At 35.0% G+C, this 72089-nt stretch overlaps 2 protein-coding genes across 3 annotated transcripts; both read left to right on the forward strand.

The window, feature by feature from the left end:
* Positions 1-7647: 7647 nt before the first annotated feature.
* On the forward strand, positions 7648-33332 carry SRBD1_1 (S1 RNA-binding domain-containing protein 1; the record flags this gene model as incomplete). 2 transcript variants are annotated; one of them, XM_035733272.2, is made up of 13 exons in its annotated part: positions 9581-9786; positions 9827-9948; positions 9990-10124; positions 11708-11807; positions 14195-14456; positions 15755-15957; positions 17270-17647; positions 22021-22504; positions 26347-26438; positions 28275-28517; positions 30470-30558; positions 30757-30861; positions 31530-32122. In XM_035733272.2, 13 exons carry the CDS (start codon positions 9581-9583, stop codon positions 31874-31876), a joined length of 2766 nt encoding a protein of 921 aa, XP_035587594.2. In that variant the 3' UTR covers positions 31877-32122. The 2 variants fall into 2 exon arrangements, with proteins under 2 accessions (XP_051064958.1, XP_035587594.2); XM_051217545.1 differs by adding exons at positions 7648-8079; positions 10168-10329 and having other exon boundaries at positions 9827-10124; positions 22021-28517; positions 30757-33332.
* Positions 33333-55411: 22079 nt separating this feature from the next.
* On the forward strand, positions 55412-63116 carry ENPP4_4 (Bis(5'-adenosyl)-triphosphatase enpp4; the record flags this gene model as incomplete). The annotated part of the gene is made up of 4 exons (XM_012944524.3): positions 55412-56279; positions 56315-56497; positions 59955-60166; positions 62006-63116. The coding sequence occupies 4 exons, from the start codon at positions 55412-55414 to the stop codon at positions 62099-62101; spliced, it is 1359 nt and encodes a 452-aa protein (XP_012799978.1). The 3' UTR covers positions 62102-63116.
* Positions 63117-72089: the final 8973 nt, after the last annotated feature.

The raw sequence follows: 72089 nt of genomic DNA on the forward strand, positions 1-72089 counted from the left end.
GGTGGATTCATTGGAGCCGGCCTATTCAGGAGTTCCTCGAAGTACTCTACCCATCTGTTCCGCTGTTCTTGAATTTCAGTGATTACCCTGCCTACTTTGTCTTTGACCGGTCTCTCTGGTTTACTGTATTTCCCTGCTAGTTTCTTCGTTGTATCGTAAAGCTGTTTCACGTTTCCTTCTCTTGCAGCTTTTTTCGCTGTCGTTGTTAGTTCTTCCACGTATTTCTTCTTGTCGGCTCTAATGCTCTTCTTCACTTGCTTGTTTGCTTCTATGTACTCCTTTCTTTGATCTTGTCCAGTGTTTCTATAGAGATCCATTCCTTATGATGATGCTTCTTGAGGCGCAGAACCTCTTGACATGTTGAAGTTAATGCTTCTTTGATACTTTTCCAGTTGTCTTCCATACTAGTTTCTTCTTCCTTCAGTAGATCTTGTAAGGCTTGGAACCTGTTGTTGAGAGTTATCTTGAATTCATTGAGTTTGTCAGTATCTCGAAGGAAGGCAGTAGTGAACCTTTGTATTGCTGTTTGTCCAGTTGTCCAGTTCTTCTCTAGCTTCAGTTTTAAATTGGCCACAACTAGGTGGTGATCTGAAGCTATGTCAGCTCCTCTCCTGGTTCTCACATCTTCCATTGTCCTTCGGAATTTTTTATTGATGCAAATATTACCTATTTGGTTTTCTGTGGTGTGGTCCGGTGAGATTCGTGTAGCTTTCTGTATACGTTTGTGTGGAAATATTCTCCCACCTACGACGAATTTGTTGGATGCACACTCATTTGCAGATCTTTCCCCATTTTCGTTTCTCTGTCCCAGTCAATCCATGTCGTCCCATGATATCATCAAATCTGTTGTTGCCTATACCGACTATAACGTTTAGATCTCCCATCAGAATGGTGAGGCCGTTTTTTGGGCACCGCATGACCGTCCATTTGAAGGTCTTTTCAAAGTCGTCTCATGGAAATCTAAATATTCCATGGTAGAAAAACACAGAACCATCGACTCTGTTATTATTGATAGGCTAAAAGCGGCTTATTTCGTTCATGAACCACCATATATGTTGTGAGACCGTTTGCCTGACAAAACAATTACGAAATCGTCAGGCGAAAACGATAGATCTTCACAAGAGGCTAAAAAGTCTAGACGGGCATAGCCGATTAGTCAGTGAAGAATATTGACAGCTTTTGGCTGCAGACTAAAATACAGCCAGGCATCTAATAAGATCTTGCGTTTATTTAGCTTAAATTTTTTTCGTGCCTTTTCACCTATTTTAATTAATTAACAAAAATATAACTAATAAAACGTAGTCTGCAATATTATGCTATTCACACTTCTTAGACGTTTTACTTTTGATACGTTAGCGTTACATTCATTTTTTAATACTGAATACATGGACTTTTATCCGTTAACGTACGCTGAGTAATATAAGACGAATACATATAAAAAGGGTTAAGTTACAAAACAACGAAGAATCTTCAACTAAGGTGAGTGATGTGAGCAAGCTTCACCTGTCAAATCAACCATTTTCTTAGATTTTGCCTCTAATAATGGACAATGAGAAAGGTGAATGGTAACATTGAAAAAATTCTGTATTAACATGTACTATAAATTCAAGCAATAAACCCTCGAATAACGACAAGATCCAAAAGCAACTCAGGCGAGTTTTACGCTTTTTTCCTTTCCCGTGTAATTTACTCTGTTTTTAGTACTCCTAAACTTATATAGATTTTTCCCCTTAGACTGGTTGCATATAATTCGTACGAGCCACTCTCAAAACCGTTTTTCTTTTTGTATAAGATAGGTTTAGTAGCTGTATACTACCAAAACTAGTATTAAAAGCGTTTTATTTTTAAACGAAACATTTTAGATTGTAGCGTGACGTCGAGTCGCGGTTGACTATGAACACCACTACAAGAAGGTTGCGTAGAGAATATCGATAAAATCCCCCGGAAGCCAAATATCAGAAGGCAGTTAATGAACGTAGTCGAGATATATTTGCTGGCGATCTCGTGGTATCGAAAGAATACCGAGATCATGCCAGGCTACAAGCGTGGTTTCTGAGTGTAACCGAATTTGCGCGAGGTCACAATTGAAAGTAAGAATAATGGACGTTTTCAGTTCAGTCAAACAAACAAGCGCAGTAAAACAATCACTGGTACAATTGATTATAATACTGACTGTTTCGATTACACCAATCACGTTCTCTTGATTAAAGTATGTCACTACAAGATCAAACAATGGTTAAATACATGTAAGTGGTCCTCAATGGGATAATGTTTTACATGCTTATAAGGGTTACTCAATAAGGTCAAGTGTATTAATGCTGCATGATTTACAGTGTAATCACATAACTCAGTTTCATCGGTATCGTTCAATTTTTCTTCCATTATATTTTAAATTTATGGCATTTTCCACAGCTAATCCTCAAATCAAAGCTACTCATAAATGTTTTCTCGACATCACCATAAAGCTTTGTTACAATTTGACAAGCACGTAATATGGTCGGTCTAAGCGATGAAACTAAGAACTAAAACAGTCAGTAACCTGACTAATAACTCTTCCCAAATACTGTTGTTTTCTCACAGTTACTTTTATACAAACACTGACTAAAAGTTCAGTCCATTATCATAGAGATGGGTTGAGAGATATGCTCATCTTGGCTAAAATCTATGCTTTCATGGCTTGTACTCACTTAATGTACGAACACTTAATTAACCGAAGATATCATACAGTATATTGCCTGTAAGATAACTGTATTAGCTAAATTGATTTCACACATTTTATAAGTGACCCGTTAGGTAATCAGAACATTGAGTTTACGATATAAATCCTACAGCCAAGCTCAAGTCAAACAAATTATTGTCCGTGGTCCATACGGAATTCCTATCACTAGTGTTATGTAAAACACCATATTTTATATAAATAAGTCGTATATTTTTTCCTTGTTTGCCATATAACTAAAACTTACCACGCATGTGGCTTTTATATTTGATTATTATTAATATAAACAGAAAACGCTAGTACGGTACATACTTTAAGCGGCTAACATATTGTCTCAATGTGACTTAATAGTGCACTTTGGCATACTAATTTGCCCTTTCGCTGTTGTTTTTCTTTATGTCTGGGCAACTTACAATCAGCGAGCATCATATTCAAGTGAGTATTACAAACAAAAACGCCAGCCTCGTACGCACTCGAACCTCTGCCCAATCTTCCAAGCTTGGAATTATTTTGGGGAATTTAAGGGGAATCCCCAAAGTCAAATGACCACCAACGTTTGGGAGAATATTGGAGAATCGCCCCAGATGGTGGTGCCATTTCCTCAAAATTGGGACGTTGGGTGCCCTTCCGAATGTTAGACCACAAACTTAGCCAGTGGACCACAACGGCCTATGATGGAGATGGCTGTCGTATTTCCTTGCGCTGAATAATTATCCATAATACTTATGACTAATAGAACTTACACGCTTATAAGGTGCAGACCGACTCGTTACCTAGATGACTTAGGGAAATGTAGCTTCGATATATCGTGCATACCTACATCAAGCCGTCAAACGTTGGAGGAGACAGATGTGTTTGATCCACGTACTCTTCATAATTTTCTTTCCCTTCTTAACCATATATCCTACTTTTCCGGGTTGGGGAGCATTCTTGTGTACTCGCGGGTACGAACTCTAATATAAAAGGCGGTCATCATATACCCAAGGTCATATAGTTGATCGAGTTTAGTGAGGAGTCCAACTTCTGGCAAATCCACGCATCTTCATATATGCATTTTAAGAGTAATTGTTTTTTTGTTTTGTTTCCATACATTTTCGTGCACAAGATGTCTACACCATTTTTATTTCCTTTCAGATTACCAATCCGTTCTGGAGTATCGTGATCGTGATATGGCTCAACCAAAAAATCACTCACTTAACCTATGTCTTAGCATATCACTGGCATCGCTCTGTTAAAGTTTAACAGAACAGGTAGCCGGGTGACTGCCAAGAAAATCAAATTGAAATGCCTAGGATATTAATTAAATCTACGAATAGAAGGGATTTGTCTTAAAATCGGGAATTTTTTGAACGGGTATCTTGATCGCTCATCGTATGAAAGAGCCAGGAGCTGAAGAAAATAGAACTAATACTAGATGGCGGAGATAAGCACTATAGAGTTTTAAATCTTTGGGTGGCCAGATATCGAAAAGGAATGATTACGGAGGCTTTTTTGGTGCAGCACCGAGGCTTTTGACTAGACTTTAAAACCTTTACATAAATTCCTGGAGCCTACTTGACAATCCGTGGGAACTAGGTGCACAAATTTGCCCTGTCAGAAAGGACATATCCACCGCCTCGGAAAATTAAGTGACCTTGTGTGTCATTAGACTAACTTTTCACTATTATTTGATAAAAGGATTCGTACTCTTTTACCTACATGGGAGGGAATGTAGGAAAGATTTAAATTGCCAGAAAATTGAGAAACAAGTTCTTGATACAAAAGTATTTATGTCCCAGACACATGTGAATTTAGAAAGGAACAAAAAGAAAATCTTTTGGTCTGACGATTGCATAAAACACGTTTATTCATACACAAAACAAAGCACAAAAATGTGCAGAAACATTCGGACATTCTATGGTAATGAGAGTGTTACATCACTAATCGAAGATGGGCAAGATAAAACTTAGTTATCCTCGGACTAGGCCGACACTGAATATCATAGAAACATCCTTACGTCGAGCACATGTAAATCCTTCCATCCGTATTCTGGAAATGCAAACCATTGAAAAACTCGATTTTTTTGGTTTTCAAGTATTCTCGATGAAGGCAGATCTATAGGACCCAATGAAATTCGTCCTAAGTTGTCAAAGGAACTCACAAACTTTAACTCAGATCCTTTAAGTATTTGTTTTAGTCTATTTGTAACCCAAGGTAGAATACTAAGTGATTAGCAGAATGCCGTCTTAAGTCCTATCATCTAATAGGCACGAAAAAATCCTGAGAAATATTATCTGTAAGTTTAATCGACACAGATGTTAAGGTACTAATGAAGACATGAAGGGAGCTATTTAAGCAACTAAACAAATGCCTGGTTCTCTCGAAAAGTCAGTAATCTTTTAGAAAAGGTTATCCATGTTCCTCAAACTTATTAATAGCTTGAGAATGTTTGTGTACCCTTAAGTTGTACGCATCAAGCTGTTGTCTAGATTAAATAATATCAATATTGTGGACAACTTATCTATGTGAACAAACAGGTTGTCAGTTAGATACTAACAAGAAGCACTGGTCAGTTCCAAGTGGTCAAGATGGAAAGTTGTTCTAAGGGGGTTACTGAAGGATTCAGTTTGGATACCAGATCTATTCCTGTGCATGTAAACGATCGCCCTGGTTTTATATCATCATTGTTTTTGTCATATACCGAAAAAATCAAGATGTGGAAAGGAATAAAAAATAAAGGGAATAGACTAGGTGTTCAGAATGACAAGAAATGATCTGAATAGCGAATAAAGATGACAAATGCTTCCAAGTGCATTGTGGTATGTGTTGGTCATCAAGGTACAGGTACATACACGGTGAGTGATGCTGAATCCTTCATTATTTAGACATAGTGATCAATGGGTCTTTGACAATGATTAAAAGTTACTGTGTACTGCCGTGCAATATCTGCTAAGGTTTTCAGAAACATCTGGCTAATACATAGGTTCTCTAGCCACACAAATGTTGAGACCTTTATAAATTTTCAAGTATTATTCCACCGTCCCAAATTTGAGTATTGCAAGAAGATAGTCACCTAAAACAGGCAAAGAGCTGTCAGAACAAGTTAATAGAACACCATCTAAGTTGATTCCTGGACTCGCAAGACGAGATGCTATTAAATTGTGCATATTTCTCAGTTACATATAGGAGCTAGAGTTGACTTGATTGCAGTTCCTTAAATCACTTGTAATTTGTTTTGCATGTAAAACAACCCAATTTCCATTGTCTTTCAAAACGGAATTTCCAAGGACCAGGGTCATTTGCCTGTCAAATGACTACAAAACTCCCTGCTTAATGATGGATGAGCGGAATTCTTTACCATAACAAGTGGTTGAGGCCCCACCCATCTACGCGTTCTAGAGATAGAGAGAGTTGGATCAAATGAGAGGCCATCATTATCAGGACTAACACATGCGATTGAACCTCCTATCCTTCCCTAACTGTAACTGAAACTAATCTACCCATTTCTCAACTTTTGTCATCAATCCATTCATCTGGACACTAGTTTTATGAGTTCTACACTGAAATCAGTCAGTATTTTGACCGGTAATGTAGCAGATGATTTTCAGGCTCGGGACCTGAAACTCGTCTTAAGCATTACATTGGGTTGATAAAACAGCTACTAAATCAGCTAATGCATCAGGATATCTCCGGAGTCACCTTGCTGAAGATGTATAAACTAGGCGGCTAAATGAATTTGGAACAAAATCAGGCTGCTTAAAGCTGTATTTAGACCTCCTAATGAACAGGACTTAATATTACGGAGTGGAAATAAACTAAAGGGATCAAGAGATTTTGTCTGTAAGGATTTGACGCTCGCAGACCGCATAAAAAGACAAGAAGTCGGAAGAGAACTGAAATGTAGGTTGAATGCTGGCGAAAAGAACCTAAAATTTGTCAATTTTCGGGTTCTGAGATTTCGACAGAGAATGATGCTGAAGCCACTGTGGGTGAAACACGAAGCAATTTAGATAGATTTTGGATCAGTTACACAAATGCCCGAAGCTTATTCAATAAGCGGTCGAATCTAGGTGTACAGATTGACTCCACGAAGTCAGATGTGATCGTAGACACAGAAACGTGGCTGGCGCAGTCTCTAGACAGTATGGAATTTGATTTAGAGAGCTTCATGTTGGCCGGTGTCGCAAAAATCCAGAGGCGTAAAGGAGGGGGAGTAGGTCTATTCGTTAGAACACTATTTCATTTGCCATTATTGACAGTGTATCCCATAAGAGCATGACGTCTGGATCAGTTAGTTACCGCTTGAAATGCAAGGGATAAAAGCTACTGATTTGTTCGGTTGACCGCAGTCCAAGACATAAGGTAAATCAGGCCTTTAGTCTGGCAAATAAGCTTGATATGAGCAAATCATCGGGACCTGATGAAATGCAGCCTTAGTTACTAAAAAATTATATGCTGATTATGTCAAGATATGGAGAGCGATTAGAGCTTAGAGCTTCAAAATGACCTGGAGAAATTACCTGAATGGTCTTAAACTTGGCATTTGACGATAAATACTCTCAAGCGCATCGTGATGCATACTGATCGTCAAGGTACAGATACATATACGATGAATAACACTGAGCTACCTATGTCCAGACACACAACGGTTTAAGAGTCATCGACAGTCAAGACATAAAAACTACTGCACACTGCCAGGCGATGGCCACCAAAGGTTAATACGTAGGGCGTTTAGCCATGTCACTGTTAAAACCTTTTTGACTTTGTATACAGTCCTTCCCAAACTGAAACTGAAAATTTACTGTTGTGAGAATAATACCACAAATAAACGTTCACTAGGAATAATGCGGTCAAATGACAATAAAGGATTCATCACACTCTACGAAGGAATCGAGCTCAAAAAATTAATTTCTTTACGCTAGCTTGTCACTAGGATATTGATCTTTGGACAGGTCAAGTTGTGCTCTCAGGGTCGTTGGGGATGTTGTGCCCCAGGAAATTTTACAACTTGTGTTCTGGCTATGTAGCACCTCTTGATTCTGAATGCGTGTTTTTCCCAATGTTCAGAAGTCTGGCACCAAAAATGTCTAAAAGTCAAGGAAGGGTGGAAAAAAGCTAATTTCGTTAGCTCCACATGACCGCTTTTAAAAGTGGCCAATTGGCACGGCGTATTACCCAATTTAGCAAGAACAGGGTGATAAAGCAGACATTACCTAATGAAATTCGGTGTCGATTCAGGTTGTACTGCAACTGAAAGTCGCTTTCTCTCACTCTCGGGAAGTTATGAGACAATCCGCCTAAATGTCCCTACTTTTTTTCTCTTTCCGAATTTATTTCACTGGATTATACTCCTTGGATAACATCTACAAACCCTAATCCTTCCGGTTAGTGCTTATACTCTTACTTCCTCTACCACTACGGGGTTTGAATTGACAACTGCATCTCTGTTCTAATGTGGTGTGGCAACTCGAACTGATGTACGTACGTACGAAGTTCTACGTTGTTACTGACTGACATGTTGCGATATGTATATGGATTCACGCCTTAGTGATCGCCGAATTGTCTGCTTTTCGCATAAATTTAAGTTGAATTGCTTGATAATTGTTAGATAAGCTAGTCATGAGTTCTCGAACTTGCACTACGATACTACTGGACTGTAATAAGGCCCATGGTATACAGCATTTTCCCACAATTGAAGAATACTTTGGTTTTTATAAGTGATTTCTCAGTCCTATAGGACAGGTTGTTGTCGACATGTGTCCTGAAAAGTTACATCTATATAAGTACAGACTAGTTTCCTTGATTCTTTACCAGGCCTAAGTGGTTATATAAGGGATCTCAAAACATATAAGTGTGTTTACTTTAGAATAAAATAGCGTTGGAAATCAGTCGTTCTTCCCACCATGATGCATTGTGTTCGAACTCGTGTACACTACATCACTGCATTGTCGAATGGGTCTGGCTCCTCCGATTTTGTTCGACCTCATCTTCATGTGAAGATAACACACAAAACTGATGGATTTAAATCTTCCTAAATTTTCTGCAAATAGAGTTACTTCGGAGTTATTCGTTAGGAAGTTGTTACTTGGTATCTTTTTCAAGTTGTCCACGCAAGCTCATTAATCTGATTATACTTTGTGTATCGTTTTTGTATTAGTATTATTACTCACTATAGCATATACCAATTAGATTGGGAATTCGGATCACAATATTACTGAGAGCATATTTAGGTTTCTTAGGACAGTTGGCGTATACATAAAAATTAAATTGAATCAAAATAGTAGTGAGTGGACGCCACAGTAGACTGAAGTAGCAATTGTACTAGCTTAACACAGAAATTAGAATTTCACTTGCACAAAATTTCGTGCAATCGTAGAATCACCCGGAGTTGCATTGTATATGTCCATCCTGAATTGAATAGAAATATATCCAAAGTCTTCAATGATGTGTTTTAAATTTTAATCAATTGGTAAAACGATAGAATAGGACTAACAGTTCGATAGACTAAAAAAACAAAGGCATTGTAAAGATATACGTACAAGGGATTAAAGTTAATCACATAATTTAGGGAATAGGATTTGATTGTAAATCCAATAGTCCAGTGTCCGATCAGAGTATACGGTTATGTAAATCAACATGTTCGGACTAGTGTAGAATAATTACATTAATTTCGAGTAGCCAACAATTGGTGCTATTTAGCTCTACAGAGTAAATTACCTTGTTCTCTATACTCATTCGTTAATTTCTTTCCTGAAGTTTTTGTTAAGCATCACTCCACATTCAACACTAAACTTATCTGACTATTCATTTAAGTGTGCTTTTAGCTTGATGTTTTTAGTGATATATAATTTATTTCAAATCGGTTTCATTTTTATCTGACTTAAGATGGTCAACCCTATAAGAATGGAAATTGATCTAACTACTCAAGTGGCTGAAGCTGCAAATATTGATCGGAATCTAGTCAGTCGTGTGATTCCAATGTTTGAAAATGGTTATACTGTGCCGTTTATTGCACGTTATCGAAAAGAAGTAACTGGAGGTGCAGAACCAACAGTGTTGCATAGACTGAAGGAAAAAATGAATGACTGCAAGTAACTGTGACAGTAGTTTTCTTAGTGTAAATGCTTGTAGAATGCTTGTTGATAAAATCGAGAAATCACTCCAGTTTTTTGATAAGAGTGGATTACTAACGAATGAATTATCGCAACAGTTAATGAAATGCAAAACAACTGAAGATATTAAGCTTTTGGGAAGTTTATGAGATTTTGAACTTTAATAGAACTTTGTTAGACAGATCCCTTCAAATCTAAGGGTCCACGCACGCTCGCAGGTCGAGCAAAAGCTGTCAATCTGGAACCTATTGCTTTGGACATACTTCATTCAAATAGGTGTGTTGATATGTATGGTCTGGCACCGCCAGAAGCTAAAAGTAAGGTTATTTAGTCATACTTAAAGTATTTGTATTTCATTAGAATAGTTTTATAGTCAATATCAATACTTTGGGTTCACAAAGTTTCTTGTCATAGAGCGATAAGCCGCCAATGCTTTCAGGTAGGAATAGCCGAAACAAAATAAAGATGAAGTTGTGGTTAGCCGATGGATTAAACTATGTTAAATCCTCAAGAGTATACAACGTGAGTTTAAAGAAATCCGTTAGATGTTCTCAGACTATCTAAAGACTGTGAATTTCAAAGCTTGATAGTTAAGAAATAAAAATTACAATTACGATGCGTTTCACTACTTTAATTCCAAATTATGGGCATTTCATTTACGGTCCGTTTTCCATTTAAGCTTTAACTGACATATTAGTGTATAAACATTAGTATCAATGTTGGGATGTGATGATTCCAATTGGATCAAGTCGCTAACGAGCATTAAACCTACGATATAGTTGTTTCAGTATTTGACTTGGTAGCTCAATCTTCGGCTTGTATACATTGGTATTGAGAGCCTATGATATCACGGCTACTCACATTATGTGTGCATCAAGCCCGAATGCTTTTATTTATTTCTTTATTTAAACACAAGCATTGGTGCAAGGAGGCACCGAATTTACATGCGCCACACATTCGATTTGTGCGAGGGTTGGGATACTGTCCGAGTGCCAAACCGAAGCAGGTGGTTTTCTTAGAGAGCCCTACCTGAGCCTTTGACATTGAGATTCAATCCAAAAGGAAGTGGAGAAATGTCAGGAGATGCATTCTCATGGTAGCAAATGATCGAGAATAGGTCCATACGATATTTGTTCCTTCAGGATCCAGGAGCCCATTTGCACCGTTGGTTTTGAATCAGGATTTCTCAACTCCTCTAGATGGATCCTTGATATCCACCAACCAGATCGAAGCTACGAACATTCACTTTTCGTCCTCTCAATTTCGTAAACAACATCCTTGTTGTGATAAGGCAGTGAGTGGGACTTCCCTGATAATGGCTGTATACGCGTGCCCATGTATTTATCAAATGTATTATTATTATTATTATTATTATTATTATTATTATTATTATTATCAATATGAGGTCGTGGAGATCATTGAGTTTTCGATTGAGATCATGAACCGATTGATGTTAGACCGCCATTGAAAACCTGGAAGCACTGGACGGTCGTTTCGTCCTACTTTTGGACTGCTCAGCAGTGCGTATCAACGGTCCCGCCGGCGGGATTCGAACCCTTCGGTCTCGCATGCGAACGCTTAACCTCCAGACCACTAAGCCGGCTGGTATCTAACGGTGTTAATGTCTAACCTCAACCAATCCACGAAATCGCGCGACCATCTCCCATTGTACTGAGGTAGATACCTGTTTCTACCCGATACGGATTATTATTATTATTGTTTTATATTGACTACTACAAAATGCTGTTCCAAAATTTCATTACAAAACTGGCATAGCATATTTCCTCCACGTTCAAAATGGTCTTACGTAACTATTCTTCTCACTCTTGAAATGTATTTTCCTGCATAAGTGAAATGAACATATCAATATTGAATCTTATGTTCTGTTTTTCTATTGTAGAGACTTTTACATCGAAAACGGCCCTCGAAGATGCTGTATCTCATATCATTGCTGATATTTTTGCTAAGGATTTAGATATAATCCGAAAGGCTGAGGAGTTGTAAGTCAATTCTGTGTATTTGTAATACCTTTTAAACTATATTTTTAAGAAAGTGAATTCTTTATTTTCGGAATTCCTGAATAAGAACACATTCAGGGTGAACATTGTTCATATCTTTTCATGGATAAAATTTATTAGAATGAAATTTTCATTTAATTCGCATACAGTTTAAAATATTGGATATCAAATTATATTTGCAAAAATCCCCATGACTTAAATTTCAGCTTGTAGACCATTCAAAATTTCTCCTCGGAAATAATCAGATGCAAAATTGTGTTCAAGTAGCCTTTCGTTTGTCTATAGCCGTGAAACAACCTATGGAAGTGGAAGGCGTGTGTATGGTGTAAGCTTTTGATCGTGGTTATCTTCAAAGCATTATTCACATGTGTTAGGACCCCCGAGTTCAACACCCTGTTAAAGGCGAAAGTACTAGACCAGTTGTAGCTGTCAATCTTCACCGATTGAAGTAGTTTGAACGGACATATACACCAACAGAGGGCCTGACAAATGTATTTTAGTCCAATTTGCCATATCTGATTAGCTCAACTCAATGAAAATAATTCAAGAGATTGAAATAATGTAGCAGTGATAAGAAGAACGACTAAATCGTTTGAGTATGGTTGGCGAAGTCAGGCTAGAATTGTGTGCACGATGGGATATTGGGATTCAATATCAAAAGGAAGATAAAGAGTTCGACTGCGCCATCGTGAATGATTTCTATCCGTATGACTCAAAGTCTTCAGCCACTGGCCACAGTTGTTGTATGATGCCCAGCTAGGTAGTCTGTTTCTAACTATATCGCTTAGCCCAACATTTTGTGACTAGATGAACTGATGCCAGATTTTGGATTAGGTGGCCCTAGCTTCTTTCCAGTCTACTTCTATATCATGGAGCATCTGTCGTCGAAGTAGATGGTGGTTAAGTGAGCGTGAGAATATTGTTGGTGTTAGTCATGTTTATAGATATAGATTACGTGATCTTAACTTGCATAATAAACACTACCAGTGGTTGGATACTCTACGTTTCATGAGTCAAAGTTGACCACTGGTGCATTTACTTGATCTTCCCTAAATTTTAAGTTTCAGTGTTTTTTCATACATATTTAGTGTTCCTTTCCTTACTCAAAAAGTATACTTTGAATGTTCAGTCTTCTTACTATGATTATTACTACTATTATTTTTACTCTTTCACAATTGACCTTGTCAATGTCATCTAGTAATGCCGATATTATATAGGAGCCTGGGCTACCTTACCCATTTGCCAATCTCCTTATTGATAATCACCATGTTCAAATGATGTTATATTTTGTTTTCTGTTTATATGTATTGCTCCATTCAAAAGCTAGTGATCATATAAAGCGGTAGGGTATATGCCTAAGCAATCTTACAGTTATTTTGACTGTCACAGAACTGTGACAGCATTATTTTATAAGTGTCATTATCAAAGATTTTCGTCTGACTTGTTCTTGGTACTACTCGACATTTACTTCTACGATTTGTTAGAAACAGTTGGCAAGCTATGTGATAAATCTTTCGGCATCATTATGAATATGGTTGTGGATAGATATTTGAAATCTTGCAAATTACTGGCAAGTGGGTTTTGGTCAAATCCTTCTCCTTGTATATCTTCCGTTAGACCGAGGCAGATACATTCGAATAAATACTTGCAAGCAAAAGTACAATATCGTACAATTATCTAGCACAATAACTGTGTGACAAACAGGTTATAAAAGCGAACCTAAACAAAAACTTATATTCTTGAACATGTTGCTAAAGATTCTTATTTCTAAAGAATATCTCATTTATTCCTATCTAATATGACATGTGCAGGTATATTTTTGCACGACATAAGAAGAGAAAGAGAAGCTTGTTGAAATATCGTATGCTAATAATTTCGTGCTGCACTAAACCTATGATACTGAATAAGGCCATTGTTACATAGACTCTTTATAACTCAGTGAATGCTCGTGAGTTTCTGCTCTACAGTTTAATTATCACTGTCGACCAATGTCGCTACTGGTTAGAGTTTGGTATCTCTGACTTATTTTTACCTGCAGAGTACTAAATAGTCACGCGTAGACGATAAGACGTGAAATGACGATGCGGAAGAAGTAGACTGACTTTTTAGGACTTTCAGAAGCGTTTTAAACAATGAAAAAGATAAGATAAATATCGTACTATAGATTAGAAGGTATTTTAAAGAAGAATGAAATTGTTATACATTTAATTTATTAAAAGATATTGCTTTTGTGATCCTGGTCTGTGTTATTTATTGAATTGGGTACACATACCTAATAATATATAGGTTGAATAATCGCTTAAAATCTATTAAGAATTCTGAAGGTTTATTGTATACACTTACCATTTAATTGTCTGTTCTCATATTAGATGTTCAAAGTACAGTGCTACACTTGTCACAGCTAGGAAATCAAAACGTGGTAAGAAAGGTGAACAATCATCAGGAGGTAGTCTTCCAAACACTATGTCCATTGATTTTGATGAGAATGAGAATGCTGATTATGCTGAATGTGTTCAGAATTCGCATTCTTTTATGAATGATACTAGTAATAGTTTTAAAAAGGATGATTTGGTTACATTTAAAAATTATTTAAATTTTTCTCGCCCCGTGACATCGATATTAGCACACCAGGTAAGTTTAAGGTTATTTTTATTTACTATTACCAGGTAAATATTCATTTATTTGGTTCATAGGTAGACTTTACTCGTGAAGGTTTGCGGCACTACCTGGTTACTGAAATACAAGCGGGCTTCGAACCTGTGCGGTTTAGTGACTGAAACCCGAGCACTTTAACCACTGATCCCAACATTAAATATTGATGGGTAGTAAGGCTAGGAAGCTTCAAACTGATATAAAATTATTAACGAAGGGGTTTTTTGGTGTTAACGTGATAAATATTGTACTAAAGCATATGTTGTTCAGGATTGTGTTGGGGCACACTGATTGGCCATTTCCTAACTAATCAGCGCTAGCGAAAACTTGTAGAGGACTCTAGAATCTTATGTAAAAATTGTAAATGTGCTAAAGTTTTTCTTGGTGTGAATCCTACATACATCCAACCTTATTTATTTGTAATATAATTAATCTCCTGTTCAACCGTGTTCTGACTTGCTGAGTGGAGGTAGTATCGGAGAATACTGAGCAATAAAAGTAGCTGGGTCGAGCCCCCATATGCTCTGGTGCTCTGGTACGGTCGAGAGTGAGGAGAGTCAGCTCTCCTTTTCGAAATGCTCTCAAGTGGCCACGTGCATACAACCACTTTTGGGGAAGTCCTACTCACTGCCTTCTCGTGGCGGGGGTGTTGCTTACGAAATCGAGAGGACAAAAAGCGAATAATAAATGTGATGAACTTTCAAAATTTAGCGGCCGGTCCTTCCGCTAAATTTAAACTCTGCATACATCTAAGGATCGTAGCCACATAAAATCTAATGTCATACTTGTAAAGATCTTAGTGAGTGGTTAGTCGTTGCATACTAAAGGCCTTGAACTCAGTCCTGCAAGATTTAGGTGTTTTATGTGTAAACTGCATTTGAACTCGAAAAAACAACTGTTCACGACTGTAAGATGGTTCATGGACTGACCTTCTATAAACAACCAATTAAAACCAGATAGCACTGAACTGGTATTTTGTCCTAGTGCGGGACTTCTCAGGAGTGTGCATGCACAAGGTCAAACGTGAGACCATCAGGTCTCATATTGAGCGCTTAACCTTCAAACCACTGAGTCGACAACCCATAGTTTACATTTCTAAATCCAGTCAATTCACGATATTGAGGAACCAGCTTTTAATGCTAATTGTGGATAACTGTTTCACACTCCACTGGTCACGATATCCCACTAGAACTCCGGGAATTACAAATGATACAATTAGTATCATTATTGTTGTAATGCATTAAAAACCCTTTTTTCCCCAATAACTATATACACAGGTGTTAGCTATTAATCGAGCCAACGAAAGGGGTGTGATTACCGTAAAAATCCACTTGTCACCACAAGTACAACATAATTGTGCAACATTTGTATCTCAAAAATATTTTCCTACGACCAACCGTATTCATTGGGATTTTGTAATGTCAGCTTTCAATGATGCATGGAAACGTTTAATTGATCCACATTTGGTGCGTAGTATACGGTAAGATGGTACTCTTATCTCTGTTATTTTAGTCTTTGTAAAAATAGTATAAACTCCTCAGGGAGTCAGACTAGACAATTGAGTTACTATTAAAATCCAAATTGTAAACAACGGTCGATTTGGATAGTTTACATTATGAAAATATTCTCATTCAATAACCATTAAGAACCAAGAAGTACTAGATTTCTCTTTTTCTCCTATTACGGGGCTTTTCATCGGTGTGCATTCAGGACCCAGTCATAAGGCATTGAACCCAGTATCTTCATATCTCACAGCGAGTACTGTACGTCTGTTTGTAAAATCATATTGTTATTAATGTCAATATACTGAATGATGTGCACAACCCTCATTTCACAAGGTTCCTAATAAATCTTCAATCCTTGGAGTACAATCAAGGGAAACGCGCTTCTTGTATTATTTAGATAAAGATAATTTACTAAAAACACAATAATCTAATTATTATCTGATAGCTGTGTCAAATGCAACGTGAATGGATAACACATCAAAATAATGTTTGTTCACAGGAAGTATAGGAATTGTTTTAGGTTAACAACTGAGATTGTTAAACGAATATAATTACGATAACAAACAGGTCCAAATGTCTTACATACATTTAGATGTTTAGAATGATTCCTCATCATAACGAGAGGACATCAAAACTTCTATTTCCTAAAATCGTTAGTAACGACATAAGTTACTGAATATTAGTAAGTAGTATCATTTCTTATCGAAAGCACAATCGAGATAGTACCCCCAACACAGTTTGAAAATAGTCTTGTCTGAATTACAACACGTCAAGCTTCTGGTGGTTGAGGAGTAATTCAATTTGCGATCACAGTTTGTTTAATATCTATAGCTCGGAATAGGTTGGTTAGGATTGACTGTTGAAAACATGAATTTCAATGAGGGAATCTCTTTTCGACGGATTGATTTTGAGTTTGTATATATTTATATAAAATTAATCCCGTGAGAACATATGAAAAGCGAATAAACATGATGACACAATAGGAAGATCATAATGATAGATAGCGTAATATGAATAATAAAAATGAAAGATTGTGTGCGTGCAAATAAAAAGCTTTGTGAAGTTAATAAGAAGTTAGCAATGGGTTACAATGTGAATGGATTAAGATAAATAAAATGTTTTGTTACAATAATCACAGATAGTAAAGGGGGGGTAAATTGATTGGACCCAACGTAAACCCCATTGCGATCATCCTTGTGATATCTACATTTCTTGGTTTCTAAGCATATTTCTTTGATGATTTTGGTCCAGACTTTACAACGTCGTCTATTTTTTCAATTAAAATAGCACTAAATTAACAACTTCAGCTCAAGATGCATCTCTTGAAGTATTTTCAGAAAATCTCCGACGTCTCCTAATGACGGCACCGTTACGTATTCCAGTTTCATCAAGTGATTCCACAGTGAAGAATGACAATGATATTGGCATGATATCTTCAGCGTCTGGTGCACCAGGTGATCGTCTTCCTGTGATTGGATTAGATCCAGGCTGGAGAAATGGTTGTAAATGGGCTGCATGTGATCCTCATGGAAATGTTCTAAGCACAGGTATTTTATGGCCACCGCATACATTGTCTGCCATTCCACCGAAGAAATTGAGCATGCAAAATGAACCAATGAGTAATAATGGTTTAGGTGCATTGACTGCAGCTATGCAACGTCATCAGTAAGAATCATTTTTTCATGTTGGTGTAGCTTATTGAACTTTTTTCATAATTGTCGATTCAAAGTCTGTCTTAAGTTTCAACTATCTAGACTTACAGTGTATTCTCATACTTAGTCTGTCTGAATGATATCTCGGTGGTTGTGTTCGACTCAGCCACTAAGTCGTAGTTTCGAACGATGCTTCACACGCTCCGGATTAGGCAACAGAGTAGTATCGTTAACCTCCGTACTTGGAGCCGAATACACTAGTGTGTGCCTGGTAAATGAGTGTCTAATAAATGTACATGTCAAGGATATAAGAACTGTTTTACAACCTTTCAGATACATTCTTTTTAGCCCGTTTAAAATACTATCCATTTGTAGCTGTGTATTTGCCCCTTCATATGCAATGTTCCGTGCTATGAAAGTCTATGAAATCTTCTATCTCTCTGTTACATGTCTATTCGATTACCTCTTAATTTATTAATGAATCGGCTACTGGGAAGGACATGAGATATCACACCTCTATTGTTTTCCCTAACATGGATGAGATCATCAGTCTTCTTTACCTTGCTTTGCCTTTACAGTCTTCTTAACGAACGGGAAATTAGCTAATATCAAATTGCCTACTTTATTGTATGCTCAATGACCTATTGATATTGTTCTATGACAAGTGGCCATGCTGTTTTTGTGTTCTATTTGATGATTCTTCTATCTTACATTCTGTCCAATAAGTGTATTATTTTACTGATTAGATATAAGCCTATACAAGCCAGTTGTGCTCTTAGTTATTAACATAATCCTATTCTGAAACTTGATCAAATTGTGTTTTTGTGGGCGATAGTCATTCGGTCGTCTCACATCGATGCAATTAGTTGATCAAAGACCATATAAACACATTTTCTGGTTCATGATAACGGTTATCATGAACGGGCAGGCTTTCGTGTCAGGGGATTTGCATTGTATTGTGCTGTTAAATATTATCAAATAACTTTTGAGCAGTTATATTCCTGTATCATGGACCAGTTGTTATGTTAGATTCAGTGATACTTCTGTGCAACTTCAAATTTCGTATATATGTTTATTAATAGGATTCAAACCTTTTGTTGAGACAATTTCAAATTAAAGATATCAAATAACCGATATTTTGATGGTGTTGTGCTCTCATGGCTAGTTAGTTTAATTGAGGAGCGTTCACTATCGTTCTGGGTAGCACATAATCAATGTCAGCTTAAAACAGAAGTCAGGTTTTCAGTTATTTCACGAGCGTTTTATCGGTCAGTTATGATGGCCTTTATAAAATACTTGTGAAACGTCTGCAAAGCTCACTTCTATATTAAGCTTTCGTTAATGTGCTGCTCTCTGGGACAATAATGAAAGCTACGAAATTTAAATATCTAATTCAAAGTACACAACACCATTGAAATGCTGTTTATTGTAGATGATCAACAAAATTATCCCATACAAATGTCCTGTAATTCCAATACTGTCTAACATATCTTAAACAGAATATTACAACGGGGTAGTTCCAAATTAGAACACGAAGTAAAGAGACCTCAATGAAAAGACCGAACGTCAACTAACTGCAGTATTAAAATTTCTAAATCAACACCAACACATCTCTGAGCATACCTATAATATGCTTAAGCCTTCTGGAACACATACCCCTCGACTATATGGTCTACCTAAGATCCATAAACCTGATATTCCTCTACGCCCGATACTGGATATGGCAAATTCACCATACCATTCAACAGCAAAATGGTTAGTTAAGTTATTAGAACCATTGCACCAAGATCCTGCCAAGCATAATGTTAAAGACGTCTTTGAATTTGTTGATACAATTAAAAATATGAATATAAATGGAAAAACCATGCTATCACTAGACATAACATCTTTGTTCACTAACATCCCTCTGACTGAAACAATAGATTACATATGTGAACAACTGATAGAAAAGAAAATAGAGATTCCTATCCCAATAAATAAAATGAAAGAACTTCTCTTGAAATGCACTATGAATATCCACTTTAGGTTTAACAATGAATTTTTCCGACAAGTAGATGGGGTGGCAATGGGATCACCTCTAGGCCCGATCCTTGCTAATATTTTTCTGACCAAACTAGAAAATGGACCGCTTAAAGACATCCTAAATAAGCTTGATTATTACTGTCGATACATAGATGACACATTAATTATATGTGACGAAAATATCGACAAACAGGAGATGTTAGACGCTTTCAATAATGTCCACCCAGCCATTAAATTCACCAGCGAGGAGGAAAAGGACAATAGCATAGCTTTTCTAGATGTCCGACTCTCTAGAAGGATAGATGGTTCCATAAAGCGAAATATGTTTAGAAAGTGTACATGGACGGGTCAGTATACCCATTTCCAAAGCTTCACACCTCTGCAATATAAAATAAATTTGGTTAAGTGTCTCAACCACAGAATCAAGTCATTATGTTCTGAAGACAGTGTGGAGGAAGAAATAATTATACTAAAGAACACATTACGTAATAATGGCTATCCTGATAATTTCGTCAAAAAATACCTAGTACAAAGTATTAAAAAGAGAAGACATTGCGACACAGTCAGTAAAAAGACCTTATATCTGAAACTTGACTTTAAAGGCGACATAGCGGGTGATATTCTAACACGTCGACTCAAAAGATCTGTCGAGAGGACGTTTCATGCCGCCAAGTTACACATAACTTTCTCGACTAAACCAGTACTTACATAACTAATCAAGGATAAGTTACCGAAGATGGGCTCCTCCATGTGTGTATACCAATTCAACTGCTCCTGTGGAGCTAGTTACATAGGCCGTACTCAGAGGGCTTTATCCTTGCGTGTTCGTGAACATGTACCAGCATGGTTGGGAAAAGGAGTCACCAAATCGATTAACAGCACCATTCTTTCTCACTTGGTAGATAGTGAACATCATATCAAAATAGATGAAGCTTTCTCTGTTTTATACCAAGTTCCAAAATATCTACCTCAAGGAGCTAGATTACGACTGCTTTACACAGCCGAAGCCATCTGGATCAACTCCAAAAGACCTAACTTATGCATCTAGAAAAAATATATCCAGCCTCTATGTTTACCCTGGCCTACGACTGGATCACCGAATACCTAGACTGAATATTATAAACCTCTTACCCCTTCCTTAATTTTATTTATTTTCCTTATTATCATTATTTGTCATTATCTATATCTTAATCTTCATATCCATCATTCCCAATTTGTTGACCGTAATTACCTTGATAGCACCCCCCTTATTACATATTATATTCACACAACAATATTATTATTATTATCTCAGTTGACAAAATTATTTTCAATTTTGCAATAGTACTATTATATTATCTTATTGTGACTGAACAATTTACTGACCTTTATTGAATGACCTTTCTAATTTGCAAATATTACAATGTTTTGAAGTATATATATATATCGTAACAGATGTAAACGTTCACCATTTTTAACACATAACATTGTCAAATTCATTAATACATGCCTTATTATTTTTGGCCTTTGTAAAATATTATAATTATGGACTTATAACTGTAGAGCCTGATGATGAAGTTATTGAAAACAATTGTTCGCTCAAATATTCTTCGTTTTTGAATATTCTATGGGGATTTTTAAACTGCCCAAATAAATATGTAATGTAAATAACAGAATATGTTGTGGTAAGATTTATTTTTACTCATTTATTGAATTAAATACATAAACGTTGGTTCAAGAAAGCACCAAATATTTATGCGTCACGCTTTGTCATTCGATTTATGTATGGGCTGGGATACTGTCCGGGTGGCCAAACCGAAGCAGGTGGGTTCTCTTGGGCAGCCATTCCCCAAGCCTTTGATCCAGAGGTCTTATCCACAAGCCAATGGAGCAACGTCAGGAGATGCATTCTCATAGTAGCAAGTGATCGATAATAGGTCCATACGATATTTATTCCTTCAGGATCCAGGAGCCCATTTGCACCGTTGGTTTATGAATCAGGATTTCTCAACTCCTCTAGATGGATCCTTGATATCCACCAACCAGATCGAAGCTACGAACATTCACTTTTCGTCCTCTCAATTTCGTAAACAACATCCTTGTTGTGATTGGTGAGTGGGACTTCCCTGATAATGGCTGTATACGTATGACCATATGAGAGCATTTCGAGTGGGAGAGCTGACTCTCCCGACCTTCGACAGTACCAGGGCGTTTGTGAACCAGAAACGCGAGTTTGCACAAAATTTACATATGAATCTTCTAATATCTTCCGAATCAGTATAGTTCAATTTAATCTTGACTTGATAATACAATATTCGATAGCTCTATCGTACTAGCAAGTTATCACTAGCTTGTATTGTATTTACGTTTTTATATTTATTTTAGAATCGAGACAATAGCTCTTGGTAATGGTCAAGGTAGTCGGCAAACTGGTTCTTGGTTGGCACATTTAATAGAAATTCAACATTTCAAACCTTTAAATGTTCGTTATGCTGTTGTAAGTGAGTGTGGTGCTTCATATTACAGTGCGTCAAATCTAGCTTGTACAGAATTACCAGATTTAAATGTTAGTTTCCGTGGTGCAGTGTCTATAGCTAGACGTTTACAAGATCCTTTAGCTGAACTAGTTAAAGTTGAACCGAAACATTTAGGTGTTGGTATGTATCAGCACGATATACCAGTTAATCAATTAACTTCTGCTGTTCATAATGTCATGGAAGAATGTATAAGTTTTGTTGGTGTTGATTTGAATGCAGCTCCATTGCATATTTTATCACGTGTTGCTGGTTTATCTGAGATGAAAGCCAAAGCAATTTTAACATATCGTTCACAAATTGGTCCCTTCCGTTCAAGAGCTGATCTTCTTAAGGTAAGTATTATGTGTACCTAAAACCTAAATGAATATTGTTAATTTTGTGAGAGAAATCTAATGGAGAAAGTTGTTCAACACACCCAATGAAGTCTGTAAAAGATAATAACATGTCGGAAGAGAAGTAACTGTTGCCGATGGAATTTGATGATCACACAATATATCTTAAATTGATCGAGATTGAAATTGTATGAAAAGAAACCTATCGAGTGGTCCTAATGAATAACAGTTCACTTCGAAACCTAAGAGTTTTAGATGCAATCCATGATGCTGTCATGGTTGCTCGTTGCCATGGGTTTCCATATGAAAAATCTGTCCCAGTGTTTCCTGGTTTTCATTGGTGCTCCAACTAATATTAATCTGTAACGAACACAACATATAAAATAATAAATGGGTGTAAACTGGTCCTGAATTGTTAGTTACCCTATGTTACACTTGAATTAATTGAAAAGAATATTTAACCAATGGATAATAGTAGCGTAGTAAGTTGGGTAATATAGTTACAAGATGTCGAGTTTTCATGAGTTTCTTCTCCATTTAATAAATGCTAAAATGAAGTTCTTAATCCAAATGAACTATTATTAATCCATGACTATGAGTAGTGATATGTGAGTGATAAGTCTACTAACTGAGCGTTTGAATTGGTTTCTTAGGCTCTTCTAATAACCCAAGCTAAATGTACACGGTGGCTTGAACACGAGAGAAAAGGCTTCAAGTGTCGAAAAACCACTTTACTTCAACGTTAGTTTATATACAGAAAATCGAGGTTATTTATATTATTTCAGATTGTCTTGGACATCTTAAGTTTCTAGAAACGTACTAATTATAGTAGCAGGAAAGATAGTTATCCAATGAGAAATGTGATATGTGTTTCTTCACTTCCTAGATGTTTCTGAGAAACTCCCATTCAACACTGGTTGGATAAAATGTTTCCCAACGTTATCAAGGCCTCTGTGTACTTGTTCGGTGAATACTTTGGATTTCCCTAACAGTTAGGCAGGCTGCTGTCAACTTGATTTCAATAATTTTGTCAGTTTCTAGAATGTGTGAAATTTCCTGTGTTGCCTAAACAAATTATTAAGGATGTGTCCTGGCCAATAAATATGCAAATTGAGGGTGTAGAAGTTATTTTTCCAAAATTTAGTACACAATAATTCTATCGCTCTCAAGATATTCTTCATTTTGTAGTGTTATATTCATTCCGTCTTCGTTTCTATCATTTGAAATATTCCTGAGAATTTTGAGGAATGAAAGCCTTTGTTGCACTTACGTTCTACTTTACCTCACTAAATCCCAGGTTCAAACTACATTCCACCTACTTCGATTTGATCAGTATCATTATACTTCACACTCGTATTTGAGTACCTGGAGCTGAATTTTTTTCATTTTATAATTGCGAAACCATGGTCCGCCACCAGTAATGACCTGTTCAAGGAAAACTGAAATTTACGCTTAAGTTGCCTCAGTGTGTCCAACGTTCGATTCTTCTTCAGGTGCCAGGATGTTTTGACCAAATCCCACAGATTTGGTGTTTTCTAGTCCATTGTCTACGGAAATTCATAACATACCATATATTATAGTCTTTTGATTATGTATAAGTAGCTTACAGTTTTCCGTAACTAATGTCCGTAACAGACCAGTTCGTTAGTTTATTGAAGAGGGTGGGAGAGGGTATGTATATATCGCTCGAAAAGTCAAATCATATTAAACCTCATGTCTATTTATGAACGATCAAATTGATTAAGGTGATCACATGTGAAAGTAGACGTTAGATATGTCAATAATCCATTGACGATGAAACAAGGCTGTTGATGTTGAATATTAGCATATGACAAACGGGATTCACCATCTTGTCATTTCATCTTATGTTTCAATGGTTTGCACTCTTGAATTTTAGTCATATAGTTAGAAAATTTGACGATGTAACTGAACCTACTCAGTTGTGAAGTGTCACACAGTATCTTGAACGCTAACTTATAAGGTATTGATGTATGTTGCATGTATGTGTGTTGTCGAGATTTATGAATCCCAAATTTCACATGGCGAATTTCCGTGAGTTAAACAACTAGTGAAAAGCCATAAAGACTAGTGGAAAACTATTTAATCCTGGTTTTTCAGTGTCTGTCTTAACTTTAGTCGGTCCACCATGTAAATTTTCAAATCTATGGTGTATTAGTCTAATATGTGAATCGGTTCATTTTGTAAAGTAAAATATGCGATGTTAATGTTTATTACTGGTCTTAGTTTCATGGTTTCATGCTTCAGTTCTCTTCTCATTTATTAAGGCATATTGTATCATATAGCCATTGTGGTTTTCTATAAACGTATCATGTGAATGAACTTCATTTTCAGTGTATATGTATGATTAACGAGACGAAATACTTGTGAAATCCTAGACATCCTTGATGTTCATCAGCAGTATCTTTAAATAAGAATGATAAATTCTATTTCAAGATATTATATGGTTTTTTTATTTTGTGTTACGTTGATGGTGTTTTATTCGGTGTATTATGTTTGTAAATTTTACACTGGCATTGTTTATTAGTCACATTATTGCATAGAAAGACGTTTTTAGTGATGGATTACTTGTTTCATATTCTGTGGTTGATGATTGCCTTTCATATTATTTCTTCTTAATGAAGATGTGGTCGTGAAACAGGATGCTGTGTAGTCTTTAAGTCTAGGGAATGATAATCATTGATCAGCGACTTCCGTGCAATGATAGGAAGTTTTATTTATTTATTTATTTATTTGAACACATAAATATCGGTACAAAAGGGTATCAAATATATATGCTCCACACAAAACAATGAGAATTTAAAGAGAAGGAAAAAAAGGTAAGGAGTGTGAAAAAAAGAGAACAACAACGACCAGATTAGTGTAAGGTAGTGTAATAGTAATAATAATGGGAGAAACGAAAGGGTACAATCAGAAGAAATCTTTCAGTTAAGGAAAAAGCAACCACTTTTTACGAAGAAAGTAAAAGAAGGTTACAGCAGGATCACCACTGGCTTCTATTCTGAGCCATATCTGATAGCGTCTCTAGCCACTGTGTAGCACCATCTTTCGGACCCCAGCCAGGCAGTCGTGAAGGACCAACACAAGTCAGCCCTTTACAGCTTTCCTTCATACCACGACACCATGTCATGCACTGACCACCTCTCCGCTCCTTCCAACCAGTCCCAGAGTCGGCAAATAATGCACGACGTGGAATTCTCTGGGACGACATTCGTAGAACATGTCCAAGCCACAGAAGTCGGTGTTTCAAGATGGTGACACCAATTGCATTATCGTCTCTGTGCCCGAACACACGATGCCTAACCTCTGCATTACTAACATGATGTTGCCAAAGATGGCCCAGATTGGCATAAGCCGCTCTGGCTTTCACTATACGTGCATAGACCTCATCACTCACGCCACCGCCAGCACTTATGCAGCTACCCAGATACACGAACTTCTCGACTACATCTATCTGCTTACCATCCAGAGTGAGTACAGGATTAGAATCCTGCCAGTCTTGTAGAAGTACTTTGCACTTCGAAGGTGTAAAGCACATACCATACCTACGGACATTGCCAACTGATTAAGTGCGGATTGCATGCCTTGGGCATTATCGCACAGTAAGACAATATCATCCGCATACTCAAGGTCGAGAAGTCTTTCTCCAGGCAACAGATCTACACCGCCACTACTTAAATCCATCAGAGCTGTTTCCAGAATGTCATCGATGGCAAAGTTGGAAGTTTAAAAGAAGACAAATTATTCCAGCTGTCATTCTTTGTATTCAAGGTGAATTGTAAGTAATTAATTAGGGTAATTTATGGATAGCGCTTTTATTTTAGGTTAAAGGTATTGGACAAGCTACGTTCGCTCAATGTGCTGGATTTGTACGTGTCAAACCCACATATTCTACAACTACTTTAGATGGGACTAAGTAAGTTTTTACATCTTTCTGTCAGTTATATAATAAAATCTTGAGATCATTGGGTAACAGTGTGTAGACTTCATGTCATATTGTGGTGTGAGCCACTTATATCCATATAAGTAGAATATAACGATGGTCAGGAATAGAATGTATTTCAGTAGGAGATCGAGATGGAAAGAACGGGATCGGAAAGCAGTTGGTATGAAATTGCATGAACAATGAAATGTGAGACGATGGAGTGATATTTGCAAAAGAAACAGTCGAGTTTGAGACAATTGTTTGATATTTTGCAAATTAAGTATTTACTGTATGGTTCTTAGATTTTACTAAGATGTTCTGTAATTTCGTGACCAGAAGCAATCTATTGCCCCCACTCGTGTTCTTGTTCACTACAGTATGAATGTCCTTCGAGTAAAGATTCATCTTTATATTAGGCTTGCATACTGATGGATTCACCTTTACCCTGAAGATCGAATCTAGTCAGTTATCAGTGATAACCAGCGTGGAGCCTGGAACAAGTGCACGTTAGCTCAGATTGTCGTACTACTTTGACATGACTAGGTGAATTTTGGAAGATAAATTCTAATATTGTGAGTATGGTTAGAGAAGATCGAATGAAAAGATATGTTTGAAGGAAAGTGACTGGACTTGCTCCATTTTGCCTGATTCTGAGCCATGTCACTCAACCTACTTTTATCCACTGATGGCAATTATGGCCCAAGCCTAAAGGAAGTAATCTACATCTACCAATATGGCTCAGATCAGCAGTCGATGACTTCATGGACGAATGCTACACATTTTGGTTTAGCTGATCAAAGCCTTCTTCCAACGTGCTCTTACATCATAAAAACTGTTACTGCTTCCACTGTTTTGCATTCATCTCGATAACTTCGTATTGTTTTAATGATGCGGTTTGGAAATTTGAACTACCGATTAACATTTGTGCCAGGTTTTACGTTGCTTATGGCCGATTGGCTAATAAACCTATTCAATTTCATTGTCATTACCTACTTTTCACTTGTACGTAATTGATACCCTCTTATCTTTACAAGTTGCCTTGACATTGTCACTAAAGATTGTATTTCCTATTGAATTTGTAATTTCTCACGATCGATTGTTTAAAAACTTGATAAATTACGTAACTACTATAGGCATTTAATATTCGGATGGATTGCGAGCTGTTTGGATCAGTCGTTATTCAGATCGTGCAATCTGTGACTTACCTAACAGGAAACATTAAAGTTAAAATAAAGAAGAGTAGTGTGTTATATCGTCTTAGTGTAGGATTCTCCATCTTTATGTATCCAGATATCTCCACCTTGAATCATTTTCGAGGGTCTTCAAGTTACCTTTTGACGAATAATTCCGGAATCCCATGAACGGAAACCTCCAAAGTAAACTATTCTCCACAAAATTTATGCCCGCTAGTAACTAATTTTGAGATTTAATTCTCAAAATCGTAGTGAAAATCCGTGAACAGCATAGTTCAACCATGTTTAGTTCAAATCCGTTACTCACTAATGACATTGGGAGATGGTCGATTTAGTTTAAGCACTCGCCACAGGAGATCTATGTATCTTGTGTTTAATATCTGATGGGGTTGTGAATGCATACTGCTGAGGAGTCCCATATGAAGACGAAATAGTTGTGAAATGCTTTTATGTTTCAAATGTTTTTCGTACTAAATATAAGAAAAGTGACATTTTTGTCTTATCCATTACATTGCCATGACGGCTTGTTATATATGTGTGTATGCATTCTATTCCATGTGTTTGTGCTGAAAACAATTGGCACTTTGATTTTCTGTTTATTTCCTTTATTTTTCAACACTCATTAACAATTCAGGGATGTTGAAATGATTTCCATTTCGAGTGGTGATGATGATGGTGATGATTTAACTTGTGATACTAAAATAACCAATATTTCCACTGGTAGCACTAAACGTAAACATATATCCAATGAATTTAACAAGAAACGTAAAAAACCTCGAATTATGGAGGTAACAGTTACTGATCAATCCGATGTGAATTGTTTTAATCCATTAGATCAGACTGCTGTTCATCCTGATTCATATGAAGTTGCAGCAAGGTGAGTTTGTTGTATTCTCTGAGAAAGTATTGTAATTGTTTATAGTATAGACCTATCGGATGGTCTCGAGTGCTGTTATGGATATGTGAGTAATTGTCACTTTTCAGCTGTTCACACCACGTGAAGGGATATTTCTTCTTAACGAAGGTACCTGTAACGTAAACTGAATTAGTCGTTGTTGTGGCTAACTGGAAACGTGAACTCAGAGTTCAAGTGCCAGCTGATCAAGGTCGATCACACACAGCCTTTTTGTGCATAGTTGTAGATATTACAGTCAGCACCCTCAAAGGCGTTACCTATGGAGATGGGAGTCTGGTGGCGTGCTAGATAATGAGTGCTAATTTTAGGAGCCATGTATTCTGACCGTTTCCTCCCATCGTAGGAAGGCAGTGTCGCTGTAGACTAGTTCTGTTGGGGATATATTGTACTCCTATCTCATATCCGTAAAGTCAGTAGCCTGACTTTGCTTTCAGACATAAGTTTGTACTTAGTGAATTGGTTGTGTAGCGTGGTGTCGTGTCACAGTTGACTATGAACACCACTACAAAGGAGCACGTGCCAAATAAATCAGAATGCGAACGGGGTCACTTATCGCGAAACAGTAATGTTGAATAATTGAAGAGCAATATGGCTGTCTTTAGCACAGGTAAGCAAACGAGCACAGCAAAACAATCATTGATACAATCGGTTATAATAATAATTGTTTTCATTAAACTACTTGCGTTCTCTTGATAAAAGTATGTCACTACAGTTGTATGCCCGGCGTTTTAATCTGGTTGGTGGATATGGAGGGTCCACCTATTGGAGTTGGAAAAGGCCTGATTCCAAATCAATAGTGCACATGAGCTCCGGGTTCCTGATGACACAAATGACATATGAACCCGTTGTCGGTCATCGTCTGCCATGAGAATGCATCTCCTGACGTTGCTCCATCGCCTTGTGGATTAGACCTCTGGATTAAAGGCATGAGGATTGGTTGCGTAAGAGAACCCACCTGCTTCGGTTTGGCCACCCGGACAGTATCCCAGCCCTGACACAAATCAATGACAACTGCTACTGACCTCATCGTTATTGTGTTGCGCATATGTATATATGTAACTGCTACCGGTGTGCTTATTGTTATATCCGAGCGAAGATCGTATCACGAGTAGCTTCTGAGACATTATTTGACTAATATTATCTATATATTCTTATGGTATAATTATTCAATAATTAGATTATGTACATTTATATTCCGTTTATTATAAGCTTCATTTTGACATAATTTATTATTGTACGATTTACTGTTCGTAAGCTATGTTCAGTTTATTGACTACTGTCTCCCACGCTCACAGCCACATTTGGCCAAATATTGTACAAATGTTATTTTCTATTTAATGGTACGTTGCAGTCTGTCTGGTTGATATATAAACCGAGTATGTTTGAAATAAATGATTCGATTCGCATATTGGAGGCTGGTATTGGTGTTGTGGACTGAAGCGGACGGGCTAGGAGGACATAGGACCAATAAGAACACTAGGCTGCTCATACCGATCGAACGTCATTGGTTTGGCATAGTGCGAAGATTTGTATAAGTCGTATTTTGATTAGTGGATAAGTCACGTGATAAAAAGCCGGACATAAAATCATAACAATTATGTATGTTTACGAATAAATATACTAATTGTGATCGCACTTAACTTTCAGTACCATTATGCCATCTATTTACTAGTTATTCGTGTGGATGTTAAGTCTTCACTTCGTAGTGGAATCCATGTCCGCCTAGTTCGGTTTGGGCAACCGAATTTATTTTTATAGAGTGTGTTCACTTGATTACTGAGATACGTCAATGTTTGATGTACTGAATTGAATATTACTTAGTAATGTGTATCATGTAGACAAAATAATTCAGTTTCATTTTGTCATAATTTACTAATGTTTTTCTTCTTGTATTGTAATCTTCTACGTTTCAGTATTATTTCATTGCTCCAATTAAATCTGACAGATGTAGGGTCGGTGAAAATGAGAGCAGCTGCGACACAGTTTATGATCAGCGAAGATAGTGAGTGCTTTTATGCTTTCTATATGTTTTGCTTGTGTGGAAAAAGCATGTTGTGGTACTGTTTTGACGAGTTATTTGCATTCATCTAGTTAAATCAATCATTAATTGGAAGGATATTTTCATGTACAAGAAGTTTCTTGGTGTACTGATAATTTGAATGTTTAAAAATATTTCATTTTTCTCTGTTTGTTCGTTTAGGAGATAAACGACTTGAACAGTTTTGTTCCAAAACTGTTGGACTTGATACTTTACGTGATATTATCGTAGCACTAACTCGTCCTTTGGATTTCGATGAGCGTCAAGGTATGATTATTGCCATGTATTTGTTTAATAAGACTTACCTTGTTGTCACTGTTGTTCGAAGTGAATTTTAAGTGGTTAGTCGGTTTAGAAGCGTGATCTATCTATCTATCATAGGTGATGTTGGGTAATTGTATACTGACAACGCTCTCCTGAAAATACCCATTAGCATATGACGCCCATATAGATGTGATTCTACGAATTTGGCCATTTAGAAATTTAAGATTGCTCTTATGTTTTGCTTGTAATAAATACCTATTAACCTTCCTGGTCTAGTTCACTGTCACATTCATCGTTAACAAAATGAGTTTCTTTAGATGAATACAACCTGGTTTTGTTGGTTTCTTACATGAACTGTGTGTCGTTTGTCACTTATCCTTATTTCGTACCATTCCCTCGCCTCTATTTTTCCTCACATTATTGTCATTTTGCTTTTGTATAATGTATATTTCTTTCAGCCCTTCTGGATTATGTTTAAATCCCGACTACTAAGAACTGTACATGAGGGGAGTGAGTGTTGAGGCCTTAATCTCATAAACCTTTTTATCAGTAGTCGTCGTAGTCGCGGTAGTGGAGTGCCTTTCTGCTAAAGTGTATTTGTGATTTATTTAGTAATATTTGTCCGTTTATTGTAACATTTTATGAAACACCATGGTTTTATTCTACTTTAGACTGTTTTACTCCATTGTTTCATTCGACCGTGATGAAAATATCAGATTTACGTAAAGGTATGCAAGTGAAAGGTCGTGTAGAGAATGTCACTACTTTTGGTGCCTTTTGTGATATTGGTGTTGAAGAAAACGCATATATTCCAAGACATGCATATCCTCGAAATTGTCCAACTTCCAACCTAAAAATTACCAATGATACTTCTGTTGGAATTGGCGTCAGTGACGGCGGTGATATTCATCACAAAATGTTCACTTTACGTTTGGGTGATCGAATCAAAGCTATTGTTTCGAGTGTTGATATTAAGTATAAACGAGTTGCATTGGATAAAGTTTCTGTAATGACGTAAACATGATTGTTGTTTTAAACACTGAGAGAGGCGATTCAAGCAAACGATTTTTGTATAGCATTTCCACATTTATTTTTTTAATTAACAATTTATTTACATAAGGTTTTGTTATTGAATGGTTTCTTCCCGTTGTGTAATTTACTTTTCTACATATTTTGTTTACAGTTTATACGATTTATAAACAACCGACTCCAACTTTACCTTTTTCTTACAATCGAGTTATCACTGAGTAGTAAGCAATGTTATGTTTGTTTAGTCCTGTAGTTAGCTTTGATTAGATTCTGTCGCTCAATTTGCAACGTGGCCTCCAGTCTACATGTGATTCACTATCGTGTGCACTATGTTGAGATGCCAGATGGTGGTTGCTAGCAGTCGACAGAAAACTTGATCTAGGTTTCGTCCTATGCGGCATCCACCACCAAGATGTACCTGTCATCTTGAGGTAACTGATGCTCTGTAGTGAGAATCATCCCGTCCCACTCAGCTTCCGAATCATAGACGTTATAAGTCAGATTTTCGGGTTGCGATCGACTTCCTATAGGACTGAGATATACTTATAATTGATTGTTCACTTATTAGTGACCAACGTCACAGTTTTCTAGTTTTATATATATCGCTGACCGAATTTTATTGGTGTAGTTGCAGGTACACTCTGCTGACGAGTTCCAAGTACTGTGAAACTCAGATTCATGATTTCTTGTCAACCACCTCCAACCATCTAACATAGTTTTACCCTATTTGTTATGTCGTTCTTAGTACTTGAAGTTAGGTATGTGGTAGTGGTGGTGATAGTTGGTTAATTCGATTGATGTAGACTATAACATGATGGGTAATTAAAAGCAAACTATAGAATAGTAATTAGTTATCGATTGTGAATTGTTCTTTGTGGTTGTCAGATTTCGTTCAGTAAATTCTACAATATCTTAATTTAACTGAGTGAATCAAGATTGAAAACTGTTATATCTAGTAGTCAAATTTGTTTTAAGAAATATCTGTTTAATCATTGGTATGGTTATGTTGGTGTTGATTTTCTGTCTCATCGAAACCTCTTGGATATATGTAGAAACATATTTTCAAATGCAGTGCTTATCTGGAAGTTCTCAAATATTTATTGGAAATCTGCAGTATGTTCTAATGACAGGAGTAAATCAAAAGAGATGGCCGAATTATATGATGTCGATTGAAAGAAACTGAATTAAAGAGTAAATGAATACAGCGTTGAAGCTCTTTTTCTAGGTGTAAATGAGTCACAGTAGTAAATTTTGTTATTGTGTTAGCATGACTTTTATGAAAGCCACATATTGGAACGACGATCATCAGTGTAGATGCCATAAACGATGTTTTAATATCAAAGCGAATATCGTAGGCAATTTATCGTAACTATTTTTATTCGTTTAGCAAGTCTTTATCTTCCTGTTATACCCTATGAATGAATAGAGTTGATCGTTATAAAAACTGTGTCATATAAGTTATATGGTATTTGCTAGTCTCTTTTCGAGCGAGTAATTCACTAAGTTACACAGCGTAGATTTGTACTACATCGAATTACGATTGAGTATTTCGAAAATGTGAAGAGAATAACAAAAGATCCTTAGTTGAAATGTTTATTTTAATTAAGTTTCCATTGTTAGTTATCCACATTCATTTATCTACAATGAAAAGGAAAAATATAGAAATTATTCAGTATTTTGTTGTAGTTGTTGTTGTTGTGACAGTGTCTATGTGATTAAAGCGTTCAATTGTTAGCTGCTTTATTACGCTTAATTCGCTTTCGTCAATTAGATATGTGCAATACAGCCCTTATACACTTGGGCAATAATTCGAAGTGACGTACACTGATCTGTACTTGGTAACTGATTGAATAAATTTGTCTCCAATTTTTATTTGTAAGTAGTACATTCTGTAAGACTAGTTAAAATAGCTATTCAGTCTAATTATTATCACGAATAAAACAGTAAATAAATGTCCGATGTGTTACTTTCATCTGAATGAGTGTTGAATAAACGGCGCGGGGTTGCCAACGAAATTTACGGTTTCATACAGTAGTACGTTGTGTTGTTTGAATTAATCACATGAAAATGAGTAGTCTGTACCATTCGGTGAATGACATACAACGTCTAGTGAAATCTTCACTTGTGAAAATTAGATTTACATTATAGACAAGGTAGCTCATATTGTTGATGAGATTCAAATGAGTTTTTCTGTTCTACACTGTCTTCACATTCAGTTACTATGAATAGATACATTTGGAGGTGAATAACACTGGTGTATTTAATCTATATGACATATTTTCAATGTTGTTGTGTTAATGTGTAAAGTGTTCAATGTGTTCCAATTGTAAGTTTGTCTAGTCTGTTGTAAAGTGTAATGTGTTTTTATTAAGGTAGTCATCTTAAACTGGCATCAATGAGATTATACCAAATAATGACTGTTTTTAATTTGATTGGGCATCTATAGTCAAATATGCAATTAGTAATACAAGATTAAATTACGTCTTGTAACTTTGAGTAAAATAGAACGTACTGAGAAGTAGTTTGATTTCTCATCGAAAAATACTGACCTACAATAAGAACATAGTTGATATGGTTTTTGAAATGAACACACACGGGATATTATGAAGAATTTTAGATTTAAATAATGTTAATTATGATGTATGTCAGGTAGCGTTTACATTGTTCAATTAGCATACACCTACTGGAGTCAACTGAGAAGGATTTCGAAAGAATTTCTAAACTGGGGTTTCAAACTTACGCCTTTTTTCTACCAACCATTCCCGGAGTTCTTGTACTATATATACGATGAAAAAACCGAATAAATTGTAGAGTTTATAAGCCAAATGTCATAGGTAGTTTTAAGGTCAAATAGAACAATTTTCTCATAGACCTTGAAAGTGTGTTTTTCAAATTTTCAAGTGCAACTGAATGTTCATGAAGGGAGTGTGCCTTGGTGCTGTGGTCAATTTCAAGTTATTGTTTTGGCTTCAGATTTCTCTCAATTAACTCTAGGTGAATATCCATTGTTGATCAGTATCTTCTTTAGTTTATCATGCTCGATACTGATTGTACCCTCGCCACAGATACATCAAACTCTCGAACAGAGATAATGGATCAGGTTCTACTTTCAGCCTCAATGAACTGAAAAGAGGCAGAGGACAACACGTTGTGAGTCGGAAATTGGATGTAGACATAGAATGAATATCACCTGTGAAGAACTGGAGAGACGAGCCCAAAACAGAGTTGGTAGGAGAATCCTGGTGAGTGGCCTATACTCCACGAGGGCCATTAGGTGTATGTAAGTAAGTAAGCAATATTGCTAAAAATTCAATTCCAAGAAATAAGTGTTTGTGATCATTTCATACAACAAGTAGTAATGTGAAAATTCTGTGTTCATTTAACCGATGTTTTAATGGTTTCTTTACAAAAAGTGTTTATTGAGAGGCAAACAAACTGATAATTAGAATAAAATGATTTACTTTGCTCGTCGTCTATTATCATGTAATCTGAATTATATGGAAAAGTGGACGAACGGTTGTCATTATTAAAGTGAGTTAACGTTTATCTGATTGTTACGAAAACATACCTTTCATTAAAACAAAACAAACACTCAATGATTATCGGTAACTGCTGTTCAGCATCAGATAACAGGCAATTCTGTAACTCTCACTGTACTACTTCTTATTGATTTTCATTTTGTGCTTACAAAATCATGTGTGAACTCACAATTTCCTATAGATCCGACAACAGTTTATTCACCGGTGTATTCAGAGACAGTTTTAAAAGCATATTTAGGGAAATATCAACCACTTTATAAATGGAAAATGTTTCCTAGTAATACAAACTCTGTCTATCAACTTAGAAACTATCACAACGAATATCATCAGGAGTATATCGACAAATGAAGTTTGTATTGCTGACGGGTCAATCTCACCTTTGACACCATTTAAAATGAGGAAGCACCGAGCTTCTATTTTGTTCTAATGTATGAGATAACTGATCTGGGCCTATCAACTATCCCTTCAAGTGGATCGAATGCCATATTATCATAGCCTAACTATGATTCACCAGTCCGAATTCGATCAAATCTTGATAAATATAACCTAAAACTTTAAAGTTATTTCCCCAAAACCAAGTCATTTAATGTATGTCTACATGATTCAATAAGTAAATAACTAACCCTCATCACCCTCCTGTGTCAGATCCTCTTCATTGTCTAATAGAAATGAAGTTCAGAAGATGTTAATAAATGTATAACTATTGCTTATTAAGAGATTCTGAATTGTCCAACAAGGTATAGACTTTTGAACTTAAGAATCAAATGTTTTAACAGGAAAAAACTTTCTTTTAAATTCATTTCCATAATGTGTACTGGAGAGAAAGATTGACAAATTGATGTTTTTCAAATTTACATCGGTAATTCGACAATGAATATACAATGCATTGAAGTGTTGGTTCATATGGGTTTTCTGTTCAAAAACCATCTAATAATGAGTGATTTTTTGTGATTTAATTAGAAACTATAGTCAATGTATGTTGTTGGTATAAATTGTGACAACATGCAATAACTGATAATAAGTCGACATTCAGAGAGTAGTTGATGTGGAAACGAAGAAACAGTCAAGTGTGAGACAATTGATTGACATTTTGGAAATGAAGTATTCACTGTCTGGTTCTCAGATTTTACTAAGATATACTGTAATTGAGTATTGAAATACATTTGGTTGTCTCCGTTTGTGCTCTTTTTCACGACCATACGACTAATTAAATCACAATTTTCCAGATAATGTCAGTCAATAAGTTTTTCTCAGAAATCAGTTTGTATAAGTGTATTTTATCTAAACTAATATGGTATGTCCACTTGGTATTATTTGGCTTGTATCTTCCCATTGAGGTTTAAGACTGCAATTGATCAGTCTGTTTGAAGCGAATGGTACTGGGTTCGAGTCCCAGAGATGCAGGTACATCCAGCTGACGAGTCCCAAATAGGACGAAACGCGCGTCCTGGATTCCACTGCCAGCCACTATCCATCATTACCTACGAATAATATGGTATATGTTTTGAAAGATTTATTTATTGTGTAATTACTAATAACTGAATGGAAAGTAAGTGAACACATCCGTTAGATAGATTTCAACAGGTTGTATGAGTGATTAATAAAAGAAAAGATCTTCGTAACATTTACTTGTAGAACTTATATTCATTCTATTTCTAATGACTAAAATACAAAATGAAAGTTAGTCATTGATTAGCATGAATTCTGTCTTGTGTCAATGTAATAAAACAATAGTACCTGTTTGGTTTGGGATGTTCATGTACTAGTAATTGTTTTTTGGAATTGAAATGAATAACGAAAACGAACCACTGTGTTATTGAAGAAGAAGAAGAGGGAAGACAATTGAGTGCAGAAAATGTCCTTTTCGATAATTTAATTTTCTTGCTCTTGTGGAGTAGATTATATTGGCCGCACAGAACGAGCTCATTCGAAACGTATCTGCCAACATCACATTACATGGCTTTCAAATGGACTATAGAAGTCAATCAAAACCTAAATTTTCGAGCATCTAATCAATTGCGGTCGTTCATTAGTTGGTGATGCGCACTGCTGAGGAATACCGTACTTGAACGAGACGGCTGTCCACTGATTCCACGTTTTCCGTGGTGGTCTAGCTTCACTCGACTCATGAATTCAACTATTAAATTACTACAATCTCCACAATATCCCCTTTCTGATAAATTTTAATAAATAGAAAGCTAATAAACAATATTTCCGTATCACCTTACATATAAAACAAACAAGCTTCATACTTACCCGCCATGTTTATGTGAGGTGTAGTGGATACATCTAAACAAGTTGGGGATAATAATACATGTCTTATATATATATATCAGATAAATTTATATTTTCAAATATTACAATATGGTCGAATACTCGATGTTTATTTCGTAACATGATTGTAATGCAAAACTCACCATCCCATATGACAGTTACAATTGTGAGTAACAAAATGAATTTTAGCATGTTCACTGTTGACAGATAAATTCATGAAAACAACTCGTGTTTATATAGTATTTTTGATTGTGGGAGGCTGGACGACGGACAGGTGTCGTGAAGATGTTTCAACGAATCACTATTTACAGAATATGTTTGTATCTGTCTATTTATTAGAGTGACTGACGTAAACATTATCATGATTATGTTTACTAATAAAACTTCCCTTCATACTGCTACGCAGTGCTTTTGCGTTATCACAAACATATATGTATAACGAATGCATTACGTTACACCTAATTAGTGAAGGAATTTATCTCAGTTATGATAACCATTTGGTTTTTCTAGCTGACTTTAGATAATAAAAGACTATATGAAACCGTCTATCTTGATCACTGTATTAAGGAACAATCAGAATGATATCTGAAGAAAGACATCCTGAAGTTATTATAGTAGTCTATTGATGATTTACTCACTTGTTTCCTTCTTATTGTAAATGCCCATATGAATCATGTAACTGGATTAGTATTATATACCATTACAGAACTGAGTATACCTCTGTGTAAAGTTTACATCTGTCTTCCTACGAGTAAAATAATCTACCCTTTAGTTTTCATTTCAGATAACATCACCTTTCCATGATTAGTAAGAAAACGAAAATACACGACACATTTGAATATGATGTAGTAGCTTGTTTGGATCTCGGTACCAATAAAAGTGCTAATTCGTTTAACCCAGTTTATATTTAGCAATTAATCGGACTATACAATCAACCTAATGTACCATATTTGACATCACTTATCACTGAAGTCATTGATTATACGAAAAATTAAACTGAACACTAATGATTAAAATGCTTTCCAACTAGTATACACTAATACGTTTTCGATTGTAATTGAATATCCAATTTGAATTTTTGTCAGTAATCCGTGATCGGATATTTGTAGCCAACTGCTTTTCTCATATAATACAAATAATCAAGGTATGCTAGGCATTTTCTAGATGTTGTTGTTAACAGATGGGTGATTTCACAATGTTTCACTCTCGTTGTGTTTTGTAATAAAATATGAAGGTGATTAGTTTATGACAGACATACAGTAGCCAGATTTGTTTTGATTTATTATGACTAAAATTAGTATGAAATAATAGAAGTTATGTACAAGATTTTGCTGTTGAACAATGTAAGTTCCCAATAAGCTGGTACATTTTGTCAACAGTGCAACGCAGTTACAGTTAGTTTTCTACTGTGCCAACACAAGATCGGTCTATTTGAGTACACTTAAACATAGGGAATCTAATTTGAATTAGTATATTGGTTGTTTGGGACTGTAATTGGACGAGATGACGTTGGAAGTGAAAGGTTGTGTGTTGGAGTTCTGAAGTGAAAATCAACTGTGGCATGCAGATACGTCCAACTGACGAGTCCTAAATAAGACAACGTAGAGTTATTTTTAGTCAAAGAGATTTTGTATGTGACAATACTGTGTTCATTTATGTATATGATGGTGGGTGTGAAATATGTCTAGTTTCTGAAATGCTGTATGGAGTTAAAATTTGAATGTTTGTGTGTTGTAGATTGTGTGGAAAATGAATATAATTTTATCATCTTCGTATGCAATGCTCAATTTATTTGAAACTATCAAGGTGAATATTGATATTGATGATACTCAGAAATGAGCAAATGTAACTAGTTGTTTTGAAAAAACTAATATTGATAATTGTGCTGAATTTCTTTCTTAATACTCCTTGATATAGTTCACAAAGTAATTGTTATCGCTTCAACACAGCTATCTCAATCCATATATTCGACAAGACGGAACATCTAATTTCGAATGATGGTCATGTTTAATATGATCTACAAACAATCGTTCACCAGATGATTGGTTTAGAATTTGTGTAGTCAACTAACAGGCATTGAGCGTTTGAAGTATAAACACAATGTGTGTTCCGCTCTGTATTGTTTCACTTTGCTATGATAATTCCAAGTTAAAACTTGCTGTATGATTCAGTTTGATGATGTGTGCAATGTTTATCCTATCCACTTCCATAATCTTTATCTACTTTCCACTTCAACTGGGAGTTGGTTTGTTCTCTGCTGAAGTAGGTTCTTGTTGATGGTGTCTGGCCAACGGACATTGAGTATCTTGAAAAGACAGTTGTTTTCAAATTTCTGTACCTTTTCTACTATGGTTATAGTAATATTGCTTCACATTTCCGCTTTGTACAATAAAAATGTCTAGACATTTGTATTGAAAATTCTAACTTCAGTGTTGTCTGACAGTTTTTTAAGTTTTAGATATTTTTCAAAATTTGTTAAACTGTCTAACAATACCTCAGAATGATTTGACCCTGAATGATCTTGTTCACTTCTTGTCGGTAGTAACACTTCATTGATATTATTTGACTTGTCTTGAAAACACAAAAGTTTTACATTTTGATAATGTCTAGAAATGTACTAATTATTCATATTGATAACAACAATGAAGTGATAAATGCACTAATCCTTTGTCTTTTATCACACCACTTTCATTCTTTCTTAGACAAATGACCTGAGAATGTTGAATAGATAAATTGTTAATTAGTTAATTTATAAGATAGAAATTTTTTTTCAAAACTAATTGAAATTTATTCAACCATCTAACTATACCCTGGAATGATTTGACCTAGATCGTCTTGTCTACTCGTCGTCACTAGTAACACATCATCAAAGTTGTACGTTTTGATAATATCAAGAAATGTACTATTAGACAAAATAAAGTTTAGTTAGTTTACTAAACTTAGACTTGCTAACCATTATCACTTAGATTTCGTTTGAGTTTAAATTAAAGTCTATTCTGTGTAGTGATGTCGATTTCATGGGTATTTTCCTTTTGTTTACAACAAAGTCAACTGTGGAATACAGGCAAATCAGGCTGACCTGTCTCAAGTAGGATGAGCCATGTGTTTTGGATTCCATAACTCGACACAACGTTTCTCGTCTTATGATCTCTGTGATTTAAGGCAGTGTCTAGGCAATCCACATATGATAAACATACACCAGTAAGAGACTTGTAGTGACTTTGCTCAGTTAATCGATCACCTCGATAACCGTTATAATGTAAATCTCAACGGTGTTTAAAACTGAGAAGGCAATGAAAGATGGAAACTACAGTTTATCAGAGGATAGCGCAGATCACGAAGCTATAAGCCCATCGAGCTAAATTGCAGTGGAGAGGCGAATATGTATATGCGGGCCGTTACATAGGCAAATTTATGGTCAAATTACATCAAGGCGAAGCAAGGCAGAGAAAAAGCTAATAATAGGATTTCAGTATATATACACATGGGAATGAGGAAGAATCATCGAGTGTTATTTAAGCAATCAACATTTCAGTTAAATCTGTCATATGATCTAGTGATCATAATGGTGCAAAGAAATATGAGGAAATCGGCTTGTACAAGATTAGAATGAAGCTAGTGTGTGCTGTGTTCGTGTGTCCGTGAGGTTATACATTTAAGAGTAAGGGTACATAAGATATGCCGAGTTTTATATTGTATAACATGAGCTTAATAATCCATATGTATATAATGAAGGGGAGGATTGATAAATAATATTCAGAATAGTAGAAAATTATTAAATAAAAATGGTAGTGACATAGGGTTGAGGCCATCAATCGCAGTTTTAAACATCAGTTGGAAGATTCACACAACCAATTCGAAAATGAATTAAACTTAAGATTTGTCTTTCATATCATATGTATAACTCAAAAATTGTGAGTCCTTTCATCTTCATTACGTCAATTTATTCTTGGGTTGATGATATATACGATATATGTTTACATGAATGAAGAGGTTGCTGTTTTGACGATCTTCTTTCTTATGCTATCATTGTATTCACACACAGCGATTGCAGATTGATCTTGTGACACTCACAATAGACATAAGCATTATAAGTGTGAGATTTAGATTTTCTGTGTATGATGCTATTGTTTCTTACTCTACAAATGGCAAGGTGATAAGTTGTTGTTGGTTTCACGAACATAATTCATTCATTCAGTTGGCATTTTGTAAGACTGTTATTTAAAGTCGGTACATAAATAGCGAAATTCCTTTAAACGGAACTTGTCATTCACCTAGTGATAATTAAATGACACGAATGAAATTGCTGACATTCAAATATTAGGTTTTGATTAGTGATCATCATTTAATGAAGTGAACATTGATGAAGAGAATACCGTTGTTTGCTAGACGTTTCCCAGTGTACTAGTTCTCAGAATTTCGTAAATATATGTTGTTTTTTAATTCATTTTTGTATCGGTTACTCGAGTCTTCCCATCGCTGTTTAGGACTGCGATTGATGAATCTCTTATTGGCATATGTGTATCCTGTGTGGATTGCCTCGATATTGCTTTCAGTCACAAGCTTAACAAGCTGAGATGATGATGGTTACTAGTGGAATCCAGGACGAGTGTTACGTCCAGTTTAGGGCTCGTTAGTTTTATGTGCCTGTATCCCAGAGGTTATGTTTACTCCGATACTCGTACCCACTTCCGTTCGTTTCAGACACCATCACTTTATGCACATAGCTACTGAGTCTTGATAACCATTAACTTGAGCAATGGGATGAAGTTTATTTGATTTTCGAGTTGGTTGCTTGAATCTTCCCTTTGGATAGCACGATGGCATTTAAAAAGAGCGTTACTAGGTTCGAATCTCAGAGCGAACATCAACTCTGAGATGCAGCTACATCCAGCTGACGAGTCCGAAACAGGATGAGACGTGCATCTTGTTTTCCACTGCTAGCCACCATCATCTAAGACTTTCATGTTGTTCTTGCCTGATTCGTTCTTTCACGTATCAAGTGGTTTAAACTGTTTCGTGCCGAAACCACTGAACTTGATAATCCTAGTAATACTGTCTCAGCACTCACACTTCGGATTTCGACAAGTGTCAAATGTCATTACTAACATGTCTGTTTCATGATGCGCAATTTTTAAGTAGATTGTGGGCAGTTACTTGGTGTGATTTAAGTAGTTTGTATTGAGGACTGTTGATTTCTGTCTATAGTATAGTCTGATGTGCACAGAGAAGAGATGAGTGATCAGGTCGTTATTACAGTAACGGTTGTATTATCTGTTGTCTAATTATCGATTAGTTCGCCTTTATTGCCTACAGAACTGGTGACCTTCTAATTACCAATTGACTAACTGGCCACTGCATAACAATCAAGGCCGTAACATCTATTGGTCATCGAGCTTCTTCTGACTCAATCTCCAATTAGTGGACAAAGAGAGAAGTCAGATTTATTGTTTGATGTAGTTTGTTTAGCCATGACTTATGAATTATACAGTAATGTATCTAAAATGTTCGACCACATGACAACACGATTAGAAAATTACAATGTGTACACGACCTAGTTTTAAGTTGTACGAATCCGAAGTAATATGAAAATAATTAATTAATGATAAATCTGGGACCACTTGACATATTGCAACAGTTCTGAATATAACGATTGAATCGTTTACTGTTGATACAATAAAAATATTAATAATGATTCTTCAACCGATAGTTTCAAAAGTTATGCTTTCACACTATTCACCCCATAATATCAGGGTTCAAAAGTTGAAAAGTTATGCACCTAACTTCAATATTATCGAGAGTACTTTTATTTTGGAAAGTGTCTTATTTAATGAAAAAATGTCTTTTGTACTGTACTTTATTTTGTGATATTTGTTAGACTACTGTCACTTTAAAACAAATAAAAAAAGGTGGTTCCATTTTGTTGTATACTGTTTCACTCTATTGTTCCATCCGGTCATCATGAATATATTGGATATGCACAAAAGGTTTGCAAATGAAAAGCCATGTAGAGAATGCCATACTATCGGGCACTTTTTATGACATTAGGGTTGGAGAAAATGCCTACCTACCATGACGTGTATATTCTTGAAATATTCCAAGTTCCGAATCAACCATTGACAATGAAATTTTTACTGGAACTAGCTGCAGTGCTGACACTCACTGCCAGTTGTCCACCTCACTTTTGAATAATCGAATCGAAATTAATTTTGTAAATGTAACTCCATCAGAGTAGTAAACGTTTGTGTGTGAAAGTGTGCTAAAGGTTAGTTTTTATGAAAATTACTTCGAAAAACATTGATTATCCGTCATACATGATTGATTCCACAATATATTATACTATTTGATATCTAAATGCATACAACAAACGCCATCAATAAATGGACTGTTTTATTTTGAGAGATTTTTTATTTGTTTAACTAGTATTCATTATTTTTGTGAAACTGGACAAATCAATGATTAGCACTCATTATTATACAGATCAGTTGTATTATGATGAGTGATATGAACATAAATAATAATCAGCATTTAAGAAGGAACGTGAAAAGCCATTTCACAAAACTCAGGCTACTATCAGGCTTGTACACAAAGATGGCGACCAAATATTCACCGTTCTTCAGTTTCTGGAACATGGAAATATCTACTGACTCACAATCATAGTGTTATTTTTCGACCTTGTGTCGGTTGTTTACTCGAACATCACAGCTTGATCCAATGATTATGGTAAAAAGTGATCAGAGATTATTAAATTAAGTATTGTTCATCTGAGTCTATCGCTCACCCTATAAATTTGTCAAAAATATACTTTTGCAGATAACAGCTTTATCGTCTGACTTTAAAGGAATACATCTCTTAGTAGAAGATTCACTAGTTGCCTTAGCTCTGGTTGCTCCTTTTATTTTCACATCCTCTTTGTTCAGTGTTTTCGCTTTATGTTGTAGTATTTAACGTTATCCAGTAGCTAGTGTTAATATCAATCATTTTTCAGCGTATAACTGCAGCTTATTATTGTGCGGTGTTTCCAGGTACTTATTCGAACCTGTGATATTAAGTCCATTTATTATTGTAGTGGTACTCTCTTGACATTCCTAACAGTTTATTTTTATTTCTTGCATGTTCATTGACTGTTTGTTTAATCACAATAATTTATGTAACTTTCTGTTAGATCTAGAGCTTATATTCTGATATGACGCGTACAACTTGATAACTTGAACTCTATAACCCTTCAAAGTCGCAATGAGAAGACAGAAAAATAGTGAAAGGAATGTTATTCCAGACAGTTTCGATGACCCTAGTCGAAAATACACTCATTTATATATTTGTTGTACTGTAAGGCCAGTGAAATTTCACTGAGCCTTAGCCAAATCATCCGGCAGTTAGGTCATTGAATATCAAACAAATCATCGATCCCCTTCAAAGTCAAGGACAACCAACGCGCATCAGTTAATCGTACGCCGTGGACTGGCCCATGCGGTGGCGATCTTGCTTCCGCTTGTATCTACTTTAACTAATATATTTCTGTAATAACATCCTTTGTGTTGTACAGTCTTCAAAGCATCTGTAGTACCTTGATACGTCGATGGGGCAACCCACATAAGGTGCTGACCGCTAGGTGTGACTTCAACGTTAGCTTGTTCGTCACACCATTCCCGTCTTACTCAAGTAGGCCTCCAATCATTCGACATAGCTCATCTACGCTGGTAATCTACAGTACATACATTTTGACTAATAATTACGATGAAATCGCATATATGAAAAATACTCAGTTATCACAAGTCACATATAGAGGATACTCCGTGTCAATTAAATACAAGAATATAGTTTATTATACAGAATAAAATATCATACGAGGAAAGAAAACAAATACTACACTGAATGATCATCACATTGAATCAGAAAGGAAGTAATGTTGAATAAAGCTCATAATTATTAAATAGATCGAATTTTGACTTTTCTTTCCATCTTATCGCTTTTGTCCCTAAATCTCGTCATGATTATTCACTTAGAGTTTGCCAACTTGTCTGGCAACCAAGCTCCAGTATGTTACTTGGTGGCTGGTTCTGTTTATGTTTATAGCTGTAAAACGTAGCCTCTAAAATTGTAGTACATTTGTACTTACTGTTATTATTCCATAAATATCTACAACATATTGCACTAATATATTGGGATTATCGATTTAATAATGTTGAGGTTGGATACAGAGTACTAAATACAAACAGAAGATTGGTTGATGCGTCAATAAGACCTAATCGACTGTAGTATATCGGACAACCACTGGGTGTGCATAACTTTCACATAAGTCGGTGATAGGATCTATGCTTTATACGAACTAAAGCATTTGGAAAGTGTTAGTTGTTTTGTAGTATTTTTTCATGCCGCGTTCTTCAAGGAACCGCTAGTGTTCTCCTGTTATACCATAGCGGTATAGTTCGGTCATGGTACCAGCCCATCGTATTTCATTCGAACTATTAATTAGCAGTTAAACATCTCGTTTTATTGTACTTTTAATAGTTTTTATGGGGAAGTTATTAAGTTATACGCTCTCGCTCTTTCTCTTAATCCTCTTCGGATGTAATCATCTTGCTTACTTTTCTAAATAGATTTAGGGTCAGGGAGAGTTAAGTAATAAATAGATGTGCTGAATTGAAGCCAATATAACGATTCGATTACAGTGGTTTTTAGTAGATGGATAGATTTAGAAATGGACTTAGATTTCTTTTGAAAAAGGCTTTTCCAACTACAAAGATCTCCGAAGGTTGTTAAAATAGCAAAGGATTAATATACACTACTAAACAACTAACACCCTTCTGAGTGTTTTAGTTTGTATAAAAGATAAGATTCCACTTATGTAAACACTGAATTGCACTTACAAGTTAGGATGTGTATATCGTGATGCCTTCTATATTAGAGAGTCACCTAGTGAAATCTTGACTCGAGCCAAAGAAAATCTTAGGTACACAAGGAAACTGCCTTATAATCCCATAGAACTGGAAAGACTTTATTAAATCAGCAATAGAAGTTTATATCATTTTCACTAACCAACAAATCGATATTAAAAATACCAAAATAATAAGAAAGGCTTTCCAACTTCAAAGAGAGGAGAGTAGCTGAAGCTTACCATATATCGCTAAATCCTACTGCCCTAAATAGAAAATAAAGCCTCACTGCCCATCCAATTTGGATCATCGATCCCACCTACCACGTCTGTTCACATCTCACACTATAATCGTACATACAAATTCAACTTTATTCCTTCACAACACGAATTTCACATACTTACACAGTTACACACACATGTCTCACATAAATCACCTTGACCGGAATGACATGATATTGACTAGGTCAAATCTGTTTTTTGATTGATCACACCAAATATGCTTATTTTGTTCCTATGTACTGTTTAAATTTAGGTTAATTTAATTTCATCGGTTGAGATCATGAGTCAATTGAAGCTAGACGACCATGGGAAACCTGTAAGTACTAGACAGCCATTTCGTCCTATTGTGGGACTCCTCAGCAGTGCGCATCCACGACCCCGCCTGGCCTCAATTGACTCATGATCTCAACTGTTGAAATTACTACAATCTCCACAAAACCCTCTCTGATATTAATTTAATTAATTTATTTATTCTCTGAATAAGTGGATTACACTGAATCACAATACATCAGAAGATTTAAGAATTTTAATTTTCTACTCATTGGGATATTAAAACTTTGTTATTTTCATTAAATAATAATCTACCCAATGCCCAATTAATTTGAAATTTTCGAGTCAAACCTTGGTAACGATACCGGTTAAAGTATATTTCAGTACATAATTAAATATGCTAATGATATTTGTTGCTAAGCAAAACATTTTATGTTATTGATTTAAATATACTAACCTCTTCATAATGTAACCTTCAGAATTAGTGAACGTGAAATCGAGACACAGTAAATGTATTGTAGTTACATTGTGATTTCATCTTTGGATTGAAAATTTTCATCCTATTTGGACATTATAACTCATTATATATCTATCTTATATGATACAGTATGGTATAGTGGATAAAATGCAATGAAAACGAATGTACACCATTTTGATAATTATAAATAAGAAATTAATATCAATACTGTTATTTACTGTACAATATATGATTTTATTGGGGCTCTTCATTTTGACGTCAATTAGATTGGAAAATGTTATCCATGGGCTCACCACTTTAGTGGCCTTTAATCTGACTCCAGTTGAGTCGTTTTTGTTTATTATTGAAATATACATATCGTAAATTCTCGTATAAAATTATCGACTTAAATCGCAGTGATCATTATGATGTTACTACAAAAGGAGTCGTTATTCATTTCTGAACTTTTTAAATCTTATTTCCTTCATGTGAGTTAGCTTTTGCATGCTACACTAGACTGATTATTATTATTATTCAGTAGTTTATATTGTAATCAATAATTTTGGGACTTGTTAGGAATGATATTTTAGTTACACTGAACTTAAGCATTTGCATACTTCTCCAATGCTATGATCAACTTTATGTTAAGTCATGTGTTTCGACTTCAATGCCTTAAGTATATATCGGTTATTGGGTCAAACTCCTCGAAAAGATTCCATGAGCAAAGATATGTGAGTAAATAAAATTTATTAATTAAAAATGATCATATAATTCTGACAAATGGAAGTCAACAGTTCAGTCATACAACATGAAAATATTGTTGAGAGGAGAGTATGGTACAACAGAAGACAATTAACAAAGTTATGCATATACAAAAATACACTTTTTGTAAACTAATAATTTTCATAGTGTACATTACGAACTGATCTTAGTCAAACCATTAAGCACGTTTTCGGTGGGTACTCCCTTGACACCCGACATCGTTGAATTCCGTTGGTCATAGTATCTCACGAGAACTCTAGAAATTTTCTGTCTATGCCATTCGATAATGGAAAAGACAATAGGAAATTTCTATGCAACAGCATAGGTTTATTGAAGGTGAAATTGTGCACCATTGAATCCTGGCTTAATGATCTAGAGTTTATGCCTTCGTGCTATAATGAAGGTCCTGTGTTCAGTTTCAGGACGCGGGGTCATGGATGTGCACTAATGAGGATTCACATATGAAGACAAAGAGGTCATTCAGAGCCTCCGGGTTCTCAGTGATTGTCTAACTGACATCGGTTCATGATTTCAATAAAATTCAGTAATTTCCATAACTCCATTTTATTTCCGACAGTGTTATTGAAATCAAAAATCCTGTCAGCAGTCACACTAGGTGATGAGAATATTCAGATAAACTACTAATGAGTGATGGTGGAAATATCGTACGTAATTTAGTTTTAAACAATTCGCGTTTTTAATCTATAATCTATAGATTGCTTTTAGTAATAAAACTCAGGATGCGCGTTTCGTTTTAATTAAAACCAATCAATTGAATTTATCTGGATTCGATTGTTGGTGTTAACACTGAGGCTCGGACTGAGCACAGCTCAGCTCAAATTATATTACGTTATCCACCGAGTTACAGAATCCAAAAATCTAATAACACGTTCAACGGGTGTAAGGTGTACACTATTAGTAATCATGGTTCAAGTTATCGTGTTGTTGATAATCTTGACTGAATTTCGATCAAGCTCTTCTGTCATAAATGGATTATGTTTCTTTCAAAACTACAATGAAGGCATAAGCAGTGAATGTCTCCCTAATAGGACGAGATGGGCTTCATAGTTTCTACACCTGGTCACAATTTATCGTTTCCACAAACTTCAGATAGAAGTGCTTATGATGTCGTTCAGAGGAACGATGAAAGCTCCACGACCAAACCATCCAGCTCAGAGAACAAAACTCCATCAAAATCATCCGCCTGAGCTAAAAATCTTCTCAACCATCTTACGACTTACAAAAGTTACTATTTTGAAGTAATCAGTACAGAGTGAACATACACCAAGAACTACTGACCAAAGTAAGTTAGGAATATAGAGAAATTGAATAATTCAAACTTTAACTAATTATAATATTGATTTACCAAGTGTTTATAGGTAAGATAGCGAGTGAAGATCCTTTAATAAATAATCAAAACGTCTATGAACATAATGTAACAGAAGTACTTAAACAGTCAATAAAAGTCCAAGGTATAGATTTATAACTTTCAGCCTATTATATACTATATTCACTAGCAAAGAGTTAGGCTGTAACTATGAAATCAGTTTACTTTTTTGTATGACTGGGTTCAAACAAAAAGAGAGACCATGATCTAGATCATGTGTAGCATATTAATCCGTCATATCAGAAAGTTTCTTTAAATTTCATTTTCACCAGAACAAAATTTTAGAAATCAGAGGGATATGCAAATCTCTAAAAAACAGCACAAATGTTTTACTTCTGTTACATCTTCCACACATTTTTATGTGTAATATGATATTGAAAAAAAATGTTACCAATCATTAATATGAAGTTGACTTATACAATCTATGATTAATAATTTGAAGATAGATAGGTACTTTGTAAACTTGTCTTATTCGATCAGAAAAACATTCCTGTAACTCAAACAGTGATGAAATATCCAAGTCAATTAATTGGAATAAATGATCATAGTTATAAGATAATCGTTGTGATTTATCAATGTTTTATATAGTTGTTGGAGGATGCTAGATCCCTAGAACTCACTTAGTAAATTCCTTATTTTTGTAATTCTATTTTAAAATTTTGAATTTCTTGTTTTCGTGCCAAAAACAACCGTTTTTACCTTCTTGTCGTATATCCTACTTGAGAGGATCTTCGAAGTTATTGGTTCGTTGTATTTTTAATTATGTCTATTTGTAACGCTTCCCAAGGACATTGTTATGTTGTATATATATCCTTGAGTTGTGCTTGTTGTTGTTGTCTGTGTTTCTGGCTGCTTGTAGAATATATTTCTCTATTGAACATGAACTTAACTCTCTAGTTAGCGGGGCTGGGACGCGTCGGAATATCTAGCTTATTGGTCTGTGTCACAGTCTTCGTTCCTTTCACAGGTTAGGTGAACTCGTAATCTCTTCAAAGATAGCAATAGTTTATAATCTTACATATTACTCCTATCCGATAAATCATTTAACATCTCATTTGGAATACATGGTTTAATAACTCCTTTTTCACTTTGAATATATTCCTTTACTAAAGATTCTAGATTGAGTATAACAGAGTGGTGTAGATTTATAAGTAATCTAAGTTCAGTTTAGATATCCTTTAAATCACGAACTATTGCTTGTCCAACAACCTCTGAAATCTAGGAAGCGTTTGAAAGCTGTTCTGTCATAGTATGGCACTTTTCATAAGTGTGCTTCCATGACATCACCAGAGATCGGACCAGAAACTTTCAAACCTATTAGCCCGGATCCAATAGCTTACATGTCCAACTTAAGTCAGTGACGTAAACTATGAAATCTATCAGTCTTGGAAATACCGCGTGATACGAATTTCGTTTACCGGATATTGTTTATAATAAACTACCTCAGGATTAAAAAGTAAGGTATCTTTTCTAGAGAATAAAGTCAGAAGTTTGGTGAATATTAGCCATCTTTTATAGGGGATAATTTCAACATCGTATTCACATAGCTTTAACCGATATCAGTTAACAAAAAAACAGCAGTTAGTTGTAGACTAAGCGTCATGGGTTAGTTACGTTGTTCGAACTCAATCACTTGAAAGCATATAAATTAAGTTTGCATAAACTGGATTCTATTTACCGAACAAACTTATTATTATTAATTGTAGTTTTATTCAATATTATATTTCTGATACAATATAGAATAATTCTCAGTACAAAGTATTTCAGCGAGTTTCCGTCTCTTATTTCTTGATTGATATTGAGTGATCACCAGTTAGATGTTAGCAATTCATGAATCAACCTCTGAATAATGTTCATTCTTTTCAATACATATTGACAGTTATGCCGATGTCTCCGATTGTACATTTTTATAACTTGTACAGCGAAAGGTTGTACCTAATAGATTATACAATTAATTGACATAATGATGTGTAACATTGATTTAAGCCTTTATTATTCTTATCAAAACTAATACACCAGTCATCACATCATTATCAACTTGTACTTTTCAATTATTATGTAATTGTTTTCATTGTTATCATTGATTCATAAGCTACCTTGACACCGTATACATTTTTTTATCATTTTGTAAATCAAATGATTGATTTAATTAGTACATTGTCATTGATAACCAGTATCCGAATTGTTTCTGATGAATAAATCAATTTGGCACAAGTCAATGTAATTAATTGGAAAACATTCCATTATTAACATAATTTAATGCATATTATTTGATTCATTTATGACAAATGATTTTGAGTCTATTGAAAATAGTTACTAAGTGATTTTATACTGATAATCTACTAAATTGATGTGAAATATAACACATCAATAATACATGTTATTTCATGTGAATCTGTCATAGCAACTGAAAATTTAATGAGCTAATTGAATCTACCATCAATAAATGAAGTTAGAAAATTTACAAAAATATTGTATTTTGATCAATTTATGTTATTGGTAAATTATGTAGTGAATACTTGTAGTCCATATGAAGTCATGACGTAAACCACAGACTCCATTGATATTGACTGAAAAAAAAGGGAATAGTGAATTCAACTTACTTGACAGTATTTTAATGACATAGAATTAGCGTTATCTTTATAAGAATAGTTTCGATTACTGTTAAAATGAGGCTGAATACGAAAAGAATAGATAAATGTAAAGCTATAGTGACCACTTTCTGTATTATGTTTTGTATATTAGACGCTAGGATTATAGTAGCCTTATATTCTTCTGTAGTGAACAAGAACATCAATGGGAAACAATCGTATGTATTTAACACAAAATTACAGGACTTGTTAATAAAACTTAACAATCATAAAGTAAATGCTTAATTTGCAAAATGTCCATCAATTGTTTCAAAATGACTCAGACTTCATTGGTCTTGCATTTTCATACAAAGTGCATTCTGTTTCCATTCTTTATTGTTCGATCCTCTTGGCTCTCTGCTGTCAGACCTCCTGTTCACGACTAACACCATATACTACTTATGTAAATATAAGTAGCACACACCACACTTCGAACTTTAAGCCTACAAAAACTATTGTTATACTTTTTACCTTCACTAAGTTAATAATAGTTAGTTAGTTATATACCAGTTACTTAGTTCTCTTTGACTTATGGTACAGTTCTGATTACAGTGTGCATTCTTAATTATGGTTGTGTGTGGTCAGGAAATTACTGTTCATTATTGTACCAGTTCAGTCATTAGAGACAAGTATATCATACAGATCTTAACTGCTTGATAATATCTTTTTGTGATTGAATACTTAGTTGAAAGTAGTCCGATGATCGATAGGTGTTGAAATCCCGGCCATTGTTTATTGGTCAATGAGTCATCAGTAGAATAGAAGGTCATCAGTTCTACAGTGAAAGGGTGAATTAATCAATCAATAATCGGGATAGATAATTAAAACTTTCTATCTTCAACTCATATGGATTACAATACAATTCAAGAACCTGTTCCTTCTGAAAGATCTTACATTGCATTTCAGATTGTTATATATATTCAGCCTAACAATGACTTATGTTAGTTTTAAGAAGAATGATTAATTATTAAAACTTCTACGAAAATGTGGTTGAAAAATAATCTGAATAGCTTTTTTATTTCAGCATATGAAGCCGGTGACTCACCGTTCGTACATTTGACGGCATAAGAACTACACATTTTGAATGTCCCAGTTACTTACGAAATCCTCATTTCTTCTCACATGAAAATAAAACACTAGTTCAACAAGGACTATTGTTCAAAGATTTTGATTAGATTTAATTTTGTAGGATAGGCTTTTTCAGTTCATCTCTCTAGGTATTCAGAAGACGGTGTTTAAAACATTGATGAACCTATTATTATGTTTATCTGTGGGATATGTTGTTTACATAACTCCGTAAACACTGACATATGACCGTGTTCTACACTCTGTGAAACAAAAAAATGTTCTTATAGTAACATGTTCTTAATAATGTAAATGCAAGAAATGTTATTTGTATAAGTTTCTCTGTTATTACACTCATAGGCGTTTTATTCCAACAAATTGACAGATAAATTATCCAGAAATTTCCGGTCATTCTTTCATTTATACGTGTGTATATGATGGTATTTATCTTTGTACTTATACCTCTTTTTCGTTTGTACATGATGAATCACCCATCATTCACTGAGTTTGGTTTTCGCGTTGATATTAAAGGGATTTAACTACAATATATACTTGAAGTCGAATAGGACAGATATCTCATTAACGTTATCTTTTGTTTACTATAGAGTTAAACATTGACAAAGGATATTGGTACGGACAGATCGTGAAGTGAAGAAAGTTTCATCAACTGAATTCTGAGTAGAACATTTGTGTTATGATAGGTATTCCAAATAAAATGGTTTCCTTAAAGTGGATATAAGAATTCAGTGAGATCTATGAAGACACTAAGTATGATGAAAGGTTATGGTGACCACTGTATTCTCATGTTGACTGACTGTCAAACACACTCATTTCTCACGATTCACAATTAATTCTCCCCTCACTGAATAAAATGAAAACAAATTCACATTCTAATGAATGATTTGACGTCGAGAACATCACATAAAATGAAGAAGGAGATAAAGACGTTGATATGTCCCTGACAAGAGAGACAGATAAATGACTAGTGTTTTGAAAGTTATAAGAATAATGTGAATGAAACTTTGTGAAATACACATTTCATCATTATAGTTTAAGTGTTTCTCTGAAAGATCGTTTGATTTGATTATTCGGAATGGAAATCAGTGAGAAGTAGGATTCTTGATTGAGATGATGAACCGATTGATGTTAGACCGCCTTCGGAAACGTCGAAGCACTGGACGGCCGTTTCGTCCTAATGTGCGACTCCTCAACAGTGCTCACCATCACCATTTGATGCCGGCTCAGTGATCCAGTAAGTTAAGCGTTCGTGTGCGAGACTGAAGGAATTGGGTTAGAGTCCTGCAAGCTTGATCGTGGATGCGCACTGCTGAGGAGTCCCACAATGAGATGAAACGGCCGTCCAGTGCTTCCAGGTTTCCAAAGGTGGTCTAACATCAATCGGTTCATCATCTCAATCAAGAACTTAATAATCTCCACAACCCTATACTAGAAATACGATTGTTGATCTTTGGAATACATCAGTCAGATATTATATTTCATTTCTTCTGTATGTTCTGTCTACATTCATATGTTTTATGTGTTGTTGTATCAGTGAAAATGTTTGTGATTACGGTTTTCCAGTGTATCAAACTTCAGTTCAATCCTAAATCTCATGAAATGAAATGATTGGATTTGGAAACATTTCTAACCAAACATAAGGAATCAAAATCATGCTCATCAAGTTATTGTTCCGTTATCATGAATTTGATCAGGTCAACTGTTCCACTTAGCAACATTTCTTCATAAAGAATATTAAGTCGACATATTAGAATTCAAGATTAGATCAAATGAATGTTTGAAGGTTATTGATTTAATCTACTTTGAAAGTGTAATTTTAGAAATGAAATGATTACATGTAAACATTTTACGTGATTGGTTAACTGGCATAATTTAATATAATATATATCAACAAACTATAATATTTGAATACAAATGTAAAACTAAGACAGTTTTTTATGTTTTTCTACGTATTTTATTGAAACTATGCAAAAAATTATTCAACTATTATTGATTTGTTTCTTTCTTCATATTGAAAGAATCTATGCTTCTGGTCGTACTATACATCATCATTTTCCCAAAGTAATACTTATTTCTCTTGATGGATTTCGTTATGATTACTTTGATTTGGCTGAGAAAAGAAGTGTTAACATGTCAGCATTTGAAAAGATTAAAAGTCAAGGAGTTTACATAAGACGTATACAAAATGAATTCCCTACTTTAACATTCCCATCACATTTTTCAATGGCAACAGGCCTGCACCCTGAAAGTCATGGAATAGTAGATAATGTGTTTTATGATCCAACTAATAATGCAACATTTTCATCAAGAAATCAGTCTACAGCATCAGATTCTAGATTCTATGATGTTGGAGCTGAACCGATTTGGGTAACGAACCAGTTTCATGGTCATAAAAGTGGAGTGACTTTCTGGATTGGAAGTGAGGCGAAAATCAAAGGTCAGAGACCAACTCATTATCTAGCACCCTACAATGAAAACATTACATTCAATCAGCGAATTGATATTTTGATGGGTTGGTTTGAACATGAAAATATTAACCTCGGTCTTATGTATTATCATCAACCTGATAGAGCAGGACATATTTATGGAGAGGCAAGTGACGAGGTTTTCAAAGCTATTGAGGAGATAAATCATGGACTAGATTATCTCTTAACATCGATTGAAAACCGACCATCACTTAGTTGCTGTCTCAATCTGATTTTAGCAAGTGATCATGGAATGACGAACGTCAGTTCAGACAGAGTTATATATCTTCATGATTACATAGACCCGAATGAGTATACATCTGCTCCTAAGAAGTCAGCGGAAATCTGGACACTTTGGCCAAAAAAAGGTAAGTCTTACCATTAGCGTTTTTTCAAAGTCTAGGACATACTGCGCAATCATTATACGACAAATTGAAAGACAAGCACTTCAGATTAAATGTCTATTTGAAGGAGGAACTACCAACACGTTTATTTTATGATTCAAGTGATCGAGTTGGTCCTGTTGTTGTATATGCAGACATTGGATGGACGATTATTGCTGACAGAAATTCTGGGGTGACATTGAGTAAGTGAACATTTATAAATAAATATTTCAAATAATCTAAGTTTGCGAGATTGATAGAGTAGTTTGCAACGGAATCAAGGGACATAATATAAGAGGAATAAGACAGAAAGTCGCTTTGATTAAAAACAGTCAAAAATAGAGTATACTTATAAGTAGAGAAAGTAGTCATACAGTGTAAAGGATGCCTGCCTATAACTACTGATGACCATAATCAATATTTTACAAAGTTTCATTGATTATAATGGTGATAGTTAGTGAGTATTTTAAGTTTATTTTGCTACAATCTAGACTAAATGATAGCCAGTTACAAAAATCTAATTCTTGAATAGATCTATCCTGTAAAACTGTGTTAAATTTCACCAAGTTCTAAAAGTATGACAAGATGGTTCGTATAATTCAGAAAGTATGTATTCATTCCATTGATTTTGGCCCTTGTTAAACTATCGATACTACTGAAGAAAAAGTCAGTCAGTCAGTAACAACGTCGAATTTGTACGAGTTGCCATACCACATTAGCACAGAGATGCAGTTGTCGATTCAAATCCCGTAAGAGTATGAGGAGTAATTAGAAACATTAGGGTTTGAAGATGATATTCAAGGAGTATAATCCAGTGAAATAAATCTGGAAAGAGAAAAAAAGGGACATGAAGAAATCAAAAGATTAGAATTTGGGAGAACACAAAGAGTGGATGCACCTGCGCCATTGCAAAGGACTTTGAACCATGTCATTCAGGGTATCTAACCATCGGTTCTTATCGTCTCGCAGATCCCAACCAGGTAATCTACACCTACTAACATGACTCAGTCCACTTGTCAATAACTTCATGGATTTATGCCATGACTAAAGAAAAATAAAATATTGTAATGTGAAGTCAAAATTGAGACAGATTTTCAGACAAAATTTCATTGAAACGAATTGTTTTAACCTATGAATAGGGAATTAATACACGGTATTACGTCTTTCTGTATACAATTTGCTTTTTCTTTTTTTTTAATATCATGAAGATAAAAGCACAGGTACATTGAAGTCATCACCTTTCTATTATGTTTTCGAAACATATCTTGATTTGTAATTCAAAACTAGATACTTCATTTTTATACTGAACTTCTCATTACACTGAAATATTGAGATTCCGTTTCCTTTTGATCACTTCATAATAAATTATAATTGTGATTTGATTAATCTCAATAAAAACATCAATATATGAACGAAGAACATTCTTTACAGTAATTTCTCACTGGATTTTATAATCATATATCCAAATTAATAATCAAAAAGTGGCTATGTTTAAAGCAAAGAACATTGTTTGAAACTATTGCATATGTGAATTTATCTGGATAAATAGTAGATTTTAATAGTTGAATTGATGAATCGATCTAAACTAGTCCACCATTGGAAACCTGGAAGCACTGGACGGCCGTTTTGTCCTAGTATGATATTTCTGAGTGATGCGTATCTATGATCGTACACGCGGGACTCGAATTCACGACCCTCAGTTTCACGCGTGAACATATAATTTATACATTAAAATTAAAACACGAATTTCAGCGAAGGGATCTCTTTTCAACGAATTTATTATCAAGCTTTACAATCGTATATAGATGAAAATGTTTTGTTTTTGTATAAATTATAGACCGCCGAGCCGGGCATTCAAGAGTGGTAATTGTTATAACTTGTGGCCTTGTGCCGTATTAATATATAACGTAATGATACCACCAATTAGAGAGCAGTGAATTATCGACCGGACCAATGACGCATCAACCCGTACAGCATTTTACGGTCTTTATCGGTCCTTCTCCCTGCCTAGCCCTGCCTGTTAAATCCACAACACCAATCTCAGCCTCTGAGATATGAATCATGTATTTCAAACATACCACATCGTAAAATAAAATAGAAAATAACATTTGTACAAGATCTAGCCAAAAGTGGCTGTGAATGTGGGAGACTAATTAATAAACTGGGTATAACTTAAGAATGGTAAATCGTATAATAATAGTGCATGAGTCAAAATAAAGCTTATAATAAGAGAAACATGAATATGCATAGTTTAGCTACTCAACAATCATACAATAAAAATATATGTGCAGTATTACTCCAGAAATAAATTCTCATCGGGACAAAATTAATGTCTAACTTCAATCGATCCATGATTTTCCACAACCCTTCATCCATTGTCTGATGTACATAAGTGTATCCAACCGACACGGATTAGACTCCATCGGTCATGGTTTCTCGTTAGAACTTAAGGAAATCCACCTTGAAGCTGGTCACTCGTCAGCACATGATCATTATCAGAATGAGGGTCGACCCATGAATTCAACTATTAAAATTACTACATTCTCGACAAATCCTCATTCTGACTGAGAATAACATATTATTGAGACTATAAGACATTATGAATATTCAAATTAATATTTATGTTTATCCGAGAACAAAACTATTTGATATTCGTCAGTTGAAGCTTGTTACATTTCTGGAACTTTGAAGTGGTGTAAGTAAATTGAATATCCGCTGTTGTTTCGTAAATTACTATGTAAGAGAAATCACATGTGTAAAGATGGTATAATTTATACAACCGACAAGAAATCAGAAAAGTCCTATAACTTCATTCACTTATTCTGTGCAATTCTGTTCGGTTTATAATCTTAACAACCCCCAGATATTAAATAAAGGTGATATGACTTCTTCAGATCTTGGTGTCTATGGATATTATTTATTTAAATGTAAGAACATTCGTTCATGATGTTTAATCTAAAGTGTAACAGATTTTCAAGTAAAATAAATAAATTTGAATAGTTTTGAGTTACAAATGACAGGTTTTAAACACAGTAATATATTAAATTCACTTGGTGTTGTTTTACTTGTATCCTCCCATTGTTGTTTATGACTGCATATGTGCATCCTGTGCGATATAGCCTTAAACCACAAGCTTTGTAAGCAAAGCTGATGAGTCCCAAATGGGATGAAACGCGCGTCCTGGATTCCACTACTGACCACTATACATCTTTGCAGTCTTAAATAACAATGATACAAGTAAAACAACACAAAGTGAATTTAAATTCACCCCATTGCACAAGCAAGTGGCTATCAGGACTCAGTAGCTGAGTGGATAACGCGATGACGTTTGAAGCGAATAGTATTGAGTTCGAGTCCCAGAGTGAACATCAACTCAGATACAGGTACATCCAGCTGACGAATCTCAAAACGGGACGAAACGCGTGTACTGGGTTCCACTGCTAGCCGCTATCCATCATAGTATTATGTCATTCTAGCCGCAAGTTAGAGCTTTGTTTGACTTCATAATCTCAAAGATATGCAGAAGTATTAAAGTATTTATCTTTTTACAGTGATACCGAAATATATCTTGCTTTATAAACTCTAAAGTTATATTAAACTTCACATTGAAACATTAAACTTGGGTAATAAATCTCATTATTTTCAATTGTCTGTTGATAGAAAATAAAGGTTCTCATGGTTATGATCCAGATTACAAAGATATGTCTCCATTTCTAATGGCAATGGGACCTCAGATATCTAAAAATCAAACAACAGAATTAGAAGAAACAGTCAGACTGATTGATATTTACTCACTGATTTGTCTTATACTACAGTTGAAACCTGCTCCTAATAATGGCAGTGTTTGTCGAATTGCCCCATTGGTAATTCATGTAAGTTTTTTTTCCAGATCATACATTGATTGTATCATCATATTCATACCATTCTACACAATTCCTTATGATACATTATGATGTTGTCGAAGCATAGAACACGAACTTAATTATGAATGATAGTAGAAATCTATCATACGAATAAACAAATTAAAGTCAATTTTACTGAATAAATTCATCTCTCAAACGATATGATTTACTAATCTATATGCAATCGTTTTTATGGTTTAGTTTATAGTAAAATAAATACTAAATGATTTCAATAGTTGAAATTATGAGTCGATTGAAGCTAGACCATCATGGAAAACCTGGAAGCACTGGATGGCCGTTTCGTTCTAGTATGGGACTCCTCAACAGTGCGCATCCACGACCTCGCCTTGCAGGATTTGAACTAAATGAGTTATCAATAAAGTCAAAAAACTTTCATCAAAAATCTAGTATTGAGTAAATGGTAACAAGAATGAAAATAAAATATAAAAAGACAGATGTGTCAGATAATTGTCTATTCAAAGAATAGATATTATATAATGAAGTTAATAGTACAAGTTGGAAAAAGAGGTTGTTGTGAGACCATGATAAGATTAGTAAATAACTAAACATACCATCTATGAACATAAAGATCAAGTTTGTATTGATTAATTATCAAAAACTCTTCAAAATGAATTACAAATTAAGTAAGTGACAATGTATCTTGAATCCACTAAACTCACTAAGTTACTATCAATCAATTTGTTGATTATTCTAATTCTCTATTCAGTATAAAAAGAGTCTCTGTTGTGAATTATGAATTCATATTATAATTATTATCATGTATTTTGTCGGCCATACTAAATTTATATAAGATGGTTACAAAAAACAGTAATTTCTATAGCCTTATAATGTTATAGCTTCATTAGTCGATCACCTTCGTAATCTCTATTATATAAGTCTCATGGTGTGTGAAGTCAGAAAGTATATAAGGAGTAATTACAGTTTATTTGCGGATAGCATGGATAACAAAGCCATAAACACATCAAGTGAATTTGAAGCAGTGAAGTGAACGTGTATATGTGTGAGAGAATACAGAGGTAAATTTATAATCAAATTGCATAAGAGCACAACAAGTCAAAGCAAAGACTAATAATAAGATTTGCGTACATATATATACATAAGGAAGAGAATGAATCATTGGGTGGTAATATTTAAGCGATCAATATTTTGGCTAGAGTCTGTCATGTGATCAAGAGTACACGTTTAATTAGATATGATAGTGTTTATAAAATAGTACAGAGAAATATGCGAATTGTTATTATTCAATTAATATTGTCTGTTAAGTAAGTTAATAAAAATGGTTTGCAGATTGAAATCATGAGTCAGTTGAAGCTAGACCACTAGAACTCCAGGAGTATCTCTTGAAGTCAGTCACTAATGAGCAAATGATTATTATCAGAAGGGGAGCCGTTACCAGTGGAGTACAACTAGGTCTGTTGTGAGATATCAGCTCACTAAAGACAATGGTATATGGTGGCGCAAACCCCTTCTGATAAAAATGGTTTAACCAAAATTAACCATAATGGTAACTGATTGCAGGATAGTTGCTATAGCCTATACATTAATAACAATAATGATTATTTTCTATATGTCATCACATGAAATGACTAGTTATTTGTAGGCTTACGTAATTTCAAATCAATTGCGAGTTGTTTGTATAGTTACAAAACATCACTTGGATTGTTTATTCATCAACGCGATTGTTTTGTTTGTTTGTTTGTTTTTTGTAAATCGTAAATGATAATTCAACTTCATTGAATTGAATTTCATTCAACTCTCATATCAACATCTTTTCTAATTCTATTCTAGAAAAGTATTGCCAATGTCAACAGATCACCTACCATATTCATGATCAAATTTGTTATTCTAACTATTTTCATGTCATACAATGGATTATATAATTGAAATCATATACATTTCTGTTGAATGAATCGTTGATGTTCTAATAAGGAAACTTGTTTACTTGTTTGTTTTACTAAGATGCAACTAATTACATAATTGTCATGTGTTAGTAAAACAAACAATTGGATTGTTAACTAATACTCAGATTGTATAATTTTTTTCATTCTTGATAAGTGATTGGTTTGTTCTGTTTGAAGTGTTTATTTTTCCGGACATTTTAATGTATGCATTCTCATATGAAATGGTGTAAAACATTGTAAAACATAATCAATATTGTGATGATTGTATTAATCTGTAATGTGGTTGTTCATTGTTATTCTGTAAAACGTGATAACATCCCTTTGATACATCATGATGTACTTACTTACTACTTATAGGCGTAATTAAGTAGTAAGTATATCTTGATGCACCTATTCATCTTTAATCCACCATCATAGTTACAAATATGTCAATAATAACTTTGACTTTACAATATAAAATAGATTGTAAACCTCTGATGAGAATCCAATGAAATAAAATGAATCTATTCATTATTTTGCACTGATCTTTGTTTTTTTTCTCTGTTTAAGATGAAAGGGGTACAATTGTTGTCAATTAATTCATCTCACTGATTGAAATCATGAGTCAGTTGAAGCTAGACCACCAGCAGTGCGCATCCACGATCCCGAGTTCTCTACCAGGATGAAAAGGCCGTCCAATGCTTTCAGGTTTTCCATGGTGATCTAGCTTCAATGAACTCATGATTTCAATCAGTGAATTTTCTAAAATCTGCACAAAACCCATTCTGATAATTAATTCATCATCAGGCTTTACAGTTTCATATACATATTTACAAAGGTCAAAATAAAACATACATTAGATAATGTCATTTGTTAAAAATGGTGAAATTTTACATCCGCTACGGCATGAATTATTCAAAGTTGTATCATTTGTAAATCACGGAGGTCATTTATGATGAAGGTTAAAATGATTCATTTTAAAGTTTCAAGTTGTCATTAATAAAGTAAATCATGTGAATAAAATGTATAGTAGGATGTTATGACTTTATGTTCGGCTAGTGATTTATCCACCAATCAAAATACAATTTTAGCACTGCCAAATCAATGACATCCGACCGGTGTTAGCAACATAGTGTCCGTATTGGTCCTATGTCCTCCTAGCCCGTCAACTTGAGTCCAGAACACAAATACCAGCTTCTGAAATATGAATCACTTATTTCAAACATACTCGGTTTATATATCAACCAGACAGACTGCAACGTACCATTAAATAGAAAATAACATTTGTACAATATTTGGCCAAATGTGGCTGTGAACGTGGGAGACAGTAGTCAATAAACTGAACATAGCTTACGAACACTAAATCGTACAATAATAAATGATATGTCAAAATGAAGCTTATAATAAGCGAAATATAAATATACATAACCTAATTATTGAATAGTTATACCATGAGAATGTATAGATAATATTAGTCGATTAATGACTCAGAAGTTACACGAGATTTAATCTTCGCTCTGATACAACATAGGAGAATTTTGTCTCCTTCATGGTTTGGTTTGAGTGTAGTATGGACCGTTAAAAGACATGCTGAGTGAACTAGCTTATTACTGTCGATAAATATATGACACAGTAACCTTTCGTGATAAAGGTATCAACAACAAAGAGCTGGAAACAGTTCCAATAATATTCAATCAGCTATTACATTCGTAAGGTAAGAGGAAAATGATAACTATGTATTGTTCCTTGATGTTCTGCTTTCTAGAAAGATAAAACTTACTTACTTAAATCAGTTACCATTCGTGAAGCAGCATAGGCCACGCGCAAACATCCTCCATCGATCTTTGTCCTGAGAAATCCTTTCCAGTTTTTTCCAGTTGCTATTCATCATCCAACTCTCGGTGCAGTATGTTTATTGGCCCTCCTTGTATCAGTTACTCTTCAGGATTCCAGGTTAGTAGAACCACAAAAGGTTACACAAAGAGAAATTTATTTAGAGGGAATACATGGGCCGGTCGGCTTATCCATTTTGATAGCTTTACAGCTCTTCAGTGCAAAATAAATTTGGTTGAATGTCTCAACCACACAATAAGACTATAATTTTCTGAGGGTAGTGTAGATGATGAAATAGACAAACTGAAGAATACATTACGGAATAACGGTTATCCAGGTAATTTCCTCAAAAAAATATCTATCAGGACAAAAAAATAGACCAAACACAGACACGGTCAGTAGGAAAACTTTATCTAAAACTCGATTTTAATGGGGGGGGGGATATTAAACGCCGTCAAGTTGAATGTATACTTCTCAACCAAAACAGTCCTTGCACAACGAATGAAGGATATGTTACCATACCGTTAATGGACCGTTCCATGCGTGTATACCAATTCAACTGCTCCTCTGGAGCTGATTACACTCAGAGGGCCTTGTCGTTGCCTGTTTGTGAACACGTACCGGCGCTGTTGTGAAAAGGATCTACGAAATTTATTAACGGTACCATCATTTCTCGCTTAGTAAATGGTGACTATCATATCAAAACAGATGAAGCTGTGACTGTCTTACATCGCATTTCAATCAATCTACGGTTCCTCTACATAACTGAAGCCATCTGGATCAGCTCAATAAAATCTAACTAATGTATCTAAAAGGAAAAGACGTATGTTCAACTACTGTGTATAACTTAATCCATGACTAAATAACCCGATACCCAAACTGGTTATTAAAAATCAATCATTTCTTCAACACCTTTGTGTTTACATCCTTCTTAATCTACACAGTCGTCTATACCAATTCATATAAGTCTCTAATCATAATTAGGTCTACTGAACGCCTTTTATTTCATCCTATACTCTCAAAAGGTTATTATCATTATTGTCATCTACATGAACGAGACAAGATTCACCCACTATACATTTTATTCACATGATTTACTTTATTAATGATAACTTGAAACTTTAAAATGAATCGTTTTAACCTTCATTATAAATGACCTCCGTGATTTACAAATGATAAAACTTTGAATTATTCATAACGTAACAGAGGTCAAGTTTCACTATTTTTAACAAATGACATTATCTAATTCACTAATGTATATGTTTGTTTTGGCCTTTGTAAACAAAACAAAACACAGTAATTATGGAGTAATAATTGTTGTAGTCTAACTTAGATCAGTTCATGATATTAGTGATATTCAACAATCTCTATCACCGAATATTGATAATTATGACTGAAGAGTTTGATGACAAAATTATTGTAAACAATCATTCACTGAAATATTCTTTGTTTTTCAATATTCTATTAGCATTTCTAAACTCATTGTAAAGCATAGAAACACGTTTGAGTTTAACACAATTTGTTTCACAGTTATTTGATTTGTTAAAACCTAACAAGAAATGATAATTTAATTGAAGTAGTTAAGTGGAGAACTGAATGGTATTTGAAGAGAAAATAATTAACTCTGAAATGTAGATACATTCAGCTGATAAGTCTCATATAGGATGAAGCATGTATCCTATATTCAATTGTTAGATACCATCCATACTTGCTTAAAATAGAAAATTGTATTATGACTAATAGAAACTAAGCCTTAATTACATGAAGCATTAGTAACGTATGTAAACGGTTGACACACGTATGTCTACACGTTTATTCAATGTTTTTATCGATGTATATCATGTAAAAGTCATATTGTTTTTCTTTTTATTATTACCAGTAAATGATTTGGTATGATTATTTATTTTTGTCATCAATGTTATGTCATAAAAAACGTATTTTAATACCAAGTTAAAACCCTTGTCTGTTTTGATACAAACTGTATTATTAGCATGTTTTCATTCGAATCCTTCAATTATCGAAGTATATTGTCTCACTAAATATTTGAAACATTTTTGTTATTTCAACAGTTGAGATCATGAGTCAATTGAAGCTAGATCACCATGGAAAACCTGGAAACACTGGACGAACGTTTCGTTCTAGTACGGGACTCCTCAGCAGTGCGCATCCGCGACCTCGCACCCCGCGAGATTCGAACCCAGGGCCTATCGGTCTCGCGCGTGGCGCTTAATCAATTAGTCCACTGAGCCCGCCGGCATCCAACGGTGTTAATGTCTAACTTCAACCAATCCACGAAGTCGCGCCACCGTACACCATTGTCTTCAGTGAGTTGATATCTCACAAGAGACCTGGTTGAACTCCACTGGTAACAGCTTCTCACTAGAACTCCAGGACAATCTCTTGAAGTTAGTCAGTAGTGAGCAGATGATAGATCCTGGGTTCGAATCTCGCGGGGTGCGGGATCGTGGATGCGCAGTGTTGAGGAGTCCCATAGTAGGATGAAACGGCCGCCCAGTGCCTCCAGGTTTTCTATGGTGATCTAGCTTCAATTGACTCATGATTTCAATCAGTGAAATTTTTATAATCTCCACAAAACCCCTTCTGATATCTGAAGTTTGTCAATTTCATTAATACATGCCTTATTTTAGTTTTTGTAAAAATATTTATATTAAAAATCTTTTTGTCAACAAACAATAAGAATGAATTATTGAATTAACAGTCATTTAAACTTATTTTAGAAATAAACGAACACATTTTATCCTACACGTTACATGATCATATTTAATTGATTTTAGCATTCTATCATGAATGATATTTGTATCAATAAACTTCAAATGATCATGTTACAAGACTCATTTCAGTAGTTTAATATTCAGTAGTTATAGTAACCAGTCATCTGATTAGTTATTGATTAAAAAGATACAAGAGTAGTTTGAATTAATATTAATGGAATTTGGTATTTTTATATAAATGATCTAATTCATTTGTATTTCAATTAGTTAAATAGAGTTATAATTTGGTAGATTAACTGTAGGCAAGGTTTATGTCAAATATTATGATCAATAGGATTTCAGTTTATTGATTGTTTTCATGTCGTTGTTTTTTTATTATCCCAGTAAATTTTTGTAATACATGATCTTTTGAGACTAACTATTATGTAACACTGAGACTATCAATAAACTTCAGTATAACCGAACAGAAACTATTGAGAAGTTTATTGGATTTCATTTAGCTCGGACATGTAAATAGTGTAGGTATGTAAATAATAAATGAAGCGAGTTGTTATAATATGTGACTGCTGATTAATGTGCAGTGACTTATCGATCGAATCAATGACGCGTAAACACATGCGAGTAGTCTAGAGTTCTGATCGGCCCTGTTTCCCGCCTAGCCCAGCCAGATAAGTCCAGAACACAAGTTTCAGCCTCTGCGATATGCATCGTTATATTTCAAACATACTCAGTTTATATACCAATCAATCAGACCACATCGTACCATAAAATAGAAAATAACATTTGTACAAGATTTGGTCAATAGGAAAATGACACGTAAAATAAATATTGACCAATAGGAAAATAATACCATTTCAAGTCCAAGGATAGCATTAGACTTAACAGGATAATTTTTGGGATATTTTTCTGAATATCTCAACACGAGTGTCCAGCGTTCCAATACTAACCATAATGCAAATTTATAGACAATTAAAAAGAAACTAAATCAGGATGAATTATAGTGTGTATAAAAAAAGATAGGTATTCATTACTACTAAAATTTTTAGAAAGAGGAAATTCATGAAATAATCCCGATTATAATAAAATAGCTCTCATGAACTCAATTGAAGAATTCAGTGAGATCTATGAAGACACTAAGTATGATAAAAGGTTATGGTGACCACTGTATTCTCATGTTGACTGACTGTCAAACACACTCATTTCTCACGATTCACAATTACTTCTCCCCTTACTGAATAAAATGAAAACAAATTCACATTCTAATGAATGATTTGACGTCGAGAACATCACATAAAATGAAGAAGGAGATAAAGACGTTGATATGTTCCTGACAATAGAGACAGATAAATGACTAGTGTTTTGAAAGTTATAAGAATAATGTGAATGAAACTTTTTGAAATACACATTTCATGACTATAGTTTAAGTGTTTCTCTGAAAGATCGTTTGATTTGATTATTCGGAATGGGAATCAGTTAGAAATAGGATTGTTGGTCTGTGAAATAATACATCAGTCAGATATTGTAGTTGATTTCATCTCTATGTACTGTTTACATTCATATGTTTTATGTGTTGTTGTATCAGTGAAAATGTTTGTGATTACGGTTTTCCAGTGTATCAAACTTCAGTTCAATCCTAAATCTCATGAAATGAAATGATTGGATTTGGAAACATTTCTAACCAAACATAAGGAATCAAAATCATGCTCATCAAGTTATTGTTCCGTTATCATGAATTTGATCAGGTCAACTGTTCCACTTAGCAACATTTCTTCATAAAGAATATTAAGTCGACATATTAGAATTCAAGATTAGATCAAATGAATGTTTGAAGGTTATTGATTTAATCTACTTTGAAAGTGTAATTTTAGAAATGAAATGATTACATGTAAACATTTTACGTGATTGGTTAACTGGCATAATTTGATGTAGTAAATCAGCAAAATATACTGCAGTGAATCGCGGTGAAAAGCGTTTTGGCGTGTTTGTTGTTTTATAGAAAGTCCTAATTTTGTAAGTTTTTAATATCCGTTGTACTTCTTCTGTAGTATTTTGGCGGTATGGTAAAACTACGATACGAAGCCAAGATATCTCATTAGGATTGTTATTTACAGAAGGACAGTTCTGTTTTCATATGTTATTAATAACATTTTTTAGAGAAGTTATTAGAACGTAGGATGTTTATTATATTCTCGTTTTCTTTCAGCTTGTCTTCTTCCGGGGTAATGATTTTGGTCGCTCTTCTGAAGAGATTTAGGGTTATGGAAATTTTTCACTGTATCGATGTTAATTATTACTTACGTCTGTTACTCCTCGTGGACTAGCATAGGCCGCTCACCAGCATTCTCCAACCAACGCTATCCTCGACAGTCCCTTCTAGTTATTTCCAGTTGTTATTGACCCTTTTCATATCTGCCTCTATTTCCCGACGTAATGTGTTCTTTGGCCTTCCTATTTTTCACTTCCTTTCAGGATTCCAAGTCAGGGGCTTGCCTCGTGATGCAGTTTGACGATTTGCGTAGTGTATGTCTTATCCATTTCCATCGTCTTTTCCTAATTTCCTCTTCAGCTGGAAGCTGGTTTGTCCTCTCCCACAAAACGCTGTTGCTGATGGTATCCGCCCGATGGATGTTGAGGATCCTGCGTAGACAACCATTTATAAATACTTGTAACTTTTTGATGATGGTTGTAGTAGTTCTTCAAGTTTCAGCTCCATACAGTAGAACTGTATTGACATTTGCATTGAAGATTGTGACTTCGATATTGGTTGAAAGTTGTTTTGAGTTCCATATGTTCTTCAATTATAGGAATGCGGTTCTTGCTTTGTCAATCTTCGCCTTTACTTATGCATGTGGACCTCCTTGTTTATCGATTATGCTTCCCAGGTACGTGATAGGAGGGCTAGGTCATCTGCGAAGTCCAAATAGTCAAATTGGTCCCGAGCTGTCCATTGTATGCTGTGTTTTCCCTCAGATGTCGAGGTCTTCATAATCCGGTCGACCACCAGAATAAAGAGGAAGAGAGAGAGTAAACGGCTTCGTCTGACTACGGTACTTACTTGGAATGCATCTGTCAGCTGTCCTCCATGCACCACTTTGCACTGTATTCTATCATATGAGTTCTGAATAATGATGACAATCATCTCAGGAACTCCATAATGTCGAAGATGTTTCCATAATGTTCTCCTATCTACACTGTCAAACGCCATTTCTTAGTCAATGAAGTTGATGTTTAATGACGAGTTTCACCCAACTGATTGTTTGACGATGATCTTTAGTGTTGCGATTTGGTCTGTGCACAACCGATCCTTACGGAATCCAGCTTGTTGATCTTGAATTTGGACGTCTACTGCATCCTTCATCCGGTTCAGCAACACTCTGTTAAAGACTTTCCCTGGTATTGACAGCAGTGTAACGCCTCTGTAGTTTTCACATTTACTCAGATCTCCTTTCTTTGAAATCTTGACGAGGTGTCCTTCTTTCCAGTCCATCGGCACTTGTTCCTCTTCCCAAATCTTTTTGAGTAGAAGGTAAAGCATGCTTGTAGTTACTTCGATGTCTGACTTCAGTGCTTCAGCTGGTATGTTGTCGGGTCCTGCTGCTTTCCCGTTCTTGAATTGTCTGACGGCCATTCTGATTTCCTCCGTCGTTGGTGGATTGACATCTATAGGAAGATGTGTGTGTGCTGCTTCGATATCCGGTGGATCCATTGAAGCCAGTTTATTCAGGAGTTCCTCGAAGTACTCTACCCATCTGTTCCGCTGTTCTTGAATTTCAGTGATTACCCTGCCTACTTTGTCTTTGACCGGTCTCTCTGGTTTACTATATTTCCCTGCCAGTTTCTTCGTTGTATCGTAAAGCTGTTTTAAATTTCCTTCTCTAGCAGCTTTTTCTGCCGTCGTTGCTAGTTCTTCCACGTGCTTCTTCTTGTCGGCTCTAATGATCTTCTTCACTTGTTTGTTTGCTTCTATGTCTTCAGCTTGTGCTTTGACTCCCTCTGTTCGTGTTCGGCTGTTGTTTATTGCTGTCTTCTTGTTCTTCATTTCTTTGATCTTGTTCAGTGTTTCGATAGAGATCCATTCCTTATGATGGTGCTTCTTGAGGCGCAGAACCTCTTGACACGTTGAATTTAATGCTTCTTTGATACTTTTCCAGTTGTGTTCCATAATAGTTTCCTCTTCCTTCAGTAGATCTTGTAAGGCTTGGAACCTGTTGTTTTTAAATTGGCTACAACTAGGTGGTGATCTGAAGCCATGTCATCTCCCCTCCTGGTTCTCACATCTTCCATTGTCCTTCGGAATTTTTTATTGATCTGTTTGGTTTTCTGTGATGTGGTCCGGTGAGATCCATGTACTTTTGTGTATACGTTTGTGGGGAAACATTGTTCCACCTATGATCAATTTTTTGAATGCACACAGATTTGCAAATCTTTCCCTATTTTCGTTTCTCTCTCCCAGTCCATGTCGTCCCATGATGTCTTCATATCCAGTGTTGTCCGTTCCAACCTTGGCATTGAAATCTCCCATCAGAATGGTCAGGTCCTTTGTTGGACACTTCTCGATGATTGACTGCAGCCTATTGTAGAATTGATCTTTAGCGTCTTCATTGTAGTCGTTGGTAGGCGCATAGCATTGGATGATGTTCATTGAAATACCCTCTCTCTTTGTTTTGAATGAGGCTTTGATGATCCTCGGTCCATGAGATTCTCATCCTATAAGTGCATTTTGTGCTTGTTTGGACAGCATCAATGCAACTCCTTGTGTATGTTGTGCGTTTTCTTCTTTGTGGCTGGAGTATAATAGCAGTCTCCCTGAAGATAGCCGCTGTTGTCCAACCTGCGTCCTGTGTTCCACCGACCTCAAGCACCTCTAGGGTGTATCTCCTCAACCTATATCGACTGGCTTATCCTTATAAGACTAAAGGACAAAATTTACTGGCAAATGTATCGGTTTTCTACTGAAAAATGTTAACATTTATGTAATTTGAGGAAGATAAACTATAAATCAAAAAAACGATGGGAAACTATTGATTAATAAGTTTATCGTGGACCTTGTGTTTGTGTTGTAACCGCTCTTAGATGAGCCGGTAAATTATGAGCGTAAATAATTAAATTCCATAAAAACGTGGACCTTATCAGGAAACTAGAGAAAACACATGTTTGTAAACATATCTCTCATTTACATGTGCTAAGTTAGTAATAAACGTCAATATACTACATCTACAGCCATAACGAGATATAAAAATTGTACGAATCTTCAATGTTTACACTGGTTGTCTAACTAAGGGCAATACATTTTGTAAAGTCTTATTTTCAATATTGGAAGTTGGTATGAGTAGTTCAGTGAAAGTAAGTGGTTTGGAAATTAGTTGCATGGGATATTATAAACTAACTAAAATTCATGCACTTAATTCTCTTTCATTAACTTGCAAA

The sequence above is a fragment of the Schistosoma haematobium genome, chromosome 5, assembly GCF_000699445.3.
Source record: "Schistosoma haematobium chromosome 5, whole genome shotgun sequence".
NCBI lineage: Eukaryota > Metazoa > Platyhelminthes > Trematoda > Strigeidida > Schistosomatidae > Schistosoma > Schistosoma haematobium.